A 72,089-nucleotide genomic window follows, 5' to 3' on the forward strand; every position below is an offset into this window, starting at 1 on the left:
CTGAAACTGGTCTGGTTGATTATATCTGGTTGACGAACAATTTTACATCTTGTTCTGTTGTCAAAACTTCATCAATCTTCAAAGGACTGCGCGATAACGTATCGGGAACAATCAGATGTTTTCCTGGGACATATTCGACTTTCGCATTGAATGTTCTCAGACACATTAGAAGACTCTGACATCGCAATCGTACCTTATCAAGATCTTGAGTGATAATGAGTGGTACCAAAGGTTTGTGGTCAGTTTGTAGTATAAACGTGTCTAATCCAATCAGATATCACGAGAAATGTTAGCACGCCCAAACACTTGCGATACACTCTTTCTGTATCTGTGCATACTTTGCTTCTCCCAAAGTTTAAGTATGAGAACAGAATGCTACTGGTTTTAGCTGTCCCTCGTGATCTTGAAAAAGAGCTGCACCGATACCATAGCTGCTGGCATCTGCACTCACGACTGTCTGCTTAGCCGGATCGAAGAAAGCTAAAAGCTGGTGTTGATATCAACATGTCCTTCACCTTTGAAAATGAATCCCCCTGTTGTGGACCCCAATACCATGCACTGGATGATTTTAACAACTCTGTCATTGATTTCATGACTGTAGACAAATCTGGCAGAAATCTTCCCAAATAATTTATCATTCCCAAAATGCACTTCAATTCATTCAAGTTAGTTGGAGCTGCAAGATCACGAATGGCTTGAACCTGCACTGGATTTACACCAACTCCATCGCCACTGATAATGTCCATAATACTGGATCTCGGATTGACGAAAGCAACATTTGTCTTTGTTTAGCAGAAGACCAGATTTCCGAACTTTTGCAAGAACGTTTTTTTTTTTTTTTTTTTTTTTTTTTTTTATTGTCCCCAGAAACATAAGCAAGGTCAAGGTTGGGGCCTTGAATCATTGCTGTACATGGTATTATTGTATACATAATTAAAGCTATACACTCGTATATAAAGCACTTATTAAACAATGTGTATACATATGCATGTGCGTGTGTGTGAGAGGGATAGAGAGAGAGAGAAAGAGAGAGAGAGGGGGGGGGGGGGGACAGACAGACAGACAGACATGGACGTGTGGAGTAACAGGGAGGAAGCCGAAGATAGACTTTTGCAAGAACTTGGTTTAGTCACCAGTCATGTTCTTCAGCAGTCGAACTGAAAATTAAAATGTCATCAATACAAGCTTCAGCTCCATCCTGATTGTCAAGAATATCGGTCATTTTCTTTTGAAAAATCTCTGGCGCTGAGGTAATCCCGAAAGGAAGACTACGGAAGCAAAATCGGCCTATTGGTGTAATAAAAGTTGTCAGTTTTAAGCTATCCTGGTCAAGTGACAACTGGTAGAATCCGTTTGCAGCATAAATTTTGCACTTCACAGCTTCATTCAGTTTCTTTAGATCAACATAGATGCGTACTTTCCCGTTCTTTTTAATACTGGTACCATTGGCACACACCAATCAGTTGGCTCTGTGACTTCTTCAATAATAACTTCATTTTTTATTCGGTTTAGTTCACTTCTAACTTTTGACAAAAGTGGAAACTGAACTCTTTTTGAAGTTGCAACACTGTACGGTTTAGCATCATCTTTCAGCACAATTTTGATTGGTTCACATTTGAGAAGGCCTGGCTTTGTAAATATGTCACTACCGATTCATTTGATTTCCTCAATGCGTTTTACAAGTCCCATGTCTTGTGAAACCGAATGACCTAAAAAGTTATTCACTTTGTTTCCTGCCACAACAAACACACGAAACTAATATTTCTGTCCTTTGTAAAGGTAGCGTTCTTGAACACTCTGACACCAACTTAAGAATATGACAAACTCCAGATTCAAACAACCATAACTGATTTTATTATTTCAAGGGGGTTCGTCCTTTCCTAGGACTCGCACGTTTTTCTTGGCGGGCCCAACTCTCACACAAAACTCTGACGTAATACACATATGCTATGAATGGTTATTTAAACCAACATCGTATATGGCTATTAATATCAACATCGTAACAAATATAATCTATTCAGGACGTTGGTGGAAAACCAAAATCTATTGTTGGGAGGTTTTCTGAAATGAAATACCTTTGCTGGTGATACTTTTAATTATCACCTGGTTTCAATTTCTTACAGGAATATAGCTTACGTAGGCTCAAATGTATCACAGGAAGGATTTCCCGTTGAACTAATTATTCTTCCACCTATACACCATAATTTTATACTTTTTTTATTCTTTTTTTTTTTTTTTTGGGGGGGGGGGGGTAATTAAATTTCCGCTACATTCATTACGAGATGACGTCATCCCATTGGTCAAGAAATAGCAAAGGGAGTTTGTTCATTACTTGACGTCAGGGAACGTCATATCTGATGACGCCATTTTATATGGGCAAGTTGTCTTATTGAGCGTTATTATTTATGCACCAAAAATAATTCAAAATCAAGTATGAACTTTCAGTGTTATTATTAGCAAGTATTATTGAAATTTAATTATAAGTATTGTCTGTTATTTCTTTTACGTCCCTCAGGGTATATTTATATACGTGTGTTTGTCACGTGTAAAATGACTGGTTGTATAAAATATTTGTTTTATAGACGAGTGTACCACGGAAGACTGGACAACAGTATGACCTGTCGTCTCGCAGTCATGGACTACGACGGCCTAAATTTACATAAGGCAAAGATACAACACCCCACACAATTATACCTATATGGTTCGTATTTTCAAAGTAATATACTGAATATACTGTGGGTTGATGGGTTGGAACTGAACGGAATTAAACATAATATTTAACGGCACCCCATCACAAAACACACATCAGCTATTGAGTGTCAAACAAAGGTATACGACAATCAACATCAATGGTGATGATAATGCTGCTGCTGCAACGTAGCATGCCAACATAAAATCTTCAGTAAAACAGAAACAAACGTTATGATTAACTATAAAAACAGTGTATCGAACTGCTGCAAACATAAAAGATAATTACACAGATGAACCTATACAAAAGTATCAGCTATTGGAACATTATTTTTCCTGAATGGACAGTTACTCAGTTATTCTCATTTGCTTTTTTTTTTTTTTTTTTTGTACCGACTAACAGATTGTTCTCTTTACTGTTTGTACCAGGTAATATCTTGTACTTGATTGAGAGTAGCAAATGGAAGATCAATAAAATAGAACAGATCAATGAAACTCCTTCGGCTGGCCTGGAACTAGTATGCAAACGTCCAATTATAGCCATACACCAGGACACAATGTTTCAACTCTGTGACATTAATGGGTAATTTACATTCACATTATAATTAATGTGTCAGTTTAGAGAATGTGTTGATTTTTACATTAAGTTATACAGTACTCTGGTGTGTTCTTAGATGTTTGTATGTCCGGTGTGTTCTTAGATGTTTTATCAATCGTTATGTTCTTAGATGTCTGTATGTCTGGTGTGTTCTTAGATGTCTGTATGTCAGGTGTGTTCTTAGATGTCTGTACGTCCGGTGTGTTTTTAGATATCTGTATGTCCGGTGTGTTCTTAGATATTTGTACGTCTGGAGTGTTCTTAGATGTCTGTATGTCAGGTGTGTTCTTAGATGTCTGTACGTCCGGTGTGTTTTCAGATATCTGTACGTCCGGTGTGTTCTTAGATGTTTTATCAATCGTTATGTTCTTAGATGTGTGCACGTCCAGTGTGTTCTTAGATATTTGTACGTCCGGTGTGTTCTTAGATGTTTGTACGTCCGGTGTGTTCTTAGGTGTTTGTACGTCCGGTGTGTTCTTAGATGTCTGTACGTCCGGTGTGTTCTTAGATGTCTGTACGTCCGGTGTGTTCTTAGACGTCTGTACATCCGGTGTGTTCTTAGATGTCTGTACATCCGGTGTGTTCTTAGATATTTGTACGTCTGGTGTGTTCTTAGATATTTGTACGATATTTGTATGTCCGGTGTGTTCTTAGATATCTGTATGTCCGGTGTGTTCTTAGATATTTGTACGTCCGGTGTGTTCTTAGATGTCTGTACGTCCGGTGTGTTCTTAGATGTCTGTACGTCCGGTGTGTTCTTAGATATTTGTACGTCCAGTGTGTTCTTAGATATTTGTACGTCCGTTGTGTTCTTAGATACCTGTATGTCCGGTGTGTTCTTAGATTTTTGTACGTCTGGAGTGTTCTTAGATGTCTGTATGTCTGGTGTGTTCTTAGATGTCTGTACGTCCGGTGTGTTCTTAGCTGTTTGTACGTCCGGTGTGTTCTTAGATATTTGTACGTCTGGTGTGTTCTTAGATGTCTGTATGTCTGGTGTGTTCTTAGCTGTCTGTACGTCCGGTGTGTTCTTAGATGTGTGCACGTCCTGTGTGTTCTTAGATGCGTGTACGTCCGGTGTGTTCTTAGATGTGTGCATGTGCTGTGTGTTGTTAGACGTCTGTACGTCTGGTGTGTTCTTAGATGTGTGCACGTGCTGTGTGTTGTTAGATGTCTGTATGTCTGATGTGTTCTTAGATGTGTGCACGTCCGGTGTGTTCTTAGATGTCTGTACATCCGGTGTGTTCTTAGATGTCTGTACATCCGGTGTGTTCTTAGATATTTGTACGTCTGGTGTGTTCTTAGATATTTGTACGATATTTGTATGCCCGGTGTGTTCTTAGATATCTGTATGTCCAGTGTGTTCTTAGATATTTGTACGTCCGGTGTGTTCTTAGATGTCTGTACGTCCGGTGTGTTCTTAGATGTCTGTACGTCCGGTGTGTTCTTAGATATTTGTACGTCCGGTGTGTTCTTAGATATTTGTACGTCCAGTGTGTTCTTAGATATTTGTACGTCCGGTGTGTTCTTAGATACCTGTATGTCCGGTGTGTTCTTAGATATTTGTACGTCTGGAGTGTTCTTAGATGTCTGTATGTCTGGAGTTTTCTTAGATGTCTGTATGTCTGGTGTGTTCTTAGATGTCTGTACGTCCGGTGTGTTCTTAGATATTTGTACGTCTGGTGTGTTCTTAGATGTCTGTATGTCTGGTGTGTTCTTAGCTGTCTGTACGTCCGGTGTGTTCTTAGATGTGTGCACGTCCTGTGTGTTCTTAGATGCGTGTACGTCCGGTGTGTTCTTAGATGTGTGCATGTGATGTGTGTTCGTAGACGTCTGTACGTCCGGTGTGTTCTTAGATGTGTGCACGTTCTGTGTGTTGTTAGATGTCTGTATGTATGGTGTGTTCTTAGATGTGTGCACGCGCTGTGTGTTCTTAGATGTATGTATGTTTGGTGTGTTCTTAGATGTGTGTATGTCTGGTGTGTTCTTAGATATTTGTACGTCTGGTGTGTTCTTAGATGTGTGTACGTCCGGTGTGTTCTTAAATGTGTGCACATGCTGTGTGTTCTTAGATGTATGTACGTCTGGTGTGTTCTTAGATGTGTGTACGTCCGGTGTGTTCTCAGATATGTGTATGTTCAGTGTGTTCTTAGATATTTGTACGTCTGGTGTATTCAGTTTACTGAAGATTTGGTGTTGATGGGTTTCACTGTACTAGTGTAAGAATTGACGCTTTTTTGTTTTGTTTGTTTATTTCTTAAATAATGGGGATTGCTTTTTTATTGTAATGCAATTGCAGGCCGATAGGAACCCGGGGCCGGGGCGTTTGCTCCGCACCCCCACTTCAGGACCAAAAATGTACACTTGTGCTCCCCACCAATAGAGACTGTACTCTACTAGACTGTGTCCTGCCCCTACTTCAGATGTAGTTCCTACGGGCCTGTATTGTTTAATAAAATGTTTAATAAAATGTATCTCTGATTTATGTATGGGTTTTTTCTCTTCCCACAGTGATATAGCACATATATACGCCATAACTATATCGAACGAGGAACAGAAGACTTTCTGCAAAGTTATCATGAAAGCTAAAGTGATGATGATCGTTGAAACGCCGTACATTGCCTGGTAATCATTCTAGGAACAGCTTGGTGCTGATCTTGTTTTACACCATTAGAACAAAACCAGATATCGTTGTTGTTGTTATTATTAATAATATTACTATTACTACTACCATTATTATTATTGTCATTTTAAGTCGGTGTGTGTGTGCGTGCGTGTGTCTCTCTCTCTCTCTGTCTATCTCTCTCTCTCTCTCTGTCTGTCTCTCTCTCTCTGTCTCTGTCTCTCTCTGTCTCTCTCTCTCTCTGTCTCTCTCTCTCTCTCTGTCTCTCTCTCTGTCTCTCTTACTGTCCGTCTGTCTGTCTGTCTGTCTCTCTCTCTCTCTGTCTCTGTGTGTGTGTGTGTGTGTGTGTGTGTGTGTGTGTGTGCGTGTGCGCGCGTGTGTGTTTGTGTGTGATTAGTTCTATAATTGAATAACGTATAAATATGTCTGATTAATATACACCTATTATAATTATAGCTTGGCAATCCGTCATCATCGCTTGTGGTCATACCTATTATTACCATTGTAGTTGTGTTGTTGTCATTGTAAAAGATTAGTGGGTGTAACAAAAATAATGTGTAACAAATTTGTTATAGCAAACATGGATGGTTTTTACAACAAATTTTAAGAAAACATACAATTTTAAAATATTTACATTAACACTAATGATAATTGATTAATGACCATTAGGCAGAAATCGAATAAATTTGGATTAAACAACATTTTGAATTTATCTAGAATGTTGACGTCTGCCTCTATGTCGTAATCAAAGAAAGAATATTATATACGTGTAAGCAATTTGTTACAATAAAACGACATAGCCTAAAGGACTTCTGCATGAAGACTTTTGAGAAATAATTTCGATTACAAACTTATTTTGATATTGCTAACACTCTATATAAAGGGAATTTGTAAGGCCCAATATCAATTGTCCGTAATTCTTTTTCATATACGTATACGTAATTCATAATACATTACTGTTGTCGAATGCGAATACGTGTACGTAAACGCATTAATGGAATCTACTCAAACCTATTGGTATTGAAAGTTATCGTTACGGATTATGTATCACAGATACACGCGTAATTAATAATGCATAGAATGGCATATTTCATATACTTGTTTTGATGCCTGATTGAATTTGAAACTTTGACTTTTGAAACTGACTTTTTATGCTTTTTAAGACTTCACATTAGGAAGTAAAGTAATAGAGTTGTTTAGGAGGCAGGAGGAGCTGTGTTAATACCATGCATAACAAATTCCTTAATTATCCAATTATGACTTAGCGAAGTTCAAATACTTTTTGTGTCAGACATTAATAGAAATCATAGATACCAACTTAACAGAATCAATGCAATACTTTATCAAAGTATATGAGAGAACTTTGATTAACCAATGTTTTTTCATAACCAAGAAACATGTTTGAAATCTAGATTAGCTAACTTACTTTTGTCATTCATCTTTTGTCTTCTATAGGCATTTTAGTTTTAGTGTAGTCTAGAAATTATTTTTTGCAGTTGGATCGAAATAAAATTTCACACATTTCATCAGTATAATTTTAATGAACACGTAATATTCTAAAGGTAGATTCTTCATCATTAAACTTCAGTCATTGATGTTAAAGGTGTATTCGTGACTTTACAGACATTTTGTCATACTCCCGGCTAACAAGGTTTTTTTTAATGAAGTTTAATATCTTATAATTAAACTGGTTTATTTTAGTATTTTCACAGGGGTGCTGTGACAGGGCAATGCTGTTACTCCCAGCTTTTCTCTCTGTGTTACATTTGTACATCGTTGTGTATAAACCTTTCTTTCGCCGCTTTTTAAAATTCCCTCCCACCCTACCCATTACTGATGCTTTAATAAATATTGTAGTTATAAACACATTTGTATATGGAAGATATGCTTTGTATGTATAGCAAATACTGTACTTATTTTAAGTAACTTTTTATGAGATGTAGATACTAGCATGCATGTTACATTGTTATACAGTATAATATTTAATTATGCATGTGTGTACATGAGAACATTCTTCCATAGTGTCAATTGTTATTCTTAACTCTTAATTATTAACTTGCTGCCGTAGAGCTTTTCCTTTGCTTTCTTAGAGATAAATTGTGTGCATACTGAACAGTAATTGTTGTATGTGTTGGACATGATGAACAATTGTGTTAACCGGACTAGTATGATTGTGCACGACAGGTTGCTTAAACATTGACTGAATATATTAACTGATGATGCGGAACATTCTGTCATCGCGGATCGGAGTTGATGTGTATGAAATATGGAGGGCAGGCTGGTATCGTGCATACATATTACAGTGTTTAATGCACATGTACGTTGCATGATGATTTGATTGCTTTCAGGAGCAGGTTACTCTGAAAAGCTGGTGGTTTTTACCCAATGATAGTTCTTACCCAATGGATCAAGCCCTCCGAAGGGCTAAACCTAGGTGGCCACCTCGGGAGACCAACCACGACGGCCCTCAATAGGCTAGGTTCCAGTATGAGCTGCAATTCGGTAAACTAAGTCAAAATCTCTAAATAGCTCAAATTTTATTTTCGATGAACTATTCCAAATCATGCACCAAATTACCTCATGAAAACTGCAGTCTTTTTATATTTTGGACAATCCTACAGGACATTAAAAATTCAATAGCATCACAAGTGTTCCCGCCCGCTACCGACCCTGGTCGGGCTGTTGGTGGCAGGCGCTAGTCCCTCCTCCCACCTACCTCAAACCCGTTCCTGTCCTGGACGGAGGAGCCGGAGCAAGTCGACACCAGCGCCCATGACAGGCGTGTGCTACACTAGCTTGTTCTGATTGTGCACTTTAAGTCCTTTGGCCTGACCTGACATGGTAGTGCTTCCTTTGCTCTGCTATGGTTGTACCCTTGGGGACTGAAACTTGTTACGGTCTACCCTACGAGTTTCAGAATGGAATGTGCGTAGGTGGTAATGTTGAGTGGGTTCTATGGTCCTTTATATCGTACATGTATATGATATACTCTGCTATGGTTTCCCCTAGAGAGTAGTTTAGTTTGAGTTAGGTCGGTAACAGGACCACAGGTGCTGTGGAATTTGGAATGTCCCGTGGGATTAATGCCAAAGGGAAAAATAGTTGTGTGGGTTCTTCGGTATTTTATGTAATACTCGTAGTTGGCATCTTCTGCTATGGTTTCCCCAAGGGAGTAGTTTGGGTGTTGTTATGTTCGGTACCGTTGTAGGTCGATACTGAGCATAGGTTAACCACTTATACGTGTGCATACTGGAAGGCTGTCCTGCTATGGTTTATTCTAGAGGGCAGTTCGCTTGTTAGATTTATATTATGCCTGCTCACCATATCGGTTTATTAGTATTACTTTGTAATAAAGATCTGTGGAATTTTCATCCAATTTATGTGTTAAGTTATTATTTATTATTAATCTAGAAAATATCTTAAATTAATGAATGAAACTACATAAAAATGACATTTTTTTGCTCAAAATATTAATATTTGTACATCCAATGTGTTTATGGTATTCCTAATGGTTGTAATAGCTTAAACATTATTTTTCTTTGCATGTACCAAGTTATTGAAGGCAAAATTTTGTTTGCGCTACTAGAATCAAAATGATTCCTATTAAATTATAGATGGTAATATTATGCTAATTGTTTTTACCTGTATATAATTGCCACCTGTCCATAACAACAACTTCTGATAGGTCCCTTGGGTGTCTGTTATATACAGGTTCGACTGTATATATATCCTTTCATTTCCGATCTGAAGTTCATGTAACTGATCGTTAGTGTAGGCTTTTAAAGGGAATTCAAAAATTCAAATACAAAAGTTCAATATTTATGGTAGATCTAGATTTTCATTAATGGTGATATGATTAATTAATTGAATACTGCTATCAGACAAAAAATACTTTGCATTTTAAATCATCCCCAAGAGTGGAAATGTCACAGGACATGCATATTTTAAACCAGTTGTTTGCAATACAATATAACGTCTAGACTCTAAAAAGTTTTATAAGCACTAGGCCTGGTCTGGTGTTTATAAAACTTTTAGAGTCTAGACTCGAGACTCTAATAGAGTCTGAGACAGTAATGTCATGACAAGGCCATAGAAACTGTATGCGTTTGACGTCACTGGATTGAGTGTGGACTCTAAAAGGTTTATTAGCAGGGGCCCAGGTTGGAGTTTCTGGGTGACAAGTTACCACTTGATGGAACGAGTGATGCGCTACGCTGTACCAGTGCAATTATTCCCTGCATCCTCAACATACTACTGGCGTAGAACAGGGGAGCTGCTTCTTCACCAAGAAAAACATCTACAGTCTAGTGTTTTTTGGGTGTGTTTTTTTTAACATTTTAACATTTATTGGACCTCCGATAAACGTCAGGGCCAGCAATAAACATCACAATAATAAATAACGAGCGTAAATAAATGTCAGATTCCAATCTACTCTAACATGACCTCTGGACCGAATTGAATACCAATATGGTATTTCTTTTCATAAATTTGTTGATCAACGGACTTTTGGAAATGTTTAGATTTATAGCATTTCTATTAATTTTGCAATAAACTACCTTTTTCAAGAACAAAACGACTTTTATTAATAATAGCAAACAAGTAAAATATTTGAGTTCATTGCAAAACAACACGCTAATGCATGTTTCTTTTCAAAGTGTCATTTCGCAATAAAATATCAAATTGCAATAATAATAATATAAACAAATTTCCGATTCCAACCTACTCTAATATGATCTCTGGGCTCAACTGAACACCTATTCATCAATGAACTTTTGAAATTTTCAATTAATTGCATTTCCATTAACTTTGATCAATAATAACAAATTTCATTTCCAATTTTTTTATCAATAATAACAAAGAAACAAAAAATATTTGAGTTTATTGTAAATGCATTTTTTTCAATGGGTCAAATTGCAAAAAAAAAAAGAGTTAAATTTCCGATTCCAATCTACTCTAACATGATCTCTGGGCTCAACTGAACACCTATTCATCAATGAACTTTTGAAATTTTCAATTAATTGCATTTCCATTAACTTTGATCAATAATAACAAATTTCATTTCCAATTTTTTTATCAATAATAACAAAGAAACAAAAAATATTTGAGTTTATTGTAAATGCATTTTTTTCAATGGGTCAAATTGCAAAAAAAAAAAGAGTTAAATTTCCGATTCCAATCTACTCTAACATGATCTCTGGGCTGCGTTCAGCCAGACCGAGTGGTAAATTTTATATTTATTTGATTTGCATTAACTGCCTTTTTTTCAACAGAAATCGGCTTTCTCATCACCTCAAAATCACTGTATGTGTTTAACTGGACCTGGGGAACAAATTCCCATTCCAACTTTGATCAATAATAACAAACAAGAAAATTTATTTGAGTTTATTGGAAAACGACACTCAACAGGGAAGCTGCACGTCGCAAATAAAGGCAGTCGACAACGTCACCGTCTTGGTGTTTGATCGACAGTGTTCACGACAACGGACGATAAACATATTTGGTATCACTCGTTTGCCAGATACGTATTGATTATTTGGCACCCCTTACGTACTAATCGTTGTGCCCTTCCCCCTCCGAACCATAGGTGTCAGCTGGAATTTTTCAAAGAAGACAAGACATGTTATCACTTAATATTAAAATATAAGCATGGTCAGGCATATATAGGCATGGCGAAAGTAAGTGAACATTTGGGAAGGGATCTGACTGGTTGAGATTTTTACGGGGATTTGAGGACATGCTCCCCCGTGGAAATTGATATACATTTTCTTGCATTCTACACGTGTTATTCATTATTACATATACTGACAAATGCAATATTTTAAAAATGCACTTTTCACAATGGGTAACATCTGTATTCAAGTGTATACGTCGAATATATATAGACCCACACACACACACAGAGAGAGAGAGAGAGAGAGAGAGAGAGAGAGAGAGAGAGAGAGAGAGAGAGAGAGAGAGAGAGAGAGAGAGAGAGAGAGAGAGAGAGCCGTACGATCTAATCAAATAATTCGTTACAATTACTATCGCAAATATCGTGAAGGGCTTTGTATTAAAACGTGACTGAACTCTGGTTTAACTCCTTTTACGTCATCTTTAGGACTCAAGATCGGGGCCATCATTCCACAGAGACTTTTGAAGACATTATGAAGTAAATATAAATTGATTATGGCTAATGTCAATATTTTAAATATGTAAAGCTAACATATAGTTTAACTGACGAATATAAAGTAAACAAATATTTCAGGTCTAAATTCAGGAGTGCGGAAGTGCCCCCCTCACCCCCGCATACCCATGTCCCAATATGTGGACACCCTTGATAGGGGTGGTTACGTGATGTGGGTGATCATATAGAAATATAGAATAAAGAGTAGATTCTACTAGTGAATTTTATTTTGATTATGTTACACATTTTTATTTTCCACCAAAAATATAAATTTTGTAGGCATACAGTCATATTTATAGATAAAATAATATAATGTGCACACTGCGGGGAAGACAAAAGTCAATAGTAAATGGGTAATACCTTCATAGCAATAATATACAATATAATGATATATGTTATGTATCAATGTTGTCTGTTCTATGCGTGGTAGCAGTGTTCAAATTCTTACACAATTTAATTATCTGTTTTGAATTGTCGCTGGACAGCAGTTGCGTTAATTTAAATATTGATGGTTTATTATAATAAAGAGGTTTAATATATTTATCTCTTATGGTACTGTAGAAAGGACACACTAGAACAGAGTGATACTCGTCTTCTACTACATTGATATTGCACACACTACAAATTCTATTAATCCTGTCAATATTGTGGTATCTGCTCGTTTCTATAAAGAGATTATGGGAAGATAATCTATATTTACTCAAAATATGTTTATATTTAAGGGCAATAGGTTTCTTAAGATAAGTTTGTAGGCAATACTTATTAACAACGAATTTGTGTAACAGACATTTTGGAGAATTGTTGAATACAGCAAACATAGATATAACAAACTGATCAGTCATTCTCTATTTTGAATGTACAGTGAAACCTCGTTAGTCCGGACAGTATGGTTATTAAAAAAAACGTCCGGATTAACACATTTCCGGATTACAGAAATGTACGTGATGAGTAACCTCCCTTGATTCACAAACAAAATGAAAACGACACATTTGATTTTTAGAACCAAACATTTCTTCAACCAGTTTTGTTCTCTTGATCCGCCTCGTGGTGTGAATAAGCGCTATTTGCATGTCCGTGAGGCCAGTCTACTATTCTGTAGTGTACTGCCAGGTGCTTGTCTTATAGTTAGAAAATGCGATTAAATAAAATGAAATACTGTTTAAGACATGTTGCATTGTTGATACTAAATGTATCAACATTTTTAAATGTTTGTTTTAAAAAAACATTTTTAAGAGTTGTTTTAAAAAACAACAAACACTTGTGAACTATCCGACTAACACTAAATAAACACAGGTGAATAGTTAAATAAACTGCGGTGTGAAACCCCGTGCAGCCATTTTATCTCTGTCGATTCCTTGAGCGTTAATTGCCTTAATTGGTGGATTACTTTTATGTTCAATCAGCGGCGACCGGTCAAACGAAGCAATTTGCCTTTACTTTTTACATTTGTTTCAGAATTATGACCGTCCGGTTCCGGAAGCTGAATATCTTGATTAATGAATAACTTTACTGAGTAGTCGTTTCGTTTTGCAAAAAAACGTCCGTAAGGTGAGGATTCCGGACTATTGGAGTCCGGACTAACGAGGTTCCACTGTATTGCAATTTTCTACATTTTAATTATATTATATGTGACCAAGTGAGAAGCAGGTGTCGTATTTGACTAACCCAGTCAACAGAACGTGGTTTTCTTATGCACTCGTCATATAGGGTGGTAGAACACTTTCAAAATACAGCAAACATTTAGGGATAGACGGAGGTGGGGGCAGATTCTACTACTTTGAAGAAGAAATTAGGAATATGCTGCTAATCCTGAGCTGGGGGAGGGATGAATTTGGCATACAGAGCATATTCTACTATTTAGTGGAAAAGTGGAATTCCTTTGTTTGTTTTTTTGTTGTTGTTGTTTTGTTTTTTGTTTTTTGTTTTTTTTGGGGTGGGGGGTATTATTATTATATTTTGTTTTTTACACGATTTTGCCAACACCTAAACTTGGTCGCCTTAGGCCTGCGCCTAGTCGGCCTATGCACTAATACAGGCCCTACCGACCTCGGTGGCGTCGTGGCAGGCCATCGGTCTACAGGCTGGTAGGTACTGGGTTCGGATCCCAGTCGAGGCATGGGATTTTTAATCCAGATACCGACTCCAAACCCTGAGTGAGTGCTACGCAAGGCTCAATGGGTAGGTGTAAACCACTTGCACCGACCAGTGATCCATAACTGGTTCAACAAAGGCCATGGTTTGTGCTATCCTGCCTGTGGGAAGCGCAAATAAAAGATCCCTTGCTGCTAATCGGAAGAGTAGCCCATGTAGTGGCGACAGCGGGTTTCCTCTCAAAATCTGTATGGTCATTAACCATATGTCTGACGCCATACAACCGTAAATAAAATGTGTTGAGTGCGTCGTTAAATAAAACATTTCTTTCTTCTTTTTTTAATACAGGTCCGTTTGTTTAGAATTTTAAACGGGATGGAAACGACACCAGTCACTGTGCGTCTTACAGTCACTGTTTGTGTAGTAGTAGATTATGTACTTCATGCGATATAATTGAAATTGGAGACGAATTCCACTATTTATTCTTATGAAATTTTTTGAATATTCTCGGAAACAGTATTTACATCCTTTTATTCATTTTAACTTATTTTCGTGCTTATATCCAATTAAGGTTCAAGCATGCTGTCCAGAGCACATACCTCAGCTATCTGGGCTGTCTGTCCAGGACAGTGGGTTAGTAGTTAGTTGTTAATGAGAGAGAAGAGGGTATAGTGGTCTTACACCTACCGAAACAGCCATTAAAACTTGCTCTTCGTGGAAGCTGATACTGGGCTGCGAACCCTGTACCTACCAGTCTTATGTCCGATGGCTTAACCACGAAACTACCATATTATTAAAAACGGCCTAGTACTTATAAATTTAGTCAGCTGATGAACAATAAAAGAATTTAGCAAAACTTATAAATATTATCACTAGAGTTTCTAGACGACCATGGCTTCTATAATTGTAAATAGATATATACTGACGTCCAAAAGAAAGTATGCCCAAAAAAAGTATTTCAATTCCTTTATAATTTGGATTATGGAAATGAAATGGTGGTTAAAAATGTCGCCCAAGTACAACCAAATGTATCCAATTACCTAAAGCCGGTGAAAGTGTCGATTTTCATTTTAAAAAACGTGCATATTGCTATAAAGACATCTGCACCCATATAACTAAATGCACGTGTTAAACTGGTATAAAAAAATCTCTTGAAACTGCACGTTAGTAACACAGCACCGGAAAGCACACAATAAATGCCTCGCTTGTCAGCAACAGAGAGAGAGAGAGAGAGAGAGAGAGAGAGAGAGAGAGAGAGAGAGAGAGAGAGAGAGAGAGAGAGAGAGAGAGAGAGAGAGAGAGAGAGAGAGAGAGAGAGGAGAGAGAGAGAGAGAGAGAGAGAGAGAGAGAGAGAGAGAGAGAGAGAGAGAGAGAGAGAGAGAGCGAGCGAGCGCGCGCGCACCAGCCTTATGTCTGATGGCTTAATCACAAAACTACCATATTATTAAAAACGGCCCAGTACTTATAAATTTAACCCTGTTTTTACACCATAATTATGGGAGTTTGGCCCCATTTCAACATTATATAACACAACAGTTAAATCAGTTGTGTTTCTAACACAATATAAATAAAGGGACTTTCTTTTCAGGACAAGAATTACCGCACGTTCAGGTATCATAAATGTTTAAAGGGCTATTTTTTTATAAATTTTTTTGTTTGGGTTTTTGTTTTGTTTAATGACACCACTAGAGCACATTGATTTATTAATCATCGGCTATTGGATATTAAACATTTGGTAATTCTGGCATATAGTCTTAGAGAGGATACCCGCTACATTTTTCCACAGGCAGGATAGCACATACAATGGGCTCACCGACGGAGATCGATGCCAAACCGACCGCGCATCAAGCAAGTGCTTTACCACTGTGCTACGTCTCGCCCCATAATTAATTAATAAAATAAATAAATAAATAAATAAATAAAAGAAACAGGGAAACACTTTATGATCGCGGCGGGCTGGGATGAACATCTTGGATTTATTTTATTATGCTTGTGGGCTTTTTAAAATGTATAACTTTTGTCCCAATCTTTAAACAAAATAATTTGATCAATGGAATTAAATGACTAATTTAACAATACTAACATTATACAGAAACTTATAAAATATGAACGTGAACATAAAGTTTTAAAAGAGAGACGTTTTCTAATTAATTCATTTAAACATTTTTAACAATTAAACTAACAAAGAACTGTAAAAAAAAAAAAAAGACAAAAAGAGAGAGTGAATGAATGAACATATGAATGAATGTTTAACGACACCCCAGCACAAAAAAAAAACCCCACATCTGCTATTGGGTGTGAAACTAAGGTAAATCCAAACATGAAGTAATGAACACCACGAATATAAAAATGCAAGAGTTAACTTAAAACAGTGTAAAGAACTGCAAAAAATACAAATATCACAGAGAAGTAAAATTAGGGGATAACCCTACTGTGTTTTCCGATTTGCGGACGTATATCGGTGGTTTTACTGTCGCAAACGGTAAATTTGCGACTGCAAATCCAAAAACACAGTATGGTTATCCCTATTCTAATTAAACTGTTTGCTGGTTGATTTTAAATAGGAAATTATCACATTTTTTAGTAAGAATAAGCGTATAAACGTCACCAGCTGGTGACGTCATTAGGCAGCCCATTAAGACGGTTAGCGGCCCGAACATAGATGTGTAATTTGACATATTTAATCAGCTCTCGTGATTAGATAAAGAATAATATGTTCATTTCTGACATCTGACTTATGTACGTAATATGAACGCTACAGAAATTGTCTTTATGACGTCATTACAAAACAACCTGTCCTTTGCTTAACCTATGACATATTTCTTCCTGAAAATTTCCGACCGGTATATCGGTGAATTTTTAGTGGAGATCCAATCAGATTCGTTCTTACAAATGTGTTGAATTAGAATTAAAAGTTAGACTGAAATTCAGTATTATGAAGAAATTGATAAGAGAAAAGAAATCTTCATAGAGATATACCTAAATAATAAATATGCCCTTCTTTTAATCTAACAAATACACAGTTTATAATATGTAAATAGATAGTGCATAACCCATGATAGCTATTAGTAATTGAATTATTAATGTCTGGAATCTTAGTGGTAATGGGGCATGTTAAAATAGTTCATCAACTATTTAAATTATTTAAAATAACCATCCATTCACAATCTCATTTGCAAGTCCATTTAACAATTTATTATTATATGCTTCTTATATGCTTCTTTAACAATGATCCTCGGTGGCGCATGATTATTTTATAAACATTAATAATAAACGTAATTAACTTGAAACTTTAAAATTTAGTATTAAAAGACGTCACCATTAGCCCTGTCACCAGAACCACAATGATAGCGCTGAAGAGTGTTTCGTACGCTGTTGGAGTGTACATCATCGCTGTGGTCGTTACGGCCATCATGATAGTGGTGTCTGGTGTGGAACAGGGGAGCTGCTCGTCGCAAATAAAGGCAGTCGACAACGTCGGCGTCTTGATGTGTGAGCGACAGTGTTCACTGCATGGCAGCTGCTGCAGCTACGACTACGACGATAAGAATCTTCGCTGTCGGCTGTTTGGTAGAAACGACAACCATTACAGTAAAGGTACTCAGTATATGTTATATGCATAAATAAATGGCCTATTCCTTGTATATAAAAATGGCCTATTCCTTGTATATAAAAATAATTAATTAAAAAGTATGAGGGCTGTAGGTAGGTAGGTAACTAGCTTTACGTGTTCATATACCACTGGGGTTTCGAACACGCCCATCCCGAGTCCGACCTCCGATATGATCAAGGTCCTGACTCGGGACAGGAATTGGGGGCTATAACTTTGATATTGAAACTAATTACAATAAGGATATTTGCCACCTTCAGTGAAAACTGTAGGCCCATAGGTTAAATATTATTAAAATAGCAATAGATTCCAAATTGTAAGTAAAAACAAACGCGACCCCAAAAGCTAAGTGTCTCTCCCCCCTCCCCCATACCCATAAAAAAACAAGAAGATAATCCTACTGAATATAGAATCGTCTCCAAAGTATAGTGACTAATTTCAAGTTAACTCATTACTATATGGTTATTCGCCACCTTCAGTGAACATTGTAAGCCCATTGGTCATATATTGTTAAAATAAAATAAAGTAGCTCAACCCAAAACAAACTAAAACAGACGTTGTTTGTTTCTTCTTTTTAAATTGTTTTTAAAACAGTATTTTGTTCCTTAAAAACATACTAAAAGTGGAAAGAGTTATAGGATAGATACAGTAAATGTTTATCATGGGTTATCAAATACCATCGGGACAATTGGCTTGATTTGTAAACATAATATGGAACGAAAGCGAATGTAGTAGGCCCATTTTATATTTAGTACCTCAGCGAGCACTCGTATGCATTGGTGTAATGTGGGGACGGGGAGTAGCCCAGTGGTAAAGCGCTCGCATGATGCGCGGTCGGTTTGGGAGCGATCCCTGTCGGTGGGCCCATTGGGCTATTTCTTATTTCAGCCAGAGAACCACGACTGGTATATGAAAGGACATGGTGTGTGTTATTCTGTATATGGGGTGGTGCATATAAAAGATCCCTTGCTACTAATGGAAAAATGTAAAGGGTTTCCTCTCATCTCTCATGACTACGAGTCATAATTACCAAATGTTTCACATCCAATAGCCGATGAGAGAGAGAGAGAGAGAGAGAGAGAGAGAGAGAGAGAGAGAGAGAGAGAGAGAGAGAGAGAGAGAGACTGACTACAGTGACTACATATACGTTTATAGATATCGAAAATAAAAGGCCATTACAGAAAATATCTGAGGTAAATCATTTTATATGCCTTTTTTTGTTATCTACTTTAGAAAGTTATCCAGTTATCGCGCGCGCATTTTAAGTCAAAATTATTTCACTCGAGACATACATTTGATAATAACCGGTAACACGTTTATTAGTCCAAGAACATACGGTTCAACCGTAAAATAAACAGACTTACTGACTGCTTGAGTGATAGACTTACTGACTGACTGACTGACTGCTTGAGTGACAGACTTACTGACTGACTGACTGATTTACTGCCTGAGCGACAGACAGACTGACTGACTGCTTGACACAGTGTATTTTTCCAGATTTCCTATCCGTTGCTACCTTATGTGGAATAAAATGAAGGTTCAGATGCCTTCAAGAATCGTGTTTATTTGTAGCGAATTATCAAATGTCGTCATCAGATAAAATGACTGCCGGACTTGACTGACGTCGCCGTTAGGGGTGGGCGCGAAGGTGTTGATCCCAACTCTGATGCTTGGGGGGGGGGGGGGGGGGGGAGACAGCATAAACGCTACCCCTCCACTAATCGTCAGTTGGAAGGAGAAGAAAACAATTAATTTCTTGTTATTCTAACCAATATAGCTGCTAAAACATTAGAATATTATCGGAACATTGGTTTAGTACAATCGTATTTGATTATTATTATTATTAATATTATTATTATCAATAACTTCCCTTGTTAATAACTGCTGACTGACTGACTGACTGGTTGAATGATAGACTGACTGGTTGAGCGACAGACTTACTGACTGACTGACTGACTGGTTGAGCGACATACGTACTGACAGACTGGTTGAGCGACATAGTGACTGGTCGAGTGACAGTCTGACTGACTGGCTGAGTGACAGACTAACTGACTGGTTGAGGTGACTGGCTGACTGGCTGACAGACTGACTTACTGGTTGAGTGAAAGACTGGCTGATTGGTTGAATGACTGACTGACTGACTGACTGATTGACAGACTGACTGACTGGTTGAGTGAGAGACTGGCGGACTGGCTGACTGGCTTACTGACAGATTGACCGACTGTTTGAGTGAAAGAAAGACTGACCGAGAGGCCGGCTGACTGACTGACTGGTTGAGTGACTGGTTGGCTGGCTTACTGGCTTGCTGTCTGGTTGACTGACAGACAGACTGAAAGGCTGGTTAAGTGACTGACTAGCTGGGTAGCTGGGTTGCTGGCTGGTTGACTGACTGACTGACTAATTGAGTAGCTTTTTGGTTGGTCCTTGATTTTTATTTACAGTGCAAAATGAACAACCTAAGTTGCTGGTAGCTAGCTTCTCTGGCATATATTTGTTCGATATCAAGAATAAAAGGAACTACAAGAACATTTTCCCCAGACAATGGACGAATCTTGCAGTGTTTAAAGAATATGGTGAAGCTCTTAAAATTAAGTTGGTGCTCTACGATCCGAAAAGGCACCAAGTCTACTTCGCCGGACATAAGAAGATTTTCCAGATAACTATCAACTGGAAAGAGATGACTTGCGAATCTGGTGTCATAGTGGTGAAAGGTAAGAAATAATAGCTGTAAAATATTATTTAATTTTAATTACCATGTATGAAATCAATCTTAAACATGCGACCACATATATTAACCGCATATCTATACTATCCCAGATTTAGGTAGAATGTCATCTAAGCCTATCCCATTTATGTGATGTTACATACCTCTAACTAGTGCAACCATTTTCAAGTTCGTTCATGACATTTGTGTTCGCTAGATACCATTTATCGTACAACGCTTTGTTTAAAAATATATCCAACTCGCTTTCGCTCGATAAGATACGTTTTTAATCACACAGAATGACTTCCAAAATAACTAAACAAGACATGATGACAATGCACAGATTAAAAACCACTTAACAAATGACGTCATGTTGTGGTCGCTTTCATTTAACTAATTTATCAATGAAACTTTACGCCACACATCTATCCATGACGTTTACACAAACACTATTATTAACATATTCGAGTCTAAACAAATTTATTAAAATATATATTTTGTTAAATTATGCTGCTAACATTAATTATAAGAGTTGACAGCAAGTATTTATCAGATATAAAAATATGAATCTGCTAACATTAATTATAATAGTTGACAACAAGTATTTATCAGATATAAAAATATGAATCGAAAGAACCATGCACATTCGTTTTGCATGAAGATCTATGCGGACTTATACAGTGTGAAACAGTCGATCACCTGATCAGTGGTCATGACTTCTCAAAACGTATATTCAAGTTTGTCAAACCCTCATTTTGGCTGAACCTTGCACTTCGGTACCAACAATTGTTCGTTGTAGTGTTAACATCTTTGAAAGGCGTGTAAACTTGGTACCCGTGAGTATTTTTAAATATTCAAGATGGCTGCCGAAACACAACTGGCCTCAGATTACAGTTATCTTCCCATTTGGTTGTCCAAAATCCGGAAATTTGACCGCGCAAGTAGTCTGCTGTTTGACTGTGATTATTTCATGGCAGACAGCTATGAAGTGGCAACTGTTTGACTGAAGTGACAGGTGATAGCATGTAGTTTGTAAACATGTGTAACTTGTTGACATTGAAGACTTGTTTGTGGTAATTCCGGCCCATGCAAAAGTAGTGCTTTTTGTGTAAAATGGGTGTACTCCGGCCTGGTTTAGAGGGTGTGTCTGTTTAAACCAATATGCTGGGAGAAAGAGCTGGACAACAGGGGTTGTCCTTTTCAGGGTATGTGTCCCCCATGCAGGCAAAGGTACATACAAAACTTCATGGGCCTGCTGATATTAATAAAAATGTTATAGCCACTAAGGCTATATAGAAACATATAGCGAAATTAATTGTGGTCTGAGGCCAACTGTCAATATCTCGGTTATTTTTTGACCTATGACAAAACAGTTGACGTCTATTTTTGTGTTTTAGGGGTCAAGAGAATTCATTATGAACTATCCCCAATTAATTAAGGTAACACAACATCATTTAATTCTAAGATGGTCGCTAGTCAGAATAAATAAATTGCAATTATCACATTTTCTTACACACCTGTTGTTGAGAACACCATAGTTATAGTTGATAACACATACTTGTTTACACACGTACGTGTGTTAAAGGTAGACTAAACTCCAACAAGATCCTTATATGTTGGAACCAACACTTTAACAAATGAAAAACGCGTAATTTTAGAATTAATAAAAAAACATGATTATTCCTGCTAACTGGGGGCAGCCATTTTGTTTCGTTTTTGTGACGTCCGATGGTATAGCTGGGGGAGACGTGACGTCAGCTCCGTCCAACTTCTCTATTGTGCACAGTGTAAACAAACGCTCTAATTTACGACAAGGCGCTTCGCTTTCATCAACCTGACTTGTAAAACAACAGAAATGACTTGATAGTATAATAAACTATTTAAATATATTTCAATTTGCATCAATATAACGAAATGGAGTTATAGTATTTTTTTCTTTCAAAAAATCCAAAGAAAAAATGCATATTATTAGTCCTATTGGTAGGATAAGTTCGAGCAAAAACGACCACTCACGATACCCAAGTGATAATTTTCTTTTCTTTGGGACTATGTAATTGGTTAGTTTTGTGATTTTAGATGGGAAAGTCTACTTAATCAAGGGTTTTACATAATTACTTACAGTAATAAAGCAGGACGGCTGATAACTCCATTACGATTTGAGGTTATCACACAATAACCTGTGATCTTATTAAAAGAGGCACGTCTTTTTAGTGTCTAGGCACAATGTCTGGGGACCGTCTAAATATACACCTGCCAATCAAGAACCACAGGTAGAGGCCACGGAAAGAAAAAAACAATTAACCAAGAAAACACTCCGACTATTATTTCAGTACGTGGGTTAATTTATATACAAAACATAATACAGTTATTTCAACACTTTGACAATGGTGTTTTATTTTGTATTGAAAAAGAAACCACATATACACGTTGCTATGTTACTGGGATGGATATTATTACAGAACATTGCGATGCATCCGCAAAAATCAGGTATGTTTTGTTTCTTCAGTTCGAAGACTAATTCCTGACGTTACACGGTAGGTATTACGTAACCACCAGCTCACCAGAGGGCGTATTCACTGGGATGGTACAAAATGGCTGCGCCCGTTATAAATAATAGCCGTCACATTTAACCGTTTTATTAATTAACTATACGATTATACTTGTTGGTTTTAAGCAATAATGTGCATTATGTATCGTTGAATATGCATACCAGTCCAAAAGTCTTGCTTTATCACTCCTTTAACAATTTCAAGATATATGACTGGCTGCTCCTAGGTAATGACCAGGTCACCAATGCCATATATCCAATGAAAAACAACACGATGGAAATCGATTACACTGTGACGTATAGTTAACCTAACATTCATGTGTCTGTGACGCATAAGTCATCTACAAGTGCAAAGGGTTTAGTTGTAAATATCTTTTAGTCGAAAAGATGTTAAAATTTGCTTAAAACCTCGTTTTTGAGGATATCCAAAAAATAGAATAATACTTTCGTGTCCGTTAGATACAATATAAAGCAACTCGTTGTGCGAATTTGGAATACTAAAGGTTGTCATTTTTTATGTTGCACATCGTTTTAGAAAATCCTTCATCTACCCCCATGAATATCATGAAATGTCGTTAAAAACATTATTATTATTATTTATTTATTTTGAATTATTGTTTTGTTTGATATGTTTGTTGTTTATACATTTACAGAGACAGATGATGTGACGTCTGCGTTGATTGATGCGGATAAGCAGTTTCTTTTCTTTGGTGCAGCTCCACGACTATATAGATTCAGCATGAAAACAAAGAAGACGGAACTGATCGTTTATGGGATCTGTTATCCCATACAGATAGACACAAAACTGAGGTAACACGAACAATCAGCGATCTGGTATATAGTGATGCAGAAGGAGGCTTTATTTTGGGATCATGTTTGATCAGGAAACAAATTAATAACCAAAGTTTGTTTTGTTTAATGACACCACTAGAGCACATTGATTTATTAAACATCGGCTATTGGATGTCAAACATTTGGTAATTTTGACATAACACGCTACATTTTTCCATTTGTAGGAAGGGATCATTTATATGCACCATCCCACAGACAGCATTGCACATACCACGGCCTTTAATATACCAGTCATGGTGCACTGGCTGGAACGCACATCAAGCAAGCACTTTACCACTGGGCTATATCCCGGCCCAAATTAACAACCAGTGCACAGGTTGTGATAAAATCCCAAGCTCATCAAGGGTAGATCCTACCACCAACAGCACCTCAGGTGTTAGATCCCACGACCAATCACAAGTCAGGTGTTACAGCCTATGCCCAATCGCACCTCAGATGATAGATACTTCGATCAATCACACCTCAGACGATAAACCGTACGACCAATCGCACCTCAGGTGATAGATCTTACGATCAGTCACACCTCAGGTGTTAGATCCCACGACCAAACGCACCACAGGCGATAAACCCTATGACCAATCGTACCTCGGGAAATAGATCCTATGACCAGATGCGCCCCAGGAGATAGATCATACGACTAATTGCAGCCCAGGCAATAGATTATATGACCAATCGCACCTCAGGTGATTAATCCTACGACCAGTCATACCTCAGGCGATAGATCCTACGACCAATCACACCCCGAACGATAGATCCTATGACAAGTCGCACCCCAGGCGATAAATCATACGATAATTGCAGCCCAGGCAATAGATTATATGACCAGTTGTACCTCAGGCGATAGATCTTACGACCAATCGCACCTCGGGCGATAGATCCTATGGCCAGTCGCACCCCAGTCAATAGATCCAATTACTAATTGCAGCCCAGGCAGTATATCCCATCACCAATCACACCTCAGGTGATTAATCCTACGACCAATCGTACCTCGAGCGATAGATCCTATGACCAATCGCACCTCAGGCTCTACTCTACCAGAAACGATAACGTAGCGCTGACATCAACAATGTCTTCTGTTCAGCGCTACGAGATGAGGCATGTGCACCATGTAAACTGAGATGAAGGCGACAGTTTCCATTACAATACCGTAACTAGCTCTACCACTAAGCTACATAACGCATCCCTCTGACTATAGGCCGATCTTTCTTTCGTGCTGGGGTGTTGTTAAGCATCTATTCTATTCCATCTGAATATAATGGCAGTACAACTCACAACTCAGCTGTTAAAATGAACCCTGGGTTGGAGCCAATCGGTATCGGTGGTGTAGGTTAAGGCTTGTAGGTATTGGGTTCACCTCTCAGTACAGTCTTCTACCCAGATCGAGTTTAATGACTCATCGAGTAGGTATGCGGCCTCTGTACAGAATTCCCTCTCACTAACCACTAATAACTAATCCACTGTCCTAGGCCACTAATACTATTCGCTCCCCCCCCCCCCCCCCCCCCCCCGACCCATCACACACGCACACGTCTCTAAAACTATAATCATACTACCATGTAGACCTAGGCTGTAATCAATTAACTCTGCTAGTTCGGCACACTCCACAATTTGCTATGTATTGCGGGGTGACATGGAATAAAGAGTAGATTCGATCTACTACTCTGAAAATGTTTGGGATATGTTGATGATCATGAGTGGAATAGGTGCGCATGTATCTAGCTTAAAGAGTACATGCTTAAAAGTGGAATTTGGTGCAGGATGAAAAAAAGTAAACCTAAAATGAAAATGAAAAATTAATAATAAAAAAAATACATCAAACTTTTGCCGCCCCCTAAAATTTGGCGCCCTAGGCATGGGCCTAATCGGCCTGTGCACTAATACGGTTCTGCACTGTAGTTGGATTGCAGCAGGATATATTGGACTATAATCATTATCGACATCTTCCTATTTCCAGCTTTATTTAAGTGATTGCAGTTGATGTAGTTTATGTTTTCACGAGTATCTTGCTTAGCCACCATAACAGCCAGAAAATAAACAACTCTCCCTCATCTAAATAAACAGAGAGGACGTAATTGCACAATATGACATGGTTGGTATCCTAATTTGTGGGTCAGCTTTATGACATAATCCACTAATAGGCGTGCAAAAGTAAACCGATTCTATAGATGTAAAGAAATGGTAGAATCATCTTAACAGCAAAAGCGTGAAATGCTGGAACTGTTGTTGTCTGTAGTATTGGAATCGGTACTCCATCATCAGTTGGGGTGAGACGTAGCCCAGTGGTGAAGTGCTCACTTGGTGTGATGTCGGTTTGGGATCGATCCCCGTCAGTGGGCCCATTGGGCTATTTCTTGCTTCAGTCAGTGCACCTTGACTGGTACATCAAAGGACGTGGTATGTGCTATGCTATCTATGGGGGTGATGCATATAAAAGATCCATTGCTGCTAATCGAAAAGAGTAGCCCACGAAGTGGCGACAGCGGGTTTCCTCCCTTAATATCTGTGGGTCCTTAACCATATATCCGGCGCCATATAACCGTAAATAAAATGTGTTGCGTGCGTCGTTAAATAAACCTTTTCCTTCCATCATCAGTTCTGCAGTGTAGTAGTTCATATCCAGTCCAAACATCACGATGCATCAACAAATCACAGTTTTCCCCCTGTATTTAAGATATCAGCATTTGAGAGAAAGTGGATACAGTTGATTTCATGATAGAAGAAAACAGCAGATTCAATTCAGTTATTAACTTTGAGCTTTACAGATCATCAGTATACACACAAACATATATATATATATATATATATAAACGGTGGTTGCATATAGTGCAGATGGAAAAAGAATATAACAGTGATTACATAATACAAACATAATATAATACACAATTATACATAATGGTTTGATATTAATCATAAGGTGATTTTTTAACCTGTTACATTCAGAGAGGTATTTACCAAGCTGGTTTAAAACTTTAATATTATTAATACTTAATAATAGTACAACTTTATGAGTAGAAGGTTTCTTCCAATAAAAAGATTTGAAATATTTTCTTCTAAGATCGTCACATTTGGGACATTCTAGTAGCATATGATATTCGTCTTCAATTTTGTTTAGATTACAATAATTATATATTCTATCTGACCTTTCTCTATTTCTATACCTTCCGGTTTCAATTGCTAAAGAATGGGCTGACAATCTAAGCTTAGTTAATAAAATGCGATTGTACTTCGGTATATATTTTTGCAAATAGTATTGTAAACACACTCGATCTACAAGATGTTTATATAAAATACACTTAGGGGATTATGTAGCATACCAAATAAAGATGTTTAGCATGATAAAAATACGAATTTTATTTAATGGTAAAAAATATTTGTCGTTTACAAATGGTTGACTTATCCATAAATTACAAACACTTAATGACATAAGCTTATGTTTTAAAAAGAAATACCAAATTAACGTTAAAAACATTGGCTTCTGAAAGGTTGAATAGTACGGTGTATGTTTCTTTAAGAATACTGTTGAAAGCAAGCTAAACCAATATTTGATCATGCGAAACAGGCGAATATATTCCATGGGAATTCTTCCCAATTCAAAGTAAACCATCAGTTTACAAGTTGATTTCTTTACAAATAATAGCCGTTTACAAAAATCCAAATGTAATTTCTCCACCTCATTACCTTTACAAAATCACCACACTTGACACGAATAGCATAAATATTTGTGATATATGTATCACAAAGACCTAACATTGTTTTACAGTTTACACTCAAAGGTTTACATTTAGAATACAGTGCAAATAAAGCTTTACGACCTTGGTCTGCTAAATGTTTTTGTGAAAAGCTAAATTTATTTTTATATCCAAAAGGAACACCTAAATAACAAAACTTATCTTTAATATTAATGGGAGATTTAATATACGTCCAAGTTTCAAAATTCTATATTTTTGCCCCATTTCTAAAAACGATTATATGTGTCCTATCTATATTAACAGTAAGATGCCATTTGTTTGCATAAACATGTAAGTTGTCTAGTAAATTTTTTAAACCTTCCAGTTTCAGAGAATAAAACTAAATCACTTGCATACAGCAATAAAAACAAACTACCTTCACCAAAATGGTACTCCACAGCACCATTAGCAACAAAAAATACTTTAAAATTATAAAGGAAAATTGAAAACATTAGAGGGGATAAAATTTCTCCTTGCATCAATCCCAAATAATTGTCAAAAAACTGCGAACATTTACCATTAATAGTGACACATGGATTTAACACGAGAGTACACTGACTGTATTACCGACAGAAATTTACCTCTAACACCCAATTTATATAATTTTTTCCATAGACATAATCTGTCAACATAATCAAATGCTTTACGAAATTCAACAAAACAGTATAATCTCTTTTCATTAGCCAGTGATTTAGCTATAATAGGATGAAGTGCAAATATTGCATCAGTAGTGCCAACTCCATGACAAAAAACCAAACTGAGCGTCAGAAATTAATCAATTATTGTCACACACCTTTATTAAACGACTGTTTAAAACTGATATAAAATTTTTACATATACAACTTATTAAGCTAATCCCCCTAAAGTTGTTTGGGTGACTACAATCTCCTTTTTATGCACTGGAATTATAATTGCAGTTGACCACTTTTCTGGAAAATAACCAGAATTTAAAATGTTATTAAACATCTTTACTAATAAAGGAACTAACGCTTGACTACCTTCTATAACACACTTATTTAATATTCCATCTGGTCCATGGGCTTTGGCACGTTAAAGCTTGTGAATAGCATCAATAACTTCCTGTTCTGCAATAACATTATCCAATTATTCATAAACACATTGCTCTGTATAATTAATTTTAAAGAACACCATTAACAATATTAATAGTTTCTGTATTATTATTATTATTATTATTATTATTATTATTATTGTTATCACTATTATTATTATTATTATTATTATATGTATTAGTGGTAGTGGTAGTGGTAGTGGTAGTAGTAGTAGTAGTAGTAGTAGTAATAGTAGTAGTAGTAGTAGTAGTAGTAGTTAAGTCTTTAAAATGCGTATACAACTGATCCAAAGTAAGTAAAGGTGTTCTTTTTCTCGATTTGCCACCATACTTACTGTAAAAGTGTTTGGGATTATATTTCCTTAAATATTGTACATTATTTCCCTCTGTTTTTTATACAAACGTTTCAATTTCCGTTCCAATATTTTATACCTTCTCTTTCGTTTCAAATCAATATGATTTTCCTCTTTTTTTACGTTATTAAACTGCGCAAGGGCTGATAAATAACTGCCTAAGAAGGTTTAAATTATCATCGAAACAAGGCTTGCCTTCCACCTGACTGTATACGTTAATATTTATGTTACCTCTCTGTTATTCCTGTTAGTATTACTACCATTTAAATGAGTACTAAAAAAGGTTTCATAAAAAAACCCGCAATATTCTTTTGTAAAAAGTTCAACATTCTTATTAATAGAGTTCTGAGGTATCAACTGCATACTTCAACTTAACTGCATTAACAATAAGTAGTTGTGTAAACTGGTTTTTAAATTCAACTTTCCATTTAAACATAGCCGTCTTAGTACCGGCACTGTTATCACTACAATACAACTTATTAAGTTTCTTCAGATCTTTGACAACTTTCAGTTGTACATGTAAGGGAGCATGATCTGAAAATTCTGTGAATTTACACACACTAAATGTATATCTATCTTTGGTAATATGTCTGGAGATAAGAGTAGATAATCTATTACACTTAAATAATTGGAACAATAAAATGTAAAATCGTTAGAAAACAGCCTATTTCCAAATTCATTAACACCAGCATCAAGGTTTACACGTGTAGATAATAACTCGTCACTTACATCTGTAAATACTGAATTCAATTTAAACCGCAAGTTCTCGTGAATATTATCAGATATTATATATCATCGTTTGTACGAGTAAGACTATTATAGTCACTGGCTGACATTATATATCTTCTCACGAGAACTGGCATGTTCACTCTCTGCACTGTCCTAACTACTCGGCTGTGCGTGTTCGGTCACGTGTTGTGTTGTAGGCGTGGCTTGTTGGGAAACTGGTTGTAGTGTAGCTCTACCTGCGTACAATGATCCGTTGATATATAGTTTATCACCAAATAAACACCGCTCTCTTTGTTTTCCTCCCTTGCCTTTTTAAACACTGGGCACAGTAATTTCCTGGCTTTCTGTACAGACTTTGGAAACTACTCCCTCACATGTATGTTAGTGCCCTTTAGCTTCTTTGTATGATTTCGCACGATTTCTCGGTGTTGGAACTGATTACATTTTACCACATAGGACGCTTTTTTACCACCCTGTTTCACTCCGATTCTGTGGGCTCTATTCATACAAATGTTATCTGGAAAGGGCATACTCAGTGATATTTTTTAAACAACAGTTACACAGTCCTCAGAACTTGGTACAGCTGCCGTAACTCCGTAACTCATTATTTGGTACAAATTCATTCACACCAAAAACAGTAAATTATCTCGCATGGATCTCATTCACAAATCTGTAATATCATCAGACAGACTTTGGTTTTTTGACAAAACATTATCTCACTAAACTTTTAAAGAATTTATTTCTTTGTTTTGCTGTTTACACGATCATTTATTTTCTTCAAAAGAATCTCCTAAAAACTGCTGACTTTGTTTCAACCCGTTATTCTGGCCCATAAATCCGATACAAAAATTCATATCTGTGACAGCAACCTCAGTTGTATCCAGTTTATTTAGTTTGCTTGCTAGAAAGTCAACTTTATCCATATAGTTTTTACCCATTCGTGTGGCGGCATGGATGTCGCGAGTGTGGGAGAAACAGGTGTGGCCATTGCTGGGTTCATCGTGGGTGGTAGAAAAGATGTACGAGAGGCCCCGGGATATTGTTGACAAGACAAACAGGATTCATGGTGTTTACAGCATTTGTATACCACTGATGTGGATTACTCATATTGGTTGATGTAACTTGTGTGCACGTGCCTTGTATGTTAGTGCTCATTGAATCGTGACGTGCATGGCTACCACTCACCTCAATGTCAACAACGCTTTTATCGATAGGTTTCTAGTCTTTTCCTGCCTTCTGTTTTTTCTTCGGCGGAATTCGTCAACGAAAACACAACACCTAAGTGTCGAACAATCACCCACCTTTACATCGCATATGAACAAGAACACTTAAAGCCATAATTCTTGTAAACTGTCAGAGCCGTCATACTCGCAACTCATAGCAGCAGCCATATTTATAGATTATTTATATCTTCATTGTGAACACGTATCAGCTTATCATTTATTAAAGACATGCATGTAATCTCGTGTATTAATACTGTTATGAATATGATAAACTCCAGATTCAAACAACCATAACTGATTTTATTATTTCAAGGAGGTTCATGCTTTCCTAGAACTCGCACGTTTTTCTTGGCGGGCCCAACTCTCACACAAAACTCTGACGTAATACACATATGTTATGAATGGCTATTTAAACCAACATCGTATATGGCTATTAATACCAAGATCGTGACATCTCCCCGTTTTAAGATAAGCTATGAATAATTAAAATGTTTGACTCCAGGATCATTAAATCAATGCAACATTGAACTTTGAGAATTCTAAAACGCGAACTAGATAAATTGAAATTAAACTATTCTGGCTTAAATGCCACTGTCTTTCAAAATGTTTCTCATCAACACTTCAGTAAACCATTAATACTAAAGTAATACCAAAAGTTATTCCTTCTCGAATATATTTGCAGTGTCCTAAAAGAACCTTCTTCCTGAATGGTTCCCCAAAATGCAACTAATGTAATAGAACAATAAAACTTATTGTTTAACACACAAAGTCTTTAAATGTCGCTGGTCGGCAGATTGGTCTCCCAGAAGATATTTTCACTGAGTCGAGGGTTGATCTAGATTCTTACTAGATTCTGTTGACGGTACCATCAACTCAGTAGGAACAGACGACTTGATAACTGGAACATCAGACTCTGTTTCTGTCTGGAGTGAGTCGTGTTGAGCTAGTTGATTTGAAGTAAGCGTAGATGGTCTTCTCTAATCAATCTTTGAAGTAACGAATTGCAGATGATGATGGTTTCTGCGGAATACGCTCTGAGGTGTCTCAGTGATGTAAGATCTACGGTAGGGTTCTGCTTTCTTTACTGAAGCAGTTGTAGTAGACCAGTTGTTATCTCCTTGCAGTTTAATTCTCACAGTATCCCCTGGTTCGAGATCAGACAGACTGTACCCGATGTCTTCGATTAAAGTAAAAATGACATCCTGATTTCGCCTTTTTGTCTGCCTTTTTAACAGCTTGACGATTTGGCCATTGTGGACGAAATTTCTTCTGCAATACTGGTAAGTTGGTCCTCATTTGTTTTCCCATCATTAACTGAGCTGGACTTACACCTGTAGCTGAGATGGGAGTTGTTCGGTATACCATCAGTCCTAGAAATGGATTCTTTTAGCAATTTTGACTGCATTCTCGGCCTGTCCGTTGGCTTGTGGAAAATGTGGACTTGTGAATAAGCATACAAAGTTGTACTGTTCTGCAAAGCTTTGAAACGCTGCTGACATGAACTGTGTACCGTTGCCAGATACTATTTCCTTTGCAACACCCCATCGAGTGAACATATTCTTCATTTTCGCAATCACTGTAGCACTTGAAATGTCCGGTAGGTAAACAATTTCCAAGTAACGAGAATGGTAGTCCATCACAACTAGATAGTGTTGCTGCTTAAGTTGAAAGGGATATGTAGAAATCTTCTGCCACAGACAAAGAGGTAATGCAGTCGGTCTCAACGGCTCTTTATGGTGCGACGACCTATGTATCTGACAAAACTCACGCGCTGAAACTTTTCCTTTGATCAGTCTTGAAATTCATGGCCACCAAACTAATTTTTGCGCGATCAAGACATTTGGACACTCCTTGATGTCCCTCGTGAATGGTTTCTATGATTTCAGAATGAAGTGAAACTGGTATGACAATTCTGTCGCAATACAAAAGTAAGTCATTTGACACAGATAATTCACTACGTGCATCAAAGTAACCTTTCACTGGTTCTGTAACAGCTTGTTGATGAGCTGGGCAACCATTCTTTGTGTAACTCATGGCTGCCTGTAGATCTTTGTCTTTCAGAGATTCATTTTTTATGTTTTGAATTTTAGCATCTGAAACTGGTCTGGTTGATTATATCTGGTTGACGAACAGTTTTACATCTTGTTCTGTTGTCAAAACTTCGTCAATCTTCAAAGGATTGCGCGATAACGTATCGGGAACAATCAGATATTTTCCTGGGGCATATTCGACTTTCGCATTGAATCTTCTCAGACACATTAGAAGACTCTAATATCGCAATGGTACCTTATCAAGATCTTGAGTGTTAATGAGTGGTACCAAAGGTTTGTGGTCAGTTTGTAGTATAAACGTGTCTAATACAATCAGATATCACGAGAAATGTTAGCACTTGCGATACACCCTTTCTGTATCTGTGCATACTGTGCATACCAAAGTTTAAGTATGAGAACAGAATGCTACTGGTTTTAGCTGTCCCTCATGATCTTGAAAGAGAGCTGCACCGATACCATAGCTGCTGGCATCTGCACTCACGACTGTCTGCTTAGCCGGATCGAAGAAAGCTAAAGCTGGTGTTGATATCAACATGTCCTTCACCTTTGAACATGAATCCCCCTGTTGTGGACCCCAATAGCATGCACTGGATGATTTTAACAACTCTGTCATTGATTTCATGACTGTAGACAAATCTGGCAGAAATCTTCCGAAATAATTGATCATTCCCAAGATGCACTTCAATTCATTCAAGTTAGTTGGAGCTGCAAGATCACGAATGGCTTGAACCTTCACTGGATTTACACCAACTTCATCGCCGCTGATAATATGTCCATAATACTGGATCTCGGATTGACGAAAGCAACATTTGTCTTTGTTTAGTAGAAGACCAGATTTCCGAACTTTTGCAAGAACTTGGTTTAGTCACCGGTCATGTTCTTCAGCAGTCGAACTGAAAATTAAAATGTCATCAATACAAGCTTCAGCTCCATCCTGATTCTCAAGAATATCGGTCATTTTCTTTTGAAAAATCTCTGGCGCTGAGGTAATCCCGAAAGGAAGACTACGGAAGCAAAATCGTCCTATTGGTGTAATAAAAGTTGTCAGTTTTAAGCTATCCTGGTCAAGTGACATCTAGTAGAATCCGTTTGCAGCATAAAGTTTGCACTTGACAGCTTCATTCAGTTTCTTTAGATCAACATAGATGCGTACTTTCCCGTTCTTTTTAATACTGGTACCATTGGCATACACCAATCAGTTGGCTCTGTGACTTCTTCAATAATACCTTCATTTTTCATTCGGTTTAGTTCATTTCTAACTTTTGACAAAAGTGGAAACTAAACTCTTTTTGAAGTTGCAATACTGTACGGTTTAGCATCGTCTTTCAGAACAATTTTGATTGGTTCACATTTGAGCAGGCCTGGCTTTGTAAATATGTCACTACCGATTCATTTGTTTTCCTCAATGCGTTTTACAAGTCCCATGTCTTGTGAAACCGAATGACCTAAAAAGTTATTCACTTGGTTTCCTGCCACAACAAACACACGAAACTAACATTTCTGTCCTTTGTAAAGGTAGCGTTCTTGAGCACTCTGACACCAACTTAAGAATATGATAAACTCCAGATTCAAACAACCATAACTGATTTTATTATTTCGAGGGGGTTCGTCCTTTCCTAGGACTCGCACGTTTTTCTTGGCGGGCTCAACTCTCACACAAAACTCTGACGTAATACACATATGCTATGAATGGTTATTTAAACCAACATCGTATATGGCTATTAATATCAACATCGTAACAAATATATTCTATTCAGGACGTTGGTGGAAAACCAAAATCTATTGTTGGAAGGTTTTCTGAAATGAAATACCTTTGCTGGTGATACTTTTAATTATCACCTGGTTTCAATTTCTTACAGGAATATAGCTTACGTAGGCTCAAATGTATCACAGGAAGGATTTCCCGTTGAACTAATTATTCTTCCACCTATACACTTTAATTTTATACTTTTTTTTTTTTTACTTTTTTTTTGGGGGGGGGGGGGGGGGGATTTTTGGTGTATTTGATTATCTGTTGATAATTAAATTTCCGCTACATTCATTACGAGATGACGTCATCCCATTGGTCAAGAAATAGCAAAGGGAGTTTGTTCATTACTTGACGTCAGGGAACGTCATATCTGATGACGCCATTTTATATGGGCAAGTTGTCTTATTGAGCGTTATTATTTATGCACCAAAAATAATTCAAAATCAAGTATGAACTTTCAGTGTTATTATTAACAAGTATTATTGAAATTTAATTATAAGTAATGTCTGTTATTTCTTTTAAGTCCTTCAGGGTATATTTATATACGTGTGTTTGTCACGTGTAAAATGACTGGTTGTATAAAATATTTGTTTTATAGACGAGTGTACCACGGAAGAGTGGACAACAGTATGACCTGTCGTCTCGCAGTCATGGACTACGACGGCCTAAATTTACATAAGGCAAAGATACAACACCCCACACAATTATACCTATATGGTTCGTATTTTCAAAGTAATATACTGAATATACTGTGGGTTGATGGGTTGGAACTGAATGGAATTAAACATAATATATATACTACTCAAAAGAATTTAAGGGTCAAAAATTTATAACCAAATAAGTTTCAGAGTGTATTAGATTTATGATGTAAACTACACCAAAAATTTAATTTATTGTTCCATATTTACAAAAAACCACAAATAAACGTCACTGTATACAAGAAAGTCACATGACATGCTGTCAAAGTTGAAGGTTGTCAAACATGGATTTTACACATTAGAACATTCGTTTAATAGTGTGTGCCACTCTGCCATAAGAAGTTGACCCAGATCATGAAGGCTGGCCGGAGGGGCATGGTTATCCCGAACTCTCCTGCCTAATTCGTCCCAGGCGTGCTCTATTGGGGCCAAGTCAGGCGAATATGCTGGCCAATCCATCCTGGCGATACCTTGTTGTCAGAGAAAGTCCGTTACCACCCTGGCGCGGTGGGGTCTGGCATTGTCATCCTGCAGAACTGCCCCGCCGCCAATCTGCTGAAGGCCTGGGAGAACCAACGGCCGGATAATCTCATTCAGATAGCGGATTCCATTCAGATTGCCATCCACCACATAGAGGGGGGTCCTGTGGTGGATAGAGATGCCACCCCACACCATGACGCTGCCACCACCGAACCGGTGACGTTGTCTAACGTTAACGTCAGCGAAGCGCTCCCCAGGACGTCTGTAGACACGAACCCGACCGTCGTTGAACTGGAGACTAAACCTGGACTCATCAGTGAACATCACTCGACCCCACTGAACACGTTGCCACCGCAGATGAAGTGTGCACCAGTGACGTCTGGCCGTTCTGTGACGTGGTAGGAGTGGTGGTCGAACAGCCTGGCGACGGCAGCGTAGATTATTGGCTCTCAGACGATTGCGTATGGTTTGATCAGACACTCGAGTTCCAGTCGCAGTCCGCAGATTGTCACGTAATCGGCGTGCAGTTGTTGTGCGTTGACGTAGAGCCATATTGGTGATGTAGTGGTCCTCTCTATTTGTAGTGCTTCGGGGTCTTCCCGAACGTGGACGATTTCGAACAGAATTCGTTGCTTGGTACCGTTGCCACAGTCGGCCAACGACATTCTGACTGACACCAAGTCTCAGAGCAACATTTCTTTGCGTATTGCTATCCTGAAGCCAAGCAATAGCCCTTCCTCGATCTTCGATAGTCAGTTGACGTCGTACCATTGTCAAATTTGGAGTGTGCACCTACACCAACGCAAGCTCCAATTATACGGAAATTCAGCATTGGGAACATGGAATACGCATGCAAAGCGTGCAAATGAAGCGCTTTGTGAAAAAGCAAGTTAATGGCACTTAGCAGACCTTTCGCTTTCGCCCTAATTTACGTGCAAATGTAAGCATGTTTTCGCCATTAGAACTAGTCGACAGTGTCAATGACAGTGGATTTTAATTCATTTATGGGTTGCTTAGACCCACTTTCGTCAAAATGGAACAATACCATGCGTGACATTATGGTCAAGCTAATATAATTGACATTCAGAAAATAATGTCGAAAATATCGTCTGACCCTTAAATTCTTTTGAGTAGTATATATATATATATATATATATATATATATATATATATATATATATATATTTAACGGCAACCCATCACAAAACACACATCAGCTATTGAGTGTCAAACAAAGGTATACGACAATCAACATCAATGGTGATGATAATGCTGCTGCTGCAATGTAGCATGCCAACATAAAATCTTTAGTAAGACAGAAACAAACGTTATGATTAACTATAAAAACAGTGTATCAAAGTGCTGCAAACATAAAAGATAATTACACAGATGAACCTATACAAAAGTATCAGCTATTGGAACATTATTTTTCCTGAATGGACAGTTACTCATTATTCTCATTTGCTTTTTTTTTTGCTTTTTTTGTACCGACTAACAGATTGTTCTCTTTACTGTTTGTACCAGGTAATATCTTGTACTTGATTGAGAGTAGCAAATGGAAGATCAATAAAATAGAACAGATGAATGAAACTCCTTCGGCTGGCCCGGAACTAGTATGCAAACGTCCAATTATAGCCATACACCAGGACACAATGTTTCAACTCTGTGACATTAATGGGTAATTTACATTCACATTATAATTAATGTGTCAGTTTAGAGAATGTGTTGATTTTTACATTAAGTTATACAGTACTCTGGTGTGTTCTTAGATGTTTGTATGTCCGGTGTGTTCTTAGATGTTTTATCAATCGTTATGTTCTTAGATGTCTGTATGTCAGGTGTGTTCTTAGATGTCTGTATGTCAGGTGTGTTCTTAGATGTCTGTACGTCCGGTGTGTTTTTAGATATCTGTATGTCCGGTGTGTTCTTAGATATTTGTACGTCTGGAGTGTTCTTAGATGTCTGTATGTCAGGTGTGTTCTTAGATGTCTGTACGTCCGGTGTGTTTTCAGATATCTGTACCTGTTCTTAGATGTTTTATCAATCGTTATGTTCTTAGATGTGTGCACGTCCAGTGTGTTCTTAGATATTTGTACGTCCGGTGTGTTCTTAGATGTTTGTACGTCCGGTGTGTTCTTAGGTGTCTGTGACATTAATGGGTAATTTACATGGTAATTAATGTGTCAGTATAGAGAATGTGTTGATTTTTACATTAAGTTATACAGTACTCAAAAAAAAGAAAAAAAAGAGAAACAAGGTGCATAATACTTCTGGTTAGAACATCGCGTGTGTTCTTAGATGTCTGTACGTCCGGTGTGTTCTTAGATGTTTGTACGTCCGGTGTGTTCTTAGATGTTTTATCAATCGTTATGTTCTTAGATGTCTGTATGTCTGGTGTGTTCTTAGATGTCTGTACGTCCGGTGTGTTCTTAGATATGTGTACGTCCGTTGTGTTCATAGATATGTGTACGTCCGTTGTGTTCATAGATATGTGTACGTCCGGTGTGTTCTTAGATGTCTGTACATCCGGTGTGTTCTTAGATGTCTGTACATCCGGTGTGTTCTTAGATATTTGTACGTCTGGTGTGTTCTTAGATATTTGTACGATATTTGTACGTCCGGTGTGTTCTTAGATATTTGTACGTCCAGTGTGTTCTTAGATATTTGTACATCTGGTGTTTTCTTAGATATCTGTATGTCCGGTGTGTTCTTAGATATTTGTACATTCACATTATAATTAATGTGTCAGTTTAGAGAATTTGTTGATTTTTACATTAAGTTATACAGTACTCAAAAAAACAGAAGAAGAAAAAGAAACAAGGTGCATAATACTTCTGGTTAGAACATCGCGTGTGTTCTTAGATGTCTGTACGTTTAGTGTGTTCTTAGATGTTTGCGCATCCGAAGTGTTCTTAGATGTCTGTACGTCCGGTGCGCTCTTAGATATTTGTACGATACTTGTACGTCCGGTGTGTTCTTAGATATTTGTACGTCCGGTGTGTTCTTAGATATTTGTACATCCGGTGTGTTCTTAGATATTTGTACATCCGGTGTTTTCTTAGATACCTGTATGTCCGGTGTGTTCTTAGATATTTGTATGTCTGGTGTGTTCTTAGATGTTTGTATGTCCGGTGTGTTCTTAGATGTTTTATCAATCGTTATGTTCTTAGATGTCTGTATGTCAGGTGTGTTCTTAGATGTCTGTATGTCAGGTGTGTTCTTAGATGTCTGTACGTCCGGTGTGTTTTTAGATATCTGTATGTCCGGTGTGTTCTTAGATATTTGTACGTCTGGAGTGTTCTTAGATGTCTGTATGTCAGGTGTGTTCTTAGATGTCTGTACGTCCGGTGTGTTTTCAGATATCTGTACCTGTTCTTAGATGTTTTATCAATCGTTATGTTTAGATGTGTGCACGTCCAGTGTGTTCTTAGATATTTGTACGTCCGGTGTGTTCTTAGATGTTTGTACGTCCGGTGTGTTCTTAGGTGTCTGTGACATTAATGGGTAATTTACATGGTAATTAATGTGTCAGTATAGAGAATGTGTTGATTTTTACATTAAGTTATACAGTACTCAAAAAAAAGAAGAAAAAAAAGAGAAACAAGGTGCATAATACTTCTGGTTAGAACATCGCGTGTGTTCTTAGATGTCTGTACGTCCGGTGTGTTCTTAGATGTTTGTACGTCCGGTGTGTTCTTAGATGTTTTATCAATCGTTATGTTCTTAGATGTCTGTATGTCTGGTGTGTTCTTAGATGTCTGTACGTCCGGTGTGTTCTTAGATATGTGTACGTCCGTTGTGTTCATAGATATGTGTACGTCCGTTGTGTTCATAGATATGTGTACGTCCGGTGTGTTCTTAGATGTCTGTACATCCGGTGTGTTCTTAGATGTCTGTACATCCGGTGTGTTCTTAGATATTTGTACGTCTGGTGTGTTCTTAGATATGTGTACGATATTTGTACGTCCGGTGTGTTCTTAGATATTTGTACGTCCAGTGTGTTCTTAGATATTTGTACATCTGGTGTTTTCTTAGATATCTGTATGTCCGGTGTGTTCTTAGATATTTGTACATTCACATTATAATTAATGTGTCAGTTTAGAGAATTTGTTGATTTTACATTAAGTTATACAGTACTCAAAAAAACAGAAGAAGAAAAAGAAACAAGGTGCATAATACTTCTGGTTAGAACATCGCGTGTGTTCTTAGATGTCTGTACGTTTAGTGTGTTCTTAGATGTTTGCGCATCCGAAGTGTTCTTAGATGTCTGTACGTCCGGTGCGCTCTTAGATATTTGTACGATACTTGTACGTCCGGTGTGTTCTTAGATATTTGTACGTCCGGTGTGTTCTTAGATATTTGTACATCCGGTGTGTTCTTAGATATTTGTACATCCGGTGTTTTCTTAGATACCTGTATGTCCGGTGTGTTCTTAGATATTTGTATGTCTGGTGTGTTCTTAGATGTCTGTATGTCTGGTGTGTTCTTAGATGTGTGCACGTCCGGTGTGTTCTTAGATGTCTGTACGTCCGGTGTGTTCTTAGATGTGTGCACGCGCTGTGTGTTCTTAGATGTCTGTATGTTTGGTGTGTTCTTAGATGTCTGTATGTTTGGTGTGTTCTTAGATGTGTGTATGTCGGTGTGTTCTTAGATGTCTGTACGTCCGGTGTGTTCTTAGATGTGTGCACGTCCGGTGTGTTCTTAGATGTCTGTACGTCTGGTGTGTTCTTAGATGTGTGTACGTCCGGTGTGTTCTTAGATGTGTGTACGTCCGGTGTGTTCTCAGATATGTGTATATTTGTACGTCTGGTGTATTCAGTTTACTGAAGATCCGGTGTTGATGGGTTTCACTGTACTAGTGTAAGAATTGATGCTTTTTTGTTTTGTTTGTTTATTTGTTAAATAATGGGGATTGCTTTTTTATTGTAATGCTATTGCAGGCCCATAGGAACCCGGGTCCGGTGCCTTTGCTCCGCACCCCTATTGGTAGTACTAAACCAAATATCTTCCGGCTGGGTCAAAGTTCGAGGTGCACCCAACTTTTGATAGAGAAGTGAACACCACAAGTCCTGTGATTGGTTATAAATGTGAGTGTGTTGGATGTAAAAAAAATAATTTCATCTGGGTAAAAAAAAAAGTGCAATTTTATTTCATCTAGTACCAATGTGTCAAGTAGCCTTGTGCTTGAAACATGTATGGGGTACCGGTAAAAAAAAGTACTCGAATTTTGTGCGAAACTAGGGTAGTCATAGACGCTACCCGTTATCTCAGAAACGAGCAGCTTGACCCCCATTTTTTTTCTGATTCACTTTAAGTGTAAGGGGTGGTAGTATTTATATCCGTGGCGTTTATGTCGGTTGATACGTTGCAGGTAGGAGTTTTAGCCACATATGTTACTATTGTCGTCTATGGGATTTGATTTGGTAGTATACACCCTATTTCAGGACCAAAAATGTACACTTGTGCTCCCCACCAATAAAGACTCTACTAGACTGTGTCCTGCCCCTACTTCAGATGTAGTTCCTACGGGCCTGTATTGTTTAATAAAATGTTTAATAAAATGTATCTCTGATTTATGTATAGGTTTTTCCTGGGTTTTTTCTCTTCCCACAGTCATACAGCACATATATACGCCATAACTATATCGAACGAGGAACAGAAGACTTTCCGCGAAAATGTCATCAAAGCTAAAGTGATGATGATCGTTGAAACGCCGTACATTGCCTGGTAATCATTCTAGGAACAGCTTGGTGCTGATCTTGTTTTACACCATTAGAACAGATATCGTTGTTGTTGTTATTGTTAATAATATTACTACTACTACTACCATTATTATTATTGTCATTGTAAGTCGGTGTGTGTGTGCGTGTGCGCGCGCGTGTCTCTCTATCTGTGTCTCTGTGTCTCTCTCTCTCTCTCTCTCTCTGTGTGTGTCTCTCTCTCTGTGTGTGCGTGCGTGTGCGTGTGCGTGTGTCTCTGTGTCTGTGTCTGTGTGTGTCTCTGTCTCTGTCTCTGTGTGTGTGTCTGTGTGTGTGTGTGTGTGTGTGCGTGTGCGTGTGCGTGTGCGTGTGTTGTGTGTGATTAGTGCTATAAATGAATGACGTATAAATATGTCTGATTAATATACACCTATTATAATTATAGCTTGGCAATCCGTCATCATCGTTTGTGGTCATACCTATTATTACCATTGTAGTTGTGTTGTTGTCATTGTAAAAGATTAGTGGGTGTAACAAAAATAATGTGTAACAAATTTGTTATAGCAAATATGGGTGGTTTTTACAACAAATTTTAAGAAAACATACAATTTTAAAATATTTACATTAACACTAATGATAATTGATTAATGACCATTAGGCAGAAATCGAATAAATTTGGATTAAACGACATTTTGAATTTATCTAGAATGTTGACGTCTGCCTCTATGTCGTAATCAAAGAAAGAATATTATATACGTGTAAGCAATTTGTTACAATATTCTAACATTGCTAACATTCTATATAAAGGGAATGTGTAAGGCGAAAATTCAATTGTCCGTAATTCTTTTGCATATACGTATACGTAATTCATAATACATTACTGTTGTCGAATGCGAATACGTGTACGTAAACGCATTAATGGAATCTACTCAAACCTATTGGTATTGAAAGTTATCGTTACGGATTATGTATCACAGATACATGCGTAATTAATAATGCATAGAATGGCATATTTCATTATACTTGTTTTGATGCCTGATTGAATTTGAAATTTTGACTTTTGAAACTGACTTTGTATGCTTTTTAAGACATTCACATTAGGAAGTAAAGTAATACAGTTTTTTTAGGAGGCAGGAGGAGCTGCGTTAATAGCATGCATAACAAATTCCTTAATTAACCAATTATGAATTAGCGAAGTTCAAATACTTTTTGTGTCAGACATTAATAGAAATCATATATACCAACTTAACAGAATCAATGCAATATTTTATCAAAGTATTCGAGAAAACTTTGATTAACCAATGTTTTTTCATAACCAAGAAACCTGTTTGAAATCTAGATTAGCTAACTTACTTTTGTCATTCATCTTTTGTCTTCTATTGGCGTTTTAGTTTTAGTGTAGTCTGGAAATTATTTTTTGCAGTTGGATCGAAATAAAATTTCAGACATTTCATCAGTATAATTTTAATGAACACGTCATATCGTACCTAGATATATAATATTTTAAAAGTAGGTTCTTCATCATTAAACTTTAGTTAGAATTGCCAGTCATGAATGTTAAAGGTGTATTCGTGACTTTACAGACATTTTGTCATGCTCCCGGCTAACAAAGGTTTTTTTTAATGAAGATTAATATCTTATAATTAAACTGGTTTATTTTAGTATTTTCACAGGGGTGCTGTGACAGGGCAATGCTGTTACTCCCAGCTTTTCTCTGTGTTACATTTGTACATCGTTCTGTATAAACTTTCTTTCGCCGCTTTTTAAAATTCCCTCCCACCCCACCTATTACTGGTGTTTTGATAAATATTGTAGTTATAAACACATTTGTATATGGAAGATATGCTTTATAATGTATAGCAAATACTGTAATTTTTTCAAGTAACTTTTTATGAGATGTAGATAATAGCATGCTTGTTATATTGTTATACAGTATAATATTTAATTATGAATGTGTGTCCATAGCATCAATTGTTATTCTTAATTCTTAATTATTAGCGTGCTGCCGTAGAGCTTTTCCTTTGCTTTCTTAGAGATAAATTGTGTGGATACTGAACAGTAATTGTGTGCTGGACATCATGAACACGTGTGGCAATCGGACTAGTATGATTGTGCACGACAGGTTGCTTAAACATTGACTGAATATATCCAACTGATGATGCGGAACATTCTGTCATCGCGGATCGGAGTTGATGTGTATGAAATATGGAGGGCAGGCTGGTATCGTACATACATATTACAGTGTTTAATGTACATGTATGATGATATGGTTGCTTTCAGGATGAGGTTACTCTGAAAAGCTGGTGTTTTGAACATTTATACCGGGTAGTTCTTACCCAATCCATCAAACCCTCCGAAGGGCTAAACCAAGGGGGGCAACCTCGGGAGACCAACCACGACGACCCCCAACAGGCAAGATTCCAGTAAGATCTGCAATTCGGGAAACTAAGTCAAAATTACTCAAGTAGCTCCTTAATTTTATTTTCGGTGAACCGTTCCAAATCATGCACCAAATTACCTCAAGAAAACTGCGCGATGTCTTTATATTGTTGACTTAATCCTACAGGACATTCAAAATTCAATAGCACCACAAGTTCCCCCGCCCGCTACAGAACCTGGTCGGGCTGTTGGTGGCAAGCGCTAGTCCCTCCTCCGACCTTCCTCAAACCCTTTCCTGTCCTGGACCGAGAAGCCGGCGCAAGTCGACACCAGCGCCCATGACAGGTGTGTGCTACAATAGCTTATTCTGATTGTACACGTTAAGCCCTTTGGCCTGACCTGATCTCACCTGGTAGTGCTTCCTGTGCTCTGCTATGGTTGTACCCTTGGGGGCTGAAACTTGTTACGGTCTACCCTACGAGTTTCGGGATGGAATGCACGTATGTGGTATAGTTGAGTGGTATGGTATGGTATGGTATTGTATGGTATTAACATGTACATTCAGAGCACCCTGTTTTAGCGCACGCTTGTTATGGGCACAGGTGCCGGCCTCGGCCGGCTCCTCCGTCCAGGACAGGAAAGGGATGGGATGGGATGGGATGTGTGGGAGAAGGGACCGTCTGCACTGGCAGGTGCAAGAGAGCACGAACAGCCCGACCGGGGTCGGTAACAGGACCACAGGCGCTATGGAATTTGGAATGTCCTAAAGGGAAAAATAGTTGTGTGGGTTCTAAGGTCTTTTATGTACTACATGTGTATGGCATACTCTGCTATGGTTTCCCCTAGGTAGTAGTTTGGATGTTATTGTGTCCGGTACCGTTGAAGGTCGATACTCAGCACTGGTAAACCACTTATACATGTGCATATTTGAAGGCTGTCCTGCTATGGGTTACTTTAGAGGGCAGTTCGCTTGTTAGATTTATATTATGCCTGCTCACCATATCGGTTTATTAGTATTACTTTGTAATAAAGATCTGTGGCATTTTAATCCAAGTTATGTGTTAAGTTATTATTTATTATTAAAGGGACATTCCTGAGTTTGCTCCACTGTAAGATGTTTCCGACTAACAAAATATTTCTACGATTAAACTTACATATTAAATATATTTTCTTGTTTAGAATATCAGTGTCTGTATATTCAATGTGTTTCTGGTCTTCTTAATATTTGTGAGAAGCCCAAACTGGATTTTGTCTTCAAATATATACTACTCAAAAGAATTTAAGTGTCAAAAATTTATAACCAAATAAGTTTCAGAGTGTATTAGATTGATGATGTAAAACTACACCAGATTTTTTATTTATTGTTCCACATTTACAAAAAAACACAAATAAACGTCACTGTATACAAGAAAGTCACATGACATGCTGTCAAAGTTGAAGGTTGTCAAACATGGATTTTACACATTAGAACATTCGTTTAATAGTGTGTGAATCCACCCCGGCGCGAATACACTCGACACATCGTTGCCTCATGCTGTTGATCAGACGTGTGAAGAACTCTTGGGGAATGGCCTGCCACTCGGCCATAAGAAGTTGACCCAGATCATGAAGGTTGGCCGGAGGGGCATGGTTATCCCGAACTCTCCTGCCTAATTCGTCCCAGGCAATCTCTATTGGGGCCAAGTCAGGCGAATATGCTGGCCAATCCATCCTGGCGATACCTTGTTGTCTGAGAAAGTCCGTTACCACCCTGGCGCGGTGGAGTCTGGCATTGTCATCCTGCAGAACTGCCCCGCCGCCAATCTGCTTAAGGCCTGGGAGAACCAACTGCCGGATAATCTCATTCAGATAGCGGATTCCATTCAGATTGCCATCCACCAAATAGAGGGAGGTCCTGTGGTGGATAGAGATGCCGCCCCACACCATGACGCTGCCACCACCGAACCGGTGACGTTGTCTAACGTTAACGTCAGCGAAGCGCTCCCCAGGACGTCTGTAGACACGAACCCGACCGTCGTTGAACTGGAGACTAAACCTGGACTCATCAGTGAACATCACTCGACCCCACTGAACACGTTGCCACCGCAGATGAAGCGTGCACCAGTGACGTCTTACAGTCTGGCGACAGCAGCGTAGATTATTGGCTCTCAGACGATTGCGTATGGTTTGATCAGACACTCGAGTTCCAGTCGCAGTCCGCAGATTGTCACGTAATCGGCGTGCAGTGGTTGTGCGTTGACGTAGAGCCATATTGGTGATGTAGCGGTCCTCTCTATTTGTAGTGCTTCGGGGTCTTCCCGAACGTGGACGATTTCGAACAGAATTCGTTGCTTGGTACCGTTGCCACAGTTGGCCAACGACACTCTGACTGACACCAAGTCTCAGAGCAACATTTCTTTGCGTATTGCCATCCTGAATCCAAGCAATAGCCCTTCCTCGATCTTCGATAGTCAGTTGAAGTTGTACCATTGTCGAATTTGGAGTGTGCACCGTACACGAACGCAAGCTCCAATTATACGGAAATTCAGCATTGGGAACATGGAATACACGTGCAAAGCGTGCAAATGAAGCGCTTTGTGAAAAAGCAAGTTATGGGCACTTAGCAGACCTTTCGCTTTCGCCCTAATTTACGTGCAAATGTAAGCATGTTTTCGCCATTAGAACTAGTCGACAGTGTCAATGACAGTGGATTTTAATTCATTTATGGGTTACTTAGACCCACTTTCGTCAAAATGGAACAATACCATGCGTGACATTATGGTCTAGCTAATATAATTGACATTCAGAAAATAATGTCGAAAATATCGTCTGACCCTTAAATTCTTTTGAGTAGTATATATAATTTCGTACGTACGAAAAACCCCAAATATTTTTGGAAATAAAATTAAATTTAGCCTAGTACAAATATTACAACGATCAGAAACACGTTTAATACTAGTATACAGCGACTAATATATTATGCAGAAAAATATATTTGATATGTAATTACAATTGTTAAAATGTCTCTGTTAGTCGATAACATCTTAAAAATTGCAGCAAACTCAGGAATGTCCCTTTAATCTAGAAAATATCTTAAATTAATTAATAAAACTACACATTTTCTTGCTCAGGATATTAATATTTGTACATCTAATGTGTTTCTGGTATTCCTAATGTTTGTAATAGCTTATTGGATTTATTGGACCTCCGATAAACGTTAGACCCAGCAATGAACATCACAATAATAAATAACGCGGGAAACGTTTTATCTTGATGAACTAGGGTAGCTGTGTAGAGTGTCTGTAGAGTGTCGTTTTGGAATAAAAGTGCGGAATTGCAATAAAAAATATGTTGAACATTTCCGATTCCAACCTACTCTAACATGATCTCTGGGTTCAACTGAATACCCATTTATCAATAGACTTTTGAAATTTTCAATTTATTGCATTTCCATTAACTTTTATCAATGATAACAAATTTCCATTCCAACTTTTATCAATAATCAAAGAAATAAAAAAAAAATTGAGATTATTTCAAATGCATTTTTTCAAAGTGTCAAATTGCCCACACAAAAAAAGTTTTTAATTTCCAATTCCAACCTACTCTGACATGATCTCTGGCTGCGTTCAGCCAGACCGAGCGGGAAAACGTCTGTCAGACTGGTTTGTTCACTTCATAGTTTAGTAGGAAGATAGGGTTCCCATGCACTCCAATGATATATTTTTCTAACTTACATTTTGGTAATCCTCAGGGTGTCTAGGAAACTAATTTTGATGTTCCCAACAAGAAATATTGTCCTATGGGTCATTTTGGCTGGCATCTTGGACGCCAAATTAGATTATTGATTTAATTTGTTAATCAGCATTATTTTTGAAGCAGACATTATACAGAGACAAATGATACCATTTTTCTGCTTAATTTTAGCATGAGGAATTGATTGAGAGGGTTGTTTTTGTGATATAAATAAGATAGATGCATTAAAAATGAAAAACAAATGTAAAAAAGTCACTTTAATGTGCACTAAAATATTTTTGCATATATACCCAAGTACAGGATTCACATTAATTCTGGAACCAACTAAAATTGATAGCAAAATCAGAATAAAAGAGCATAAAATGAGTTCAATAAATGGAACTATTCTTAGATATTATTTTGTGCAACAGAATAAGCTACAGAAGTAGTAAGCAATGTCACTTAATTCGTGTCGCTGCTGAAAATCTAGCCATCGTCATAAAGAAAGGCATCATAATTAATCTCAATGTCTCACTCTTCCTCATTCTCCTCTAACCTCGTGAACAGTTTTGTCTGATAAGCCAATGAGGGAAGGTAGAAGGATAGAGCCACATGACCACACTGGCTCCGTTCTTGCCCAGCCTGTCCAGGATCACAGGGCTTGGGACATAGTTTAGACGGATTTCTAAAAATGCCTTAGGAGCATTTTGGGGTAAAAGTGGGAGACCAAACTTTTTAACATAATTTGGGTATGCTGAATCCAAATTTGTCGGTTCTCAAGTTGGATTCTGAGTCCTTCATCTTCAAAATGGCAAAACAAAAATGGCCGCTATATGGTTACTAAAATAATATAATGTAATGTAATGTTTCGGCATTTGAAAGAGTAAAGTTATAATATTATTAGCTATTTCTCTCTCTTTTGTGTTGTATTTGATATTTCGTTGATGTTTCATTGAAAATTTCAAGATGGCCACCATATTTTTACTAAACCCCAAAATGTAACATTTAAACTGTTAATTGAGGTACATTTGTTACACTGGTGATTATTTTATGTCAGATGATTGTTACTTTGATATTTCTGTAATGTTTTCAGTTATTAAAAGTACGAAAATTCCAAGACGGCCGTTAGACAAAATGTCTTAATAGGTAATATTTCGGGGAAGTATTGGGTAAAAGTGGATAACATGGCTTTTTGAGACAATTTGAACATAATTCTGATTCCAAAAATCATGCTTACTAAGTTGAATTTTCAGTTCTTGACATTATAAATCCTCCTCACCTCCACCAAAAAAGGGCCGCCAAATGACAAACGTGCAATGGCAAGTTTACATCATAATTTTGTGATATTTTTGTAATCTTGTAAATATAGATGTGGAAAAATAAAATTATATTTGAATGGTTAGCCTATATATTTGATTTAAGTATTTGTATATGTGCAATGAAATAAAAATATTTCAATTATGAAATACACATGTACATTGTTATTTAAATATTTCAAATTAATACCAATTTGAAAGACTTGCTTAAAATTATATCCTGTTTTACATCAAAATCGTAGTACAATTCAAATAATTAAACGTTGGTGACAGTATATGGAAATGGTCTCTATTTTGTTACTGTTCACTCGAGCCCAGCGTGATGACAAAAGATGACTTACACATCACTCCTTTGGTCTCATGTTGCCGTACTTCATGCGTTATGGTCATTACAACTATGCAAAATGGGGTCCTATTTGTCTGGCAGCAATGCACCAGCTTCCTTCATATGTGCTGATCTGCATGCAAGTGTATACGTTGAATGTACAATTAGGGGCTTACAATCGCAAATATTGTGAATAACAAACAATCGAATTGCTATGAAGGACTTTGCATCAAAACGTAACTGAACTCTGGTTTGACTTCTTTTACGTCATTTATACAAGGACTCAAGATCGGGGCCATCATTCCGCAGAGACTTTTGAAAACATAATTTTCTGACATGCAATTTCTACAAGTAAATTAAAATTTTAAATATGTAAAGCTAACATACTTTAACTGACGAATATAAAGTAAACAAATATTTCAGGTCTAAATACAGGAGTGCGCAAGTGCCCCCCCCCCCCCCCCCCCTCACACACATACCCTTGTCCCAAGTAAAGAAAAAAGTTTGTTTTATTTAACGATGCCACTAGAGCACATTGATTCTTTTTTTATCTTATGATCGGCTATTGGACGTTAAACATATGGTCATTCTGACACTTTTTTTTAGAGGAAACCCGCTGTCGCCACATAGGCTACTCTTTTACGAAAGGCAGCAAGGAATCTTTATTTGCGCTTCCCACAGGCAGGATAGCAAAAACCATGGCCTTTGTTGAACCAGTTATGGATCACTGGTCGTTGCAAGTGGTTTACACCTACCCACTGAGCCTTGCGGAGCACTCACTCAGGATTTGGAGTCGGTATCTGGATTAAAAATCCCATGCCTCGACTGGGATCCGAACCCAGTACCTACCAGCCTGTAGACCGATGGCCTAACCACGACGCCACCGCGGCTGGTCCTTGTCCCAAGATGCAGTCAACCATGATGGCGGTGGGGGAGGGGTGGTTGATGTGGGTGATCATATGGAATAAAGAATAAATTCTACTACTAACTGCAAACATTTAAGAATAGGCGGATGGACATGAGCGAGGGGAGGTGGGGAGCCGATTCTACTATTTAGAACAAACTAGGAATATGCGCTAAATACGAACTTGGGGAGGGATGAATCTGGCATAAAGAGCAGATTCTACTACTTAGTGGGAAAATGGAATTTATTTGTTTTGTTGTTGTTTGTTTTGGGTTGTTTTTTTGTTTTTTGTTTTTTTTTACACGATTTTGCCAGCACCTAAACGTTATTGGCCTGGGCCTAGTCTGCCTGTGCACTAACACAGGTCTGGGCTTAGTCGGCCTATGCACTAACACAGACTCGTCGTTTGCCAGAAAAAAGAACCATTACACTATAGGCATCATTCCTGTCATTAATTACAACAATTGAACGCTTTGAAGAAATCTTTTTGTAATAACTAAACTTACTGTTAATAATTAACTATGCTACTTAACATCCCTACTGTATTCCATAAAGATATTTCCTGTGATCAGTCCATTTTAACTGAAGCCGTTGTTTGTTTTAAACGGGATGGAAACGACATCAATCACCGTGCGGCTTACAGTCACTGTTTGTGGAGTAGTAGCAAGTATACAAGAGTGAGAACTTGCCAAGAGAACTGCGACCATCTCCTATTCATTAAAACACAACATTCATGACTGAATGCGATAATAACTCTGGTCTCTCTGGTCATGGCAATAGGGCTATAACTCTGGTCATGGCAATATGGCTATAACTGGTCTCCCGTCATGGCAATATGGCTATAACTCTGGTCTCTCTGATCATGGCAATATGGCTATAACTGGTCTCTCTGATCATGGCAATAGGGCTATAACTCTGGTCTCTCTGATCATGGCAATATGGCTATAACTGGTCTCTCTGATCATGGCAATATGGCTATAACTGGTCTCTCTGATCATGGCAATAGGACTATAACTCTGGTCTCTCTGATCATGGCAATAGGGCTATAACTCTGGTCTCTCTGATCATGGCAATAGGGCTATAACTCTGGTCTCTCTGATCATGGCAATATGGCTATAACTGGTCTCTCTGATCATGGCAATATGGCTATAACTGGTCTCTCTGATCATGGCAATAGGACTATAACTCTGGTCTCTCTGATCATGGCAATAGGGCTATAACTCTGGTCTCTCTGATCTGGCAATAGGGCTATAACTCTGGTCTCTCTGATCATGGCAATAGGGCTATAACTCTGGTCTCTCTGATCATGGCAATAGGGCTATAACTCTGGTCTCTCTGATCATGGCAATAGGGCTATAACTCTGGTCTCTCTGATCATGGCAATATGGCTATAACTGGTCTCTCTGATCATGGCAATATGGCTATAACTGGTCTCTCTGATCATGGCAATAGGGCTATAACTGGTCTCTCTGATCATGGCAATAGGGCTATAACTGGTCTCTCTGATCATGGCAATATGGCTATAACTCTGGTCTCTCTGGTCATTGCAATAGGGCTATAACTCTGGTATCTCTGGTCATGGCAATATGGCTATAACTCTGGTCTCTCTGATCATGGCAATATGGCTATAACTGGTCTCTCTTGTCATGGCAATATGGCTATAACTGGTCTCCCGTCATGGCAATATGGCTATAACTCTGGTCTCTCTGATCATGGCAATATGGCTATAACTGGTCTCTCTGATCATGGCAGTAGGGCTATAATTCTGGTCTCTCTGATCATGGCAATAGGGCTATAACTCTGGTCTCTCTGATCATGACAATAGGGCTATAACTCTGGTCTCTCTGATCATGGCAATAGGGCTATAACTCTGGTCTCTCTGATCATGGCAATATGGCTATAACTGGTCTCTCTGATCATGGCAATATGGCTATAACTGGTCTCTCTGATCATGGCAATAGGGCTATAACTGGTCTCTCTGATCATGGCAATAGGGCTATAACTCTGGTCTCTCTGATCATGGCAATATGGCTATGACTGGTCTCTCTGATCATGGCAATATGGCTATAACTGGTCTCTCTGATCATGGCAATATGGCTATAACTGGTCTCTCTGATCATGGCAATAGGGCTATAACTCTGGTCTCTCTGATCATGGCAATAGGGCTATAACTCTGGTCTCTCTGGTCATGGCAATATGGCTATAACTGGTCTCTCTGATCATGGCAATAGGGCTATAACTCTGGTCTCTCTGATCATGGCAATAGGGCTATAACTCTGGTCTCTCTGATCATGGCAATAGGGCTATAACTCTGGTCTCTCTGATCATGGCAATAGGACTATAACTCTGGTCTCTCTGATCATGGCAATAGGACTATAACTCTGGTCTCTCTGGTCATGGCAATAGGGCTATAACTGGTCTCTCTGATCATGGCAATATGGCTATAACTCTGGTCTCTCTGGTCATTGCAATAGGGCTATAACTCTGGTATCTCTGGTCATGGCAATATGGCTATAACTCTGGTCTCTCTGATCATGGCAATATGGCTATAACTGGTCTCTCTTGTCATGGCAATAGGGCTATAACTCTGGTCTCTGATCATGGCAATAGGGCTATAACTCTGGTCTCTCTGATCATGGCAATAGGGCTATAACTCTGGTCTCTCTGATCATGGCAATATGGCTATAACTCTAGTCTCTCTGGTCATGGCAATAGGGCTATAACTCTGGTCTCTCTGATCATGGCAATATGGCTATAACTGGTCTCTCTGATCATGGCAATAGGGCTATAACTCTGGTCTCTCTTGTCATGGCAATAGGGCTATAACTCTGGTCTCTCTGATCATGGCAATAGGGCTATAACTCTGGTCTCTCTGGTCATGGCAATAGGACTATAACTCTGGTCTCTCTGATCATGGCAATAGGACTATAACTCTGGTCTCTCTGGTCATGGCAATAGGGCTATAACTCTGGTCTCTCTTGTCATGGCAATAGGGCTATAACTCTGGTCTCTCTGATCATGGCAATAGGGCTATAACTCTGGTCTCTCTGATCATGGCAATAGGACTATAACTCTGGTCTCTCTGATCATGGCAATAGGACTATAACTCTGGTCTCTCTGGTCATGGCAATAGGGCTATAACTGGTCTCTCTGATCATGGCAATATGGCTATAACTCTGGTCTCTCTGGTCATTGCAATAGGGCTATAACTCTGGTATCTCTGGTCATGGCAATATGGCTATAACTCTGGTCTCTCTGATCATGGCAATATGGCTATAACTGGTCTCTCTTGTCATGGCAATAGGGCTATAACTCTGGTCTCTGATCATGGCAATAGGGCTATAACTCTGGTCTCTCTGATCATGGCAATAGGGCTATAACTCTGGTCTCTCTGATCATGGCAATATGGCTATAACTCTAGTCTCTCTGGTCATGGCAATAGGGCTATAACTCTGGTCTCTCTGATCATGGCAATATGGCTATAACTGGTCTCTCTGATCATGGCAATAGGGCTATAACTCTGGTCTCTCTTGTCATGGCAATAGGGCTATAACTCTGGTCTCTCTGATCATGGCAATAGGGCTATAACTCTGGTCTCTCTGATCATGGCAACAGGGCTATAAATCTGGTCTCTCCGATCATGGCAATAGGGCTATAACTCTGGTCTCTCTGGTCATGGCAATATGGTCATGGCAATATGGCTATAACTCTGGTCTCTCTGGTCATGGCAGTAGGGCTATAATTCTGGTCTCTCTGATCATGGCAATAGGGCTACGTTTGAGAAGTGCACGGTGAGTATGCTAGGTCAAGCTCTCCCGCATCACTTTCGATCATCACCAAAATAATGAATGTCCTTAAAACATTTGCCATGCAGTGTGTGTATGGTGACACGAACAGCTAAAATCTTGCAGAAGCCTATGCTAAAATGTGGTATCAGCAGAAGAACAAAGCAACACTGAAGCTGCCACCATTTAGTGACTCGCTCAAATAGCATTGCATGCACACCAATTACCTCTGCTTCTTTCGGCTCTGCTATTCCTTTGTCACACAACCCTTTTTATCTTGGCTTGATGTCGTTAGAAAATGTCGTGCTGTTTGCAACATCTGCCCAGTAATCTCATGAACCCCAACTGTGGAACATTCTATACACAGATGGTGACACAGATTTTACCAGCACAGCAAAATAATTTTTTTGACTTGGTATCAGTTATGACCAATCGTACAAAACGGAACTTTTGTTATTTAATTTGCAATTCCGGCGTACATAAAAATTATTTTTAAATAATGAATTGAAATACATTTCGCTATTTAATGTTTTAATACACCTGCCACAAAAAAAAAAAAAAAAAAAAAAAAACCCTCAAAAACCAGACCCTAAAAAAACGATTGTGAATCCCCTTTTTGGTGTAAATAGATACTTTATATATTATTATATCCCATTGTTCAAGGGAACCAGAATGTAATTTTAAATACGATGAACAGCGGCCGTCGTGCATTTGAATAGCCAGATGACCTGAAATTGCAGAAGTGAACCTAACTTTTCTACATCCTCCTTTTTGTGCAGATTGTCACCTCATTTACGATTTAGCCCAAATATTTCAAGAGTTCCGATATTTATACGTGGGTGTTTGGGGGAAAATGGAATCAAATATAAGTTGATGTTTGAAAAAAGTGGAAGAAGAAAATGAAGGTAATAGTAGAAGTAGTCCCCATGATAGTCATCAATTAAACAATTTGCTGGGATGTTTGTCAATAAAACATTTCAGTTGGCCGTTTCATACAGGTTAAACAATGTACAATGGACTTAAGACAAGTGGCTGAATCTGGTTTGATTTCAGATGTAGTTAAATGGAATAAATTAAGCTTTTACGACACATATCCTTACCGTTTACCAGTAGGACGCCAGATCCACAAGACATTTGTTTCCAGTTGACTGTTTGGAAAATCTTGTCATCCCCGGCTAAGTAGGCATGGTGTTTTTTCGGATCATAGAGCACCACGGTAGGTACAACAGTGTCACGGCTACGTGACTGAGGGCCCCCAATTTCACAATCTCCCAACAGAAATAACAACAAATAAACAAAACAGTTAAATATATATTTCACCAAAACTACAAACGTCTCTAAGCTTAGATTTTATAGATATAGTTATGAAAGTTCAGTAGATATAGTTGGATATACAGTTCAGTTTATCACACCAGACATCAGACCACAGTTTTCAAGTTCCCTATACATGAAATCCACAAGTCACGGTCGTAGTCATCATCTGGATCGCGGTCTCCAAACAAGGTCGATTAGTCCTTGCAACCATCACCAAGGTTAACACCACTTTGGCGATCCACCATCAATACGACCATCCATCTCATTGACTCAAACGGCGATAGAAATGCTGCTGGCAAGCCTTAGAACCATACAACCAGCTTAGAACCAAAAAACGACCCGATAAATAAAACTAGTTAGCAATTCAAGGTTTACATTTGACACGATCATCCATAATGACGTATATACTAGTTTCCGCATGTAAAAAGTACATTCCAGTAATAATGACTATATCCATTGGTTGCATATTTACAACACATCGCATTTCATAACAAGTCCAGATTACCAATATGTTGCACTATTGCTAGTATACAAATATATACAATGAACCATCAAACTGCGTTAAATGTCCGATATAGGCCTCTAACCACTAAACGCGTAATAACCTATATTGGCAATTAGCACTTGTCACTTAATTTATACAAAATATAATTTACAAAAATACACTACGGTAAGAAATTAAACTAAAGTAGTGTCGGAAATAGAATAAAAATTAATTTCATCAATTATTTCATTCATATTAAACTGACAAGTAATTATTTTGTAAATACCTATTTAATGATACTCTGCCTAATTTAGCATTTACTTGTTTGGGCTCTCAGTGATGGCATAAAGATGGCCGTAAACAGGATATGACCTTTATTGGAGCAGACTATAGCACATTTTGATGACATACATATGTCAACTTCATTTGCCCTTAATTAAACTTTAATTTAAAACTGCAAGTTAACTGATTATTTTGAATATTATTGCAGCATAAATTATTAATTATGACCAGCATATTTAGTGAATATAAATTCAATATAAGTACACTATAAATTTACACAATCTTGCAACCACTTAAAGGTGCTATATTAGAAGCTATATGTGAGCATCTGTTTGTGATAAACATTCTCCAATAGAAATGTATTTTCTACTAGTAGATAAAATTATTTCCTATAATCATTTATGGGCATACAGTTAAAGGTGTAGTCTTTAAATGTTAAAGCAAAATTTAATGAAAACATGATTTGCAATAGCTGCCATTATGCAACTTTCAGATAGCACCTTTAATACCAGTATAATAGATCACAAACTCACGGTTCTTCAGTTTTGCTCAAAGGTTACTTATAAATGTCTACAAATATTTTGTTTTGGAGAGGGATAGGGGTACACTGTCATGAGAAGGGTCCCTCGTATAGTGTAACAGCTATGAAATTCACACATGTTGACCAAAATTTGTTATAGTCTGTTCCAATAAAGTAAACAAATCACCTGTTTACCGACATCTTTCTTTTAATTTCAAGAGTAAACACCACCTTGTACATCGATGAGAGCCAAAACAAGTAAATGCTAAATTAGGTAGACTATCATTAATAGTGCAGCGGATTGGTGAAAATTACAGAAGAATTGTACCTTTGATGATAAAAGCATGAAACTTGGCATGAAGTAATAACATACCAAAATAGTTATTTCTAGATATAGGGACATTGTAGATTTTTTCTGTGGTTGCTATGGCGGACATTTTTCAAAATGGCCACCATGGTCACAACTTAACTTAATGCAGGGGTTTGAATTTAGCTTACTTTTTTTCTTTAAACAATTACATCGATTCATAGATATGTCTTTTCACATCATGTAAGGGTGCTGATAGAGGCAAATTCCAGGGACAAATCTAGAGTTAGAAAACGGAATTATATTAATTAAGAACTATGGTGTCTATATGTTCTTTGTCAATAAATAGCTTATATAATTACAGTGCAACTATTTACAGGGTTTATATTAAACTGATTTATAGGTATGTCCATTCCACATATAGAGGTGTAGTTTGTTAAACATCCCAGGGCATATCCTGAATGAGAGAGGATTGTCTATGGGAAAGGTTAGCGTTTCTCCACATTTACTATATTCTTTGTTCCTTAATTAATCATTTCTGAATTTTAATTATGAATTTATAGTATCACTGAACTCAAATAGAGAACAAATTATTATTTTTAATTGCTTTCATTCACAATATATATGATTTGTTGTTTTATAAGTAGTACGGGACGTACGGTACCAATCAAAACGACGGTCATGACTGCATCGTAATTTCGCACCTTCTTATAATGTTTCCGAATGAATACCTGTCGGTGTGTCCATTGGTCTATTTCTTGTTCCAGCCAGTGCACCACGACTTGTATATTAAAGGCTGTGGTATGTGCTATCCTTTCTGTGGGAGTGTGTATATAAAAAAAAAATATATTTGCTACTAACTGAAAATGTTTTTACAGGTGTCCTCTCTAAGACTATTTAACAGAATTACCAAATGTTCTACATCCAATAGCCTATCAATGCCCTCTAGTGGTGTTGTTGAACAAAAAACCAAATGGATTCCAGTCCATTTGAGAGATTTGGTAACACTTGAAGAATGCCATCTTCTTGTATATTTCGAATTTCTAGAAGGCAGATTCATAGTCAAGAAGACTTTTTCCTGCTATTACCACTGATTAGACCCAACATAACGCTGCTGTGAAAGGTGATGGTGGAGCTATAAGCCTGACAGAGAATCCAACAGCTCTTAGGTACTGGATGGTATGTGGACCAGAGATAACTCGACTAATAGTTTGAGTCATCCATGGAGATGAGCCAGAAGGCAGCAAATTCGGTGTATCATGAACAGACCAAAAAAACCAGAAATCATTTCTCAGATGTCAAGTTGTTGACAAATATCATAGAAGGGATCAATTTTGTGAAAGTAGTGATAATCTACAGAAACTAGACAGCCGATACATTGCAGACCATGCTGTTGTTTGTGCCATGCACAGACTTAAGACGTTAGGACAGTATCAGTATGGAATATTTATGAAAGAACAGCATGTTTTAGAGACAAGGTCCATCCAAGAACCAATCGAGAATTTCTGCCGCTCTTCAAACATCCTCCAGTTCGAAAAAAATCCAAAGTACAACAGCAAATGTCTGCTCAGTTTTCCAGACTTGACGTTGCTTGTTAGGTACTGGCTGGCAACCTGTATGAGTTGTTTTAGCATGAGAATCAAGCCTGGCCATCATCACTGTCACATATGGGGAAAACTGAGTCTGACCTTGTGTACTACCTAGAGGAGCTTATTACATCAGATTGCAATTTTAACAGACCTCCTGTTGAGGTAAGCATCCTTGATGGTGAAGCTGTAAATAACATGTAAATAACCAGGAATTTCTCTGAATATGTAAGTCAGATCTTCCTCACATATCTGGCATCACAACTACAACAGGCTATAAGGAATGATGTCATCTGGGATGTTTACAACCTAACTAGTCTGAAGTCAAGCACTTGAAACATGAGAGGAAAAGGCACATGGAGCCATTGAGTAAAATTCCTGGTACTTTCCAACAAATCGGTTCTGTTGCAAACGGAGGGTCAGGTCATTTGGACACATGGCTAATTTTATTTTAATATGACAAAATTATTCTTATGTAATAATTGATATTATTTTTGAAAATCTTAGTTTCTAAGATGTTTGCAGTTTTATAGATAATTTGGTGAAACGTCCTGCACACCTAGCTCTAGCCCTGGCACACATCCTCAAAATATCCTATGCAAACCGCCAAGAGATGTCACCAGTATAGTCTGATGCACCCAAGAAGAGGCAGACACACGAATATTGCTTCATGTAGCTGATGCTGTCAATGAGAATGTTTTGGCCATAGCAACTGTTCAATATCTCAGAACTCTGGGTGGCTTTTAGTACTGGACATTTTCGATACCTGGCTGCCCATGAGATATACCATGTCTTGGGTTCAGACAGATGCCTTTCATTGCTCATGTTCCATGCCTTTACTGTCTTCATTCGGTAGTAGGGGCAAGGATGGAAGTTGGGCCATCTGGAAAGTTGGAAAGTAGCAAATGAAGTCACACTAGTTGTTGGTGCCTTAACAACAACACCAAGCGCCACAGCAGACTGGTTTGAAACATTAGAACGCTTTGTTTTATTATTGTATGACTGCACCAGCAGCCTATACCATGTTAATGAGGCACGCGAAGTGCTTTTCAACCCTCCCAAAAAGAGTACTCGATCAAATACCTTCTACAAAGGCAGCCCTTCTACAGAATGTGAAAAGGACATTGTACCAGCCATCACACTGTTGGGGTCAGATGCTAGTTTGTGCACCTGCAGAACTCCCACCACCAAATGAATAAGATGGCATCAAGGTAACACACGCAGCTGGGAACCAATTTGGACAACCTTGCCTAGGCCTACCAATGCATGCAGAGAACTCATTAGATATGGTTGTAGAAAAGGATGTGGAGCGCACTGTAAGTGTTTCAAGGCTGTCAATCCCCATTAGCTTTTAGCTGTGGGCCTAGTGTGTCCTCTTCGGGGAGTGTTCAGTAGTTACTTCTGGCATTGTTAAGAGGCACTTGTAACCACGTACTATACACCCCTACTACCGGCGGCTGTACTAAGTGGACTGCTCTCTACTAGTTTGGTGGACACACTGACCATGATGACTGCACAAGTATGTATGAGGAAAACAAAAATAACGTTGTTTAGCTTACATTCTGGAACTGTCCCTGAAATTTGTATAAAATATCACCTCTACATCATGTAAAATGGACATATCTATAAATCAGTGTAATTAGTTCTAAAAAGGACACAAAATATGGTAAATTCAGACACTCGCATTGGATCTTGTGTTAGTCATGGCGGCCATTTTCAAAAATGGCCGCCTTTGCTCCCAGAGGACAAATCTGCAATGTCCTTATATCTAATTTTTGGCTCTAGGGTATGTCCTGGCATCATGCAAAGTTGCATGCTTTTATTATAAAAGGCACAATTTTGTCATATCCGCTGACTATAAATAGATATTTACAAAATATTTACTTGTCTGTTTAATATATAAGAAATGATCGACGAAAATCATTTTTATTCGATTTCCGACAGTACTTTAGTTTCCTTAATTGGTAATATTTCCTCCCGTTACCCCCCGATATATACTAATAAATTTATTTTCAAGTATTTGCAAAAATTGTAATGTAATAAATTAACTATATGAGGTAAGTATGCTAACAAATATCTTACCAACAAATTAGCTATTTTGAATCCAAAAAGTCAAGCGAGGTAACGTATCAACACAAGTATGTCGGCCATTGTTGTCATAACTGAAAATACTGTATTCTACAAGTATACTTACGATTAAAAGGTGTATTCTTTGGCGATTGCTTTCAGAAGCTCCGCAAATATTTCTTTCTTTGAAAACTGTGCTCTCCACATATATTCACACAAATGAAGTGCAAAATTACCACGAGTGCTGTGCGTACTTGGGAGCTGGCGTTTTACACACCACCATCTGTTCTCAATCAGATTTGTACACGCGTTAGACGTTGGATCCACAAAATTCTCAGAATGGTTTACTGTCTCGTGTGTATATCCAAGTCCTAACTCAGTGATTATGTTGTAGGCAGCCCATAAATCAGAAATTATTCTAGTATTTGGCCTGATATGCTTTTGTATCAGTGCCAATAACGTATTAGCATCCCGTTTGGCAACAGGCACTAAAAAAAATGTTCTAGTCTCGCGACAAATGCCGCCAAATACCCATTGCCCATCAACACATCTCCCACGGTGGTATTTACGTTTTCCGAATTTGCACTCGTCTATTTCGACGGTGCACCCGTCTCTCCAATTATATTGTCGGCATTAGCTTCTAACTGTTTAGCAATCAGTTCGCGACAATAGTTGAAATAGTCCACTACAGTTTCACATGAAGTGCTTTTGTTTTTGCCTTTCAACTCTTCCTCAGGTATACTTGATTCTATTTGAGTGTCCTCGATGGATTCTTTCTTGGCGAAACAATAAAGAATTAATAAAGTTCGTCTAATTGAGATATTAGACGCCTGAAACCAAGTGCCTTTTCTCAGTTGCACTTGATTTTTACTCTTGTTTTTGCAAATTTTGCGATTACATTGGAATCGGTATACAGGGTAATTATGATTTTTCTGATTGATACTCAATAATTTTGTTAACTCATTTTTACAGTTCGGACATTTAGCTTTAGTTGGCAGTAAACCTATTTTTTGAGAAAATTCGATAGCTTTAATTTCACTGGAAATATTCAATGATAAAGTATAGAAATTATAAAATTGGCTAACAGAAGGGTTCAACTCAGTGATATTAGTTTCTTTACTCGTACTGGCTATTGGTTCCTCCAAAATGTTGTTATTTATTTGACTGACATTATCCGTCGGCTGTAAATGTGACACACTTTGTCCGCAAGGAATCACCACATCATCATTGTCACTGCTTGAAGAAGACGAAAACAGACTAATACTTTTATCTGTAGACAAATCACTATTACGAAATTTTGTTTGGCCTGAGGTGAAAGGTTCGTCAATAGAAGAACTGTCACTAGTGAAAAGACTTAAACTTTTATAGTCTTTCCGAGTTTTCTTAATATTTTCTGATACTAATTTTTCTTTTAACATACATTTTTTACTCATTTCTACAAATGTAGCAAAGTAGGAACAAACACTCACCTTTATCTTTTTTTTTAACAACATGAATCTCGTGGTGCATGTCATGCAAGCTGTATGTTGAATCATGCATTTTCCTATTGATATAGCACGTGCAGTTAGTTTTGACCTATGAACTCGTACATCAATTTCAGGTCGCTGTAGTCGTCATTTTATAATCACTAGTAGAAAGTATTATATACTCGGAATACAACGATCTCTTTGTTCGGTAATTTCCGTACAATTCCGGTAATTAAAAAATATATTTTATAATAAAATGATTTCTTTTCACATTTAGACATCAGACAATGATAAATATAACTATATTCTGGTCATAAATCAATATTTTTATTTTTTTTTAAATATATTTATTTTTTATATTTCTTTATATTACCCCCCCCCCCCCCCCCCAAAAAAAAAAAAAAAAAACATGCCCCACTTTTTTTTATAGACGCCCCATCAAAAAAATTCCTCTTTAGATTGACAGATAGAGGTGGGTAACGGGAGGAAAACTTTCCCACATCGCCGCTCGTGCACAGTATGCAACACTATAGGTTATCATCCGGTGTAACCCGAACCAGCAAATTTAACATGGTGACAACCAAAATGGAACAGTCCGTAGTCAAACTTTGCCCGTGCAGACAAAACCATTACAATACTACAGTATTTGACTGTGCATATGAAAAGGGGCCATACAAACACTGCGAGTAAATACATAATATACACAATATACCAATTATCTACACAGTTTTCACATGTTCTTTAAACACTTTGAGAATCATCCATTGTCCTGAGAGCAATGGTCTTGAAGTTTTTTCCATTCTTGATATCGAACAAGTACATGCCATGGTCGGAGGTAGCAGTAATTTAGGTTGTTCATTTAGTACTGTAAAAATAATCAGTCGATCAGCCAATCAATCAAATAATCGAGAGATCGATGTATCGATCAATCAATCGATGGGCCGACTGACCGTTCGACCGATAGATTAATCAGTCGTTCAGCCATTCAGTCTGTCTTTTTGTTCATTAGCAATTGGTTATAGATTTCATTTCAACTTATTTTTGTTCTTGTATCCAATTAAGGTTCAAGCACGCTGTCCTTGGCACGCACCTCAGCTATCTGGGTTGTCTGCCTAGGACAGTGAATTAGTGGTTAGTATGAGAGAGAGGGGGAGCAGAGAGGGGGGAGCAGAGAGAGAGAGAGAGAGAGAGAGAGAGAGAGAGAGAGAGAGAGAGAGAGAGAGAGAGAGAGAGAGAGAGAGAATAGAGAGGGTGTAGTGGTCATACACCTACCCATTGAGTCGTTAAAACTCGCTCTGGGTGGGAGCCGGTACCGGGCTGCAAATCCTGTACCTACCAGCCTTATGTCTGATGGCTTAACTACAACACCACCGAGCTTGACAACCACTCATCATAAAAGTTGTTTTTTAGTAATGCATACACACGGATATGAAAAACCTATTCACGTGCCCGTATCCTCAATAGGTTTAGGCATGCCCGCCCCCCCCCCCCCCCCCCCCCCCGCTCAACCTCTGAGCTCATCAGTGATTCAGTGTGGTCTGAAGTATGTGTAGGAAACTATTGAGTCTTGATTATTCCTTTGTCGTATGTTAGACGTGGACCATTAAAATGGCAGAAACGTTCAGCTACAGTAGTTACGTACAAGTATACAAAGTAGATTGGGCTTTATTGGAATATACCGGGTGTAGAGAGTTTTGGGTTTTTTGGTGCCTCACATCAAAGCAGGGTACAATAATTCACGATAACCCTTGTTCTGTTCGCGTGTCGGTTACGCAACTTTAAAATCACGAGAACCGCCACTCGGTTATGTGGTGAACAATTACATTCTAACATTAAAAGTACCATTCATCAGTAGTGAAAGTAAAAATAAGTTTATTTTTAAATACATTTGAACCATCAATGTAGCACAGAACCGTAGTTCAAATGTTTTAGGATTAGGTAGGTCTAACTCATCAGCAACAACATAATTTGTTTTTAATTCAGTTCTAAATTAAGGTTTCTCATTTTGCTCCCATTTCTCTTAACCCATCAGTTTTAGATCAATGAAACTTAAATTATAGTTTTAGTTTGTCCTACAGTGTACAAACGTTTTGGCAATTCATCTACTGTATCCGATGTAATAGCTGCTGCTTACAACATCTTCTTGAACAGTTGTGGATCTACTTCACCTTGTTTTTCACAACCTTTCACAGGTTTCAAAGCACATGAAACATTCCACGGACTAGCCCTACATTTGCGAACCTGTTTTTCTTTAGAAGAAGGAAGGACTTTTTAACAGACTTTTTTAATCTGCCACCTTCAAACAATTATACGAGTTATTTCTATTTTACTTAGTTTTTGTTCTTATATATAGCTAGATGTGGACCTACTTTATTTTGGGTAGTTTGTCTGAATTGCTCAAATGGTATGGAAACATTTAGCCAGAGCTGTCATTTGTTTTTATTTGTGGGATCTAATTTGCAATTCGAATATAATAATAATTGTGGACCTTTCTAAATTTTATTGCAAATTCTACCCACTCTCGTTACTACCCTAACCGTACGTTAAGTGCCATCACTGGTATGCATGTGCAGTCACTGGTAAAGTCTAAGTTTGATGACACGAAGAACAAGCTGAAATCTGAAGAGATGGAGGAGTCACCAACACAAGGTAGATTGCTGAACAACACAGGAAGCAGACGACAGATCATCACTAATACACACAGACAGTAACGTTGTTATGCAAAATGATGCAGTAAAGATGTAAAATGATGCAGTAAAGATGTAAAAGGATGCAGTAAATATTTAAAAGGACGCAATACAGATACAAAAGGATGCACTGAAGATGCACAAGAATGATATGAAGATGTTATGAACGCAGTAAAGAATAAAAAGATGCAATTTAGATGTAAAAGGAGGCAGTAAAGATTTACCAAGACGCATTAAAGTTGCAAAGGGATGCAATGAATATGCAAAATGAAGCAGTAGACAAAAGGACACAGTGAATTTGCAAAAAGACACAAATAATATTTAAGAGGACGCAGTAAAGAAACAAAAGGATGCAGTAAAGGTTCGCAAGAAGATGTGCTATTATTATTAGTAGTAGTAATAGTAGCATTAATATAATATACATATTTTATTGTGATTTCTTTTCCTTATTTTTATATCATGTAACATTATTTTTTAGATTCATGTAATAAAATGTTTCAGGTGTCTAATAAACCTATTTAGGCTAGGTGGCAATATATTTTAGGTATTATATAATTTTATGTATATATTCAATTGACACTTTAATAGACAATTAAATCATTATCATTATCATCATCATTATCATCTTCACCATCATCATCATTATCATCATCATGTAAAAGAATGCAGTGAAGATGTAAAAGTACACAGTAAAGGTAAAAGGGCGAAGTAAAGGTAAAGGTAAAGGTAAAACGACGAAGTAAAATTAAAGTTTGTTTTGTTTACCGACACCACTAGATCAAATTGATTTATTATCACTGACTGCGCATGAGACAAACGGTTTACCACTGTGCTACGTTCCGCCCTCCACGCATTAAAGATGTGCAAATGGACGCTTTGAAGGTGCAGAATGAAGCGGTAGACAAAATGAGGCTATATTTTTTTCAAGCAACTTTAGCTAAATGTTTGGGATTTGGTTTTATCATTGGTACCATCCATTACCAGTAGCTGTGGTCCAACACATAAAACAGAAAAATAACATTTCAAACAGTTGCTCCACCAGTGAGAGACACCTCCAGTCTATCAATGTTGTCCCAAGCTAGATTCGTCTGTATTAGGCTAAATGGTGGTTGAACAATGTTAAAGTGCTAACTCGTGGCAGCCTCTAGTTTCAGGAGACATAAAGTTCTATCATTTGTCTTCAGCAGGGAGTATGACACACCCTGTCATGTTCTTTTCAATGCCTGGATTAGTTCAACATAATTATGAATGTAGTAATGAATTAATATTAAATTTTAGGAAACGTATACAGCTGAATCGCTTACCAGTGTATTCGTAAATAGGTACCGGCCTAGGTGGCGTCGTGGTTAGGCGATCGGTCAACAGGCTGGTAGGTACTGGGTTCGGATCCCAGTCGAGGCATGGGATTTTTAATCCAGATACTGACTCCAAACCCTATAGTCCAGTAAAATTGGAACATGTTTGGTCAAACATTGGAAAAAAATAGGGGAGAGATGAAACTTGGTGGGAATGTTCATGGGACCCTATGGAATGCTATACTAAAAGTCCCCGCATGTCACGTGTGAGCATTTGACGTTATGCGGAAAATTACGTCATCGCCTTATAAAATCACGTTTGCCATACAATATTTTTATTATCGGTCATTATTAACAGGTACAATGATTCCACAGACATCTAATTTAGTCAAGAGGAATCGAGGTCCATTATATAGATACTTAGTCTGTATTAAGTTTTCTCTTTTGTCACAGCTTACAACTATTCTGTGAACTTATCGACGTCGACGTTGAGGCTGTAGCTTCCTCCTAATAAACATCATAACTAGCAATGACGCTCTGTTGTAGATATGTGTCATCTTCATCAACCTCATCATCAGAATTATTGTCTGACTGCACAAGCTCGTTGTGTACCTCATCATCTTCTTGTTCATCAGTCTCTGGCATTTCAGAATTGCTACATCCACCACCGCGACAATGACCACAGAGTGGTGAACACTTAATACCAGCTTTTCTGCACCCGCATCCTCGCTCACAACCAGTCTTGCAGTTGCATGAAATCAAATTCAAAAGAGTGTCTGGGGCTGGAGGCTTACGAGTAAGAGTTGGATGGAGCTGTCCATTCACTAGATTCCAACCCCATTCAGTTGGTGGTAAGTCACAACCTAGCCACTGTTGTACCTGAAGATAAACACGCATGGAATGTTCTTTTGCTGCTGCATATGTTGGTGGAAGAGACGCGAGCTGGAGTTTGGTATGAATTGGACACTTCGCAACTGCTTTCGTAAAACAGTGGTATCTGTGCTTATTCAGCCATGATGTTGTCCTCGGAGCTCCATAAAGCGCCAGTAGGAACTCTTCACAAGCAGATGTCACAGAGCATTCAGATGAGGAGGGGTCATTGAAGACATCCACACATTTTCTTAGATCCGAACGTTTCAGCAGTAGCTTGAAAGCTTTCTTCTTCCCTTGTCTAAAAAGGGCAGAAGTAGTATCACAACCTGTCATCGCATGCAGAAAGAACAGACTGCGACAGAATCTCACTGGTAGACGGCGCTGGACATATCTGATATACACCTTGTTAGAGATTGTTCCACTCACAGGTTTAAAGAAGTACAGGCAATCGTCTGGTTGAGCAAGTTGAGTCAGCAAAATAAGTAAATCAATATCGGTGCCTACAACTATGACAACTTTATGATGTGACAGTTCTATTGCAGTACGAACTATCATTGTATTAGCATCTGCCGCCGCCTTTTTTACTCGTATACCAGCTTGCTACAATTGCACTGTCAAACGCTCAATCAACCTGTTCTTGTTCCCTTCATTTGTCATGAATCGATCTTGTCTAATGGTGATAGGCATGTCATCAGTGAACAATATTTCTGCGGCCTGGAGCTTTTTGGCTCTTTGATTCTGCTCTACAGTCTTTGTGCTATGAGCTTCACTGTAGCCATCAAAAATAACATAGCTGGTTGTACCAAAGTGCCTTCATATACTTCCCGCCTATCCATGGGTCTCTTTTGGTCAACAACTTTATCACATTCATCACCACAAAACACACAATGGAGTGTAAAGTCAAATGCCAGGAGTGATGATCTGAGAATTTTTTTACCTTTTGGGGAGAAGGATGAACTACAGATACGATGCTAGAGTCTCGAGTATACGTTTTTCGGCAGGCCACGTGCACACAAACAGATTTTAGTCCTTCCAATTTACCAGCTATTTCATCTTTTCGTCGCAAACTACTGTTAATTATAGTATCTAGACCCCTTGTCACAGTCACTGTGGGTCCTTCCGACAGTTTCTTTCTACACAGCAAACATTCTTCGGCATCCATAATTGCTCTGAACCTTGTACTTTTCAGTAGTCACTCAGTACTTTCAGAGACGTCGCAGTGGTATGACGTCATTTCCTTATTGTGACGTTAGCTCACATGTGACACTTGGGGACTTTTAGTATGTTGTTTCTGATAGTCATACGAAGATATCTGCAAAGTTTCATCTCTCCCCTATTTTGTTCCAACCAAAAGTCCCTAATTTACTGGACTACTAAGTGAGTGCTCCGCAAGATGGGTAGATGTAAACCGCTTGCACCGACCAGTGATCCATAACTGGTTCAACAAAGGCCATGGTTTGTGCTATCCTGCCTGTGGGAAGCGCGTTTCCTCTTAAAATCTGTGTGGTCCTTAACCATATGTCTGACGCCATATAACCGTAAATAAAATGTGTTGAGTTCGTCGTTAAATAAAACATTTCTTTCTCCTTTTTTTTCATAAATAGATAAACTTGAATATAATACAAGTTTGTTGTTTTGATCTTTTAAGTTGTGGAGTCAACAGTATGTCTATTTGGGTGTGGTCATGTTATGATTTGTTAGTATCTTCCATGGACCCTTTGTACAAATATGCACTTTTAAAGAATAATACCTCTGTAGTCGTGCTTATATTACAAAGATAACAATAAATACATTATCAATATGGGTTTAAAATCAATAACATAGACTTTTAAAATCGGTTTTAGTCTAATGAGAGCTCATTTTAATAGCATTTCACCAACATATAACGTCAAATTCATTTTAAATGTAGGACCTAAGTAGTATTTAGCAACTTAATGTAGATTTGTAACAATGAAGTCTCTGAAACAGACCATTTCAGGATGTCAACATAAACTTCAAGTGAAATTACTATTATTAAATGGTGGAAATTGCATTACGTAATTTTTTTTAAAGTGCTACGTGAGACCCTAACCCTCTAGGGATGACACAATTGCTTTTATTTCTTCAGTGTTTATTCCACTAACTTGTTTTTTCATTATTTTTGACTTGTTCATCTTAATAAATATTTTATAATGTGTTTTATTTAGTCACCAGTGTTCTCGCTGGGTGAAAATTAAAGGACGGCGGCCGCGCGGCACCACATCCTTACAAAAAGAAAAAAGATAAAAAAAAAGATTTTAAAAAATTAAAATTTAAAAGATAAAAAAGGGAAAAACTTGGTTACCATATATCGTTGTGGTTGGTTGGTCGACTTTGTGGAGACATACTCCATATTTTGCCCCTCATTATTTGGTACAAAAAATGTTGATACGAAATACAAGCTGACTCATTATGTGACAGTTGTCGGTGTGACATTCACGGCAGATTTTGCTGCCAAGCCTGCTTTGAATTTTCCCCATGTCGATGTTGGTGTCCCTTACACTGATTTTAAATACAGTGACTTACTGTTTAACAAATCCATTGAAATATTGTTGTTCAGAAAATAGGGGTAGGGTTATAAAATGTGTAATTAGATAGAAAATCCTGCAACAAAACATCATTTATTGGACGTAAATAATAACTAGATGTCCAAATGAGCTTCTATTGTAATTAGCCCATTTAAAGAGAATATTTGAGGTGCTGGGCCTAAACTTTATGTTAAATTTCTACTGAAACATAAAATTGTTTCAATTGTATTTTGTAATGTTACAGAAAAAGTGTTATATGAGATCGTAATCCTCAAAGGATTTCAATATTGGTAACATATCTGAATTCCCCAATCCATTAGCGTCCAATACTCCACATTTTGTATTCCTAAATGCCCTGATAACTATTTTACAATGCTTTTAATATAGTCGCCATTTAGAAATTCTATATAAAAAAATAACTGTCGTGGAAATGGAGGTATAGTAACAAAACGGGCAGACACACACAGAAAGCTGCGAGTCCTGCAATGCTGCATGGGCTACTCTTTCCGATTAACAGCAAGGGATCTTTTATTTGCGCTTCCCACAGGCAGGATAGCACAAACCATGGCCTTTGTTGAACCAGTTATGGATCACTGGTCGGTGCAAGTGGTTTACACCTACCCATTGAGCCTTGCGGAGCACTCACTCAGGGTTTGGAGTCGGTATCTGGATTAAAAATCCCATGCCTCGACTGGGATCCGAACCCAGTACCTACCAGCCTGTAAACCGATGGCCTAACCACGACGCCACCGAGGCCGGTTTGTTATACTAATGTGATAAAGGTTGACATAGAATGATTTATATTGTTTCTGAAGCAATCTGTCATTGTCAACGAAATGAAGTGATTAACTATTGACACAATGTACATAAAAACAGATATATATATATATATATATATATATATATATAGAGAGAGAGAGAGAGAGAGAGAGAGAGAGAGAGAGAGAGAGAGAGAGAGAGAGAGAGAGAGTGACAATGATAAAAACAGACTCCACAGTCTTTACCAAAAGATTAATCACAAATGACTGTGACTTGGCCATTTCTCACTGCAAGTGCGGCATTTGAAACGCGGTCCATATATTAAAAAAATATTATTTTAGGTGATGTTTCAGATGACTTTACTTGTAGATATTGGACACCCACAAAACATAGCAGTTGCATTCACAATGATTATTTTAGATGATAAAATGGCTGCTATTCTGTGTTTCTGCAGCTATTTTGGAAGCCATTTTGGATTCAAGCAGTGATAACATTCTTTGTATTAAAAATTGAATGCGGCACTGAATTCCTTGCCCCCTAATAATCTCTGTATTTGAAGTAAAATTTATTATTTGGGATAAAATGGAATGTAAGATATGACCACTACTTAATCTTGGTAGCCATTTTAATAGTCATCATGAATTTAAATAATGTGGCAATATCATTGTCAACAAGATATAGTTATAAATAAATACCTTGACCCAAAACCTCGATCACTAACATCACAATCTTGCCGTAGTTGGTGTAAAATGTGATAAATTACCATTTCCTTGTTCTGGCTGTCATAGTGGCGGCCATCTTAAATTTAAATAATGTTGCAATGTCTTGATTAGCTGGGGTAGTTTATAATTAATTCCTTGACCCCTGAAATACTAACATAGACATCAACAGGTTCATCATATATGATAAAGTATCCGAGATATTGCCACTTCTGTGTTTTGGCATCCACCTTGAATATTTACAAATGCACCCCTCGGATCCCGAGTCAGCTCTTTCCAAAGATGTAAAATCCACACAGAACAATTGTGGCTACCGAACATGCAAAGTCCAGTCAAAACTGAAGGTTTGGTAAACAGACTAAGCGCTTTACCACTGGGCTAGTCCCGCCCCTGTTTAGTCATTATTCAACGTGTAGAGTTCCAGTTGGGAAATGATTGGCATTTCATCCTAGATCATCGGTTATAATATATTAGTCATGTTCCAAGGATGGATTATAATCACAAATTGAGCGGTTTAGCTCTACTGATGTGATGATATATTATAAAAATCCATAATCGATTTTGTAGGAAAATATTAACTGTAATTGTTCCTCCATTTTAAATGATGATTATGGGGATGGTGTTTGTTTCCATGTGTACATAAAGAAACAAGATTTAAAATAGTTATTAAATGTAAACTTATCGATTTGTAGGGGTCTATTCCTGAGGACTCGACAATAGGTGCATTGTGCTTATAATTAAAATGCTTCATATGCCTGACTATGTCAAACGATAAACACTTGGTCGCTTATAACAATCTGATTAAAATCAGCTCCACTGACTCTTCAAATACCAGTAGAGCTGACAGCACTCCATATATGTGGGCGGGACGTAGCCCAGTGGTAAAGCGTTCGCTTGATGCGCGGTCGGTCTAAGATCGATCCCCGTCGGTGGATCCATTGGGCTATTTCTCGTTCCGGCCAGTGCTCCACAACTGGTGTAACAAAGGCCGTGGTATGTACTATCCTGTCTGTGTGATGGTGCATTATAAAAGATCCCTTGTTGCTAATCGAAAAGAGTAGCCCATGAAGTGGCGACATCGGGTTTCTTCTCTCAATATCTGTGTGGTCC

The 72,089-nt window shown here is 37.9% G+C and overlaps 2 protein-coding genes and 1 long non-coding RNA gene across 5 annotated transcripts; all 3 read left to right on the top strand.

The window, feature by feature from the left end:
* The first annotated feature begins 2,587 nt into the window (after positions 1-2,587).
* Positions 2,588-6,054, top strand: LOC121375031. Its single transcript, XM_041502239.1, has 3 exons — positions 2,588-2,701; positions 3,118-3,271; positions 5,795-6,054. The coding sequence occupies exons 1-3, from the start codon at positions 2,614-2,616 to the stop codon at positions 5,910-5,912; spliced, it is 360 nt and encodes a 119-aa protein (XP_041358173.1). The 5' UTR covers positions 2,588-2,613; the 3' UTR covers positions 5,913-6,054.
* Positions 6,055-13,417: 7,363 nt separating this feature from the next.
* Positions 13,418-41,850, top strand: LOC121374030. 3 transcript variants are annotated; one of them, XM_041500907.1, is made up of 6 exons: positions 13,418-13,617; positions 20,212-20,481; positions 23,676-23,832; positions 35,376-35,494; positions 37,480-37,633; positions 41,569-41,850. In XM_041500907.1, the coding sequence occupies exons 2-6, from the start codon at positions 20,448-20,450 to the stop codon at positions 41,684-41,686; spliced, it is 582 nt and encodes a 193-aa protein (XP_041356841.1). In that variant the 5' UTR covers positions 13,418-13,617; positions 20,212-20,447; the 3' UTR covers positions 41,687-41,850. The 3 variants fall into 3 exon arrangements, with proteins under 3 accessions (XP_041356841.1, XP_041356840.1, XP_041356842.1); XM_041500906.1 differs by lacking the exon at positions 13,418-13,617 and having other exon boundaries at positions 19,467-20,481; XM_041500908.1 differs by lacking the exons at positions 13,418-13,617; positions 41,569-41,850 and adding an exon at positions 40,896-41,036 and having other exon boundaries at positions 19,467-20,481.
* Positions 41,851-41,928: 78 nt separating this feature from the next.
* Positions 41,929-45,086, top strand: LOC121375377. The gene is made up of 2 exons (XR_005958305.1): positions 41,929-44,635; positions 44,666-45,086. It is a non-coding gene; the product is annotated as an uncharacterized LOC121375377 (long non-coding RNA).
* Positions 45,087-72,089: the final 27,003 nt, after the last annotated feature.

The sequence above is a fragment of the Gigantopelta aegis genome, chromosome 6 (genome assembly GCF_016097555.1).
Source record: "Gigantopelta aegis isolate Gae_Host chromosome 6, Gae_host_genome, whole genome shotgun sequence".
In the NCBI taxonomy this organism is placed as follows: Eukaryota; Metazoa; Mollusca; class Gastropoda; order Neomphalida; family Peltospiridae; genus Gigantopelta; species Gigantopelta aegis.

Coding starts and splice junctions, on each gene's coding strand:
- LOC121375031 (XM_041502239.1), top strand. CDS start 2,614: ATGACCTGTCGTCTCGCAGTCATGGACTACGACGGCCTAAATTTACAT. Junction 2,702..3,117: donor CACACAATTATACCTATATG/GTTCGTATTTTC, acceptor TGTTTGTACCAG/GTAATATCTTGTACTTGATT. Junction 3,272..5,794: donor CAACTCTGTGACATTAATGG/GTAATTTACATT, acceptor CTCTTCCCACAG/TGATATAGCACATATATACG.
- LOC121374030 (XM_041500907.1), top strand. CDS start 20,448: ATGACTTGCGAATCTGGTGTCATAGTGGTGAAAG. Junction 20,482..23,675: donor TGGTGTCATAGTGGTGAAAG/GTAAGAAATAAT, acceptor ATACATTTACAG/AGACAGATGATGTGACGTCT. Junction 37,634..41,568: donor CAACTCTGTGACATTAATGG/GTAATTTACATT, acceptor CTCTTCCCACAG/TCATACAGCACATATATACG.